At 31.2% G+C, this 72089-nt stretch overlaps 1 protein-coding gene across 2 annotated transcripts; it reads left to right on the top strand.

The window, feature by feature from the left end:
* Positions 1-40859: 40859 nt before the first annotated feature.
* Positions 40860-65280, top strand: LOC110659529 (alpha carbonic anhydrase 4-like). 2 transcript variants are annotated; one of them, XM_058143890.1, is made up of 7 exons: positions 40860-40999; positions 41208-41434; positions 41538-41644; positions 41751-41853; positions 54114-54272; positions 54405-54458; positions 65066-65280. In XM_058143890.1, exons 1-7 carry the CDS (start codon positions 40900-40902, stop codon positions 65138-65140), a joined length of 825 nt encoding a protein of 274 aa, XP_057999873.1. In that variant the 5' UTR covers positions 40860-40899; the 3' UTR covers positions 65141-65280. The 2 variants fall into 2 exon arrangements, with proteins under 2 accessions (XP_057999873.1, XP_057999874.1); XM_058143891.1 differs by lacking the exon at positions 65066-65280 and adding an exon at positions 62741-62890.
* The last annotated feature ends 6809 nt before the right edge of the window (positions 65281-72089 follow it).

The raw sequence follows: 72089 nt of genomic DNA, 5'->3' as shown, positions 1-72089 counted from the left end.
CTTCCATATTTTTCATATCCACCAACATAAAACCTTGCTAATTGGTCTTAGAGAAGTGATTTGAAGTAAAAGAAAGAAGAAATCTTGAAGATTAGAAGCTTGAAGAATTGGGCTAGTGAGGTTAGTGCTAAATCATTTATTCTTTCTTCTTCTAGTGTTGAAACTATGATAAAATATAATGGAATTAAATGAAAAATGATGGAATTGATAGATGTTTGAATGACATGAAATTTGACAAGCCTTGTGGAATTGAGGATTTGATATGCTTTAATGAATTAAATCTTTGATTCTAGCTTTTGTGAAGTGAGAAATATGAAAGGCATGTTGTGTTACATGTGTTGCATGAATTGTGAATTGGAAGCTAGGGTTTTGAGTGGAAATTTGGGGGATTTGTGCTAGAATGTTTAATTGATGTTGTTGAGGTCAAATATTGACCATTTGATGAAAATTGGCTGAGTTTTGAAGTTGGTTGTGGAGTTGAATTGTGAAATTGGAAGTGTAACTTCTGTGCAGGGTTATGGACCCCTGAGTCCAGTGTGTTTATGTGGCTATAAGTAGAGCTACATAGCTCTAATTAGTGTGAGGCCAATTGGAGATAAACCCTAAGACATAATGTTAGAGATTTTGTGAAGGAAGGTTGCCCAAAAACTAACCATAGCTTGCCCTAAAATTGGCTTAAATCCGGATGTGACATTCTGGACTGGACAGAATGACCACTTGAATAGTGCTCAGTAATTTGAGCATAATTCACTCTAGGGAACTCCAATTGACCTGATTTTTGAACATAGGGAAACCTAACACATAGGAGAATATTTCATATGAGAACTTAAGGCCAAATTATGAACTTAACCCAATCAAATTGTTAGACAAGTTGTGTCAACAGATCTGCCATGTACCAGGACCAGACCTAAAAATCCTGAATTTTGGATACCTAATCAGTTTTGGTAAAAATGACATAACTCAAGCTACAAAATTGGAAATATAGTACTTCCAACATTAAAATTCCCATAAGACATAGAACTAAAACTTTCTCCTTTGACCAAAACCCAGAACTTAAGGCAACTTAGAGAAGTTGTTAGGACAAATTAGTAGTGACAAAACTGGAATTCTGAAATCCAGCAGACTTGCCTCATGACCTCCGGATACTTAGTAGGTCATAACTTCTTCTAGATAACTCCAAAAGAAGTGATTCAAAAAGATTTGGAAACCTAAGACAAAGGCCTAAAACTTTGTTTTGGGAACATAAAGCCAATTCTGAGCCTAAGGTGCTCAAAATCTAGTTGGAAAAACTTGTTGAATTTTTGGTAACATGGAAAGTGTAGGGTTAGTACCCTAAAATAGTATTTGGTAAATTAGCCATAACTAGAGCTACAAAACTTGAAATTGAATAATTCAAAAAGGAAAATAAAGTTAAGACATAAAGGAACAACTTCCATGAAGGAAGTATGGCCAAACAGATTATGCATCTTGGCTAAATTGATAGGGAAAGTTATAACCCTAATTTTGGAAATTCTTGAATCTTTCCCAAATGACTTGAAATGTAAAAATAACTTGATATAAATGGTGTAATGATCACATGAACTACATGAACATGTCATTGGGATTTATGTTCCCACTATGAATAGTTGTTTAATACTATGAAACATGAATAAAACAAGTGACAAGATATTAAAATTTACGAATACATAAAGACATTAAATTTTCCCTTTTATGCTTAGACTTATTTGTATGGGTTGGATTGATTGACATGTCAATTAGCGACTAGAGATGCAGTACTGCCCGATGGCTTTATGCCTAACATGATTACTGGCTTTTATGCCTGCCCGTTGGCTTTATGCCCTACATGATTTTACTGGCTTCATGCCTACTCGCTCACTTTATGCCTGACAGATGTATACCTGATAGGCACTTGGGTGTCTAACTAATATACTCTCGTATATCCAGTCTTAACAGTCTGTTATAGGTTACTTGGGCATTGAAAAGTAATAATAAGATTGGATGTTAACTAAATGAATGAAGAAGATCCAAATAAACTAAATGTTCTAAAGATCACCAAAAATGTGTAAACCTGAAATATACATAGATATGTGAATGAATTGCATAAACAAAATATTTTATGATATTACACACATGAAAACTGCATTTTTATTATTTAGTTTATTTTCATCATATTATTCTACCACTAAGCAATATGCTTAGCGCGTTGGTTTTCCATGCGTAGGTACTGGAGACGGAGACCAGTAGTGATCAGATCTGCAGTAGGAGAGTAGTCACCTCAGTTGTTCATTTTGGTAGGGCCCATGGATATCAAATATATGTATTTATTTTGAGCATTGTAAATAGGAAAGCTTGTACTTAATTTTGATATTTGTATGAGTTACGTAACTTATGTACTTGAACTTTATAAATGATATGAGATGATTTCTACATGAGTGATTATGGAAAAATTTATATGAGTGGATGAAGGCATGATGAGATATGAATTGAAATGATTGAATTTAAAATATAATGTTATTAAAGCTAATAAGGAATAAGACAAGGTAAGATAAGATGTTTCAGCATAGAATGTGATGTCCCTTGCTCGGCTACACTGTGTATCGGGTAAGGGGTGTTACAACATTTGTTTTTTATCATATTTTATCCAAATACTCACAATTTAATGGGTGTTGCCAACAATTCACACAGTTAAGGCTATGACACAAAATTTCAAATCAATTCCATATTGTACATCATGACAAAATAATCCCACCCCAATAACCGAGGCTAAAGGGGGACACAAAGGCTATAACGCCCTCACTTTATGTAGTCCATATATTCTACTGTTCTGATGACTGATGTCTATCCGGATAGCTAGAACGTCTGAAACCAGACTTAAACTAAAGTGAGGAGTCATAAATAATCCAAATAATGACTAAGAAAAATTAAGGAGAAATTAAAGAAATGAAATGCAAAGAGGTTAAATGAGTCAAGGCTCTGGCGATGGGTAACCCTAATGGGAAGCGACTATGAATACAATTGTTAACCCTAGACCCGTGGGGAACCTTGTGAAATAATTATTTGGGACTTAACTGAAGAATTATTGAGGTTTGATGACAACAAAATGTCAAGATAATGTAAGGAATCTTAAAGCCAATTGGTAAAGGCAATTAAGGTATAATGAGCACTAAGAAGGGCATTTTGGTCATTTCACCATCAGAGTTAATTTTTGACCAATATGTTAATTTAATTAAGTGAGATTTATGTAATAAAATATGAAGAAATATTGATAAAAATTTTAATGGAAATGAGTAGAGAAAAAGAAGAAAAGAAAAGAAAAACAAATGAAATTAAAATCTAATTATGACATATACATGATGTCGTAATGATGCAATTAAAATCTCCAAACAATTAACATAAGACAACTACTTATAAAAAGGATAAAAGAAGTCAAATAAAAATAAAATTCAATCATCTTCTTCCTAGAACCCATTTGGTCGAACACCATGAATGGAAAGCTCTTTCATTACTTCTTCTTTTAAGCTTGATTTCCTAGCAATTTTCACCACAAAACCCATAAATCCCAACACAAAAATTAGTTATTAGGACTTGGAGAAGTGTTGGCAGCTAAGAAATTGAAGGAAAGTGAAGTTGGGAAGTCTTAGAAGAGTGACCAACTAAGGTTAGTACAATTACTACCTCCCTATTTCTTTAATTCTTATTATTGTGTTGAAGTGATTCCATATTACATGAAATTGTGAGGAAATGATGAATTTATGGAGGGATAAAATTTCAGCAGCCTTAAGGTAATGGTGGTTTTTATGTTGATAGATCTAAATTTGCTTAGTAATGGTGTTTGATAAGTATGTATGAAGTAGAAGTTGAATTTTCATGTGTAGTATGAACTTGAGAAATTGGAAGTTACAGTTTTCAATCAAAATTAGGAGTTTGTTAAATTGTTATTGAATTGATGTTATTAAGGTCAATTAATGACTATTTGATGTGGTTTGACCTTAAAATAGAGTTGGTTTTGAAGTTTGAATGCTAAAAGGAGAAGTGCTCCTTTGTGCTGGAATTCTAGACTTTGAGTCCAGTAGGTTTGGGCAGTCATAAGTGGAGCTATGTTGCTCCAATTGGTGTGAGGCTAATTAGAGATGAAATTTACAAGTTGCCACATTTTTCATGTAGAGACCCTGCCCAGAAACCCAACACAATGTAACCTAAAGTTGGCTTGAATCCGAGTAACCATATGCTGGACTTGGAAAAATGACCATATGAACAGTGATTGTTCAAATGGGCATAACTCACTGTAGAGAGCTCCAATTGAACTGATTCTTAAACCCATGGAAAGCTTAGACATAGTAGAACATTTTTCATGAGGACCAAGAATCCTAATTCTGACCTTAACCTAGTCAAATTGCTAACTAAAATTAGCTCAACAAAACTGCCAGAATCAAAACTGACTAGCAAATCGTGGACATTGATCAATCCGATCAATTATGGTAGAAATGTCATAACTTAGGCTACAAAACTCCAAATGGAGTGATTCAAAAGGGGAATTAAATTTAAGACATTAAGGAATAATTTTGATGAAGAAAGATTGGCCAAATTTCCTCTGTAGATTGGCCTAATGTAACAGTGAACTTAGGTTGCAAAATCTGAAATTTTTGAAATACTCTTAGAAGGATTTGAATTGTGATTGGCAATTAATGTCAACAACTTTGTAAATTAAAATGTGGTATGAACATGACTTTGGGACTTGTGTTCTCATTAAATATGACATAACAAAAAATTTAGCATGAATAGTATTGTCAATAGTAACCATAATGACAGAATGTGAAGAACCAATGCCAAAAATGTTAATGTGCCCATGTATGCCTAGTTTTATTATTGGTTTGGATAGGTTAGTATGCCAATAGGGTTCTGACTTGCAGTATTGCTTATGGCTTCATGCCATTCTGTGATTTATGGCTTCTATTGCCATTTTGTGATTTATGGCTTTTAGCCATTCTGTTACTCTTTGATACACGTGGCTTTATGCTCGATTGGTGTTGTGGCTTTATGCCCGATTAGTGCTATTTAGTCATTCTGTTGCACACCTGGCAGACACTATGTGACTGACGGTGTGACGGTGTAATACCCCCGTTGCATAGCCTGGTATATTTCACTGTTCCGGTGATCGGTGTCGGTCCGGACAATTATTGGGATTAGGGCCACACTTAAGACAATTTGAGAAGCCATAAACACAAATAATTAGTAATGTTTAATTAGTTAACTATAAATAAGAAAAACAGAACATAAGAGGTTAAACGAGCCGAGAGTCACGGCGATGAGTGACCTCCTCGGGAACGATTGCGAAGTCATTTTAAACTCAAATTTCGAATCGTAAAAAGTGACGCTGCGGTCCTTAAGACCCTTATGGACACAGTGAAAAAGAGAAAATCACGAAAAAGAACTGTTAAGCCAGTCAAATAATTAGGTCAGGGAGCCGGAAGAAATATTGGATTATTTGCAAACTGGGATGAACCGGCGAGGGGCGATTTGGTCAATTGACCCCGAGAGCTGACTCCTGACCTAACTGTCAAATAAAATCGGAGAAAAGAAAATTTCGGAATTGAGAATTAAATTAAAGAACTAATAGAAAAAAATAAATAGAAAAAAAAAGAGAAAGAAGTTAGAAAAGTCAAAGGGATGGCATCATGAATGATGTCATACAGGCTTAATTTATTTATTTTATTAATTTAGGAATTTTGGTCTTCAAAAAGGGATAAAGATGAAAGAAAATAAAGAAAAAAAAAATCCTTTCTTCTTCTTCTCTCTTTGCCGCCCCATTTCTCCCTCTCATCTCCATGAAAGCTTCTTCCATTTAAGCTTACAATTAAGCTTGATTCTCTCCACTTAATTTACATAACTCCCCTAAAAACCTTGTTAGAACTTGTAATCTCAACTTAAGCACAAGGATTACAAGAAGAAAGAGGAGCTAAAGATAGGGTTTTGAGGATTTAAGAGAGGTGAGCATGTTAACTTGTTACTTTCCATTTTTAATGCATCATTAGTTGTTGAATTAGCTTGTAATGTGTTAAAATGAAATAAAAATATGGGGAAGGACAAACTGAATTTTCGGGCAGCTTGAGAGGAGTATGGTTTGCATGAATATGATGTAATTGAATGAGTTTAGAAACCTTACTTAGTTAAATGATTAACATTAAAACCATTAGAAGTAGTTAAATGCATGAAAGTGATGAGTTAGGGTTTTGAATGCTAGGGTTTATGAACCAAATTTTGGAGAAATGCACAAATGATGACTTTGGTCTATTGTGAGATGAAAAATGGTCAATAATGACCAAAAGAGGTGTGGGAATTGTTGGAATGAAAACTAAATTCGTAGGTCCAATGGTCATGCTGCTGGCAGCATGACCAAACCCACTTTGAAGGACCAAAACTCAAATTTTACAAGCCCAATTGATATGCCACCAATTGGAGATGAAAATACACATAAAATAGCACAATTTTCATTAAGGAACCATGGCCAAAAACTGACCAAAACTTGGTGAAACAATTGACCAAAGTGAAATGAGAGCAGGCTGCCACAGCACTAAACTGACCAAATGAACAGTTGGTCATAACTCGAGTTAGAGTGGTCAAATTGACCTGAAATTTGGGCAGGGGTTAGAGGAGATATAGATCTAAAACTTTCATGAAGAATATCACCCCAAATTATGCCATTAAACCATTCAAATTATTGAGCAAATTTGAGTTACCAAACCTGCAACTCTGCAGATTTTCATTTGAGCAATAATGTTTGGATGGCTATAACTCTCTCTAGAAAACTCCGATTTAGGCGATTCTTGAACCGATGAAAACCTAAGACATAGTAGAACATTTCATGTGAAGAAAGTTAGGCCAAATTATGAACTTAACTTGACCAAATTGCTGAACAAAGTTGGATTAAAATCTGCCAGAACCCAAAATTGCAGCATGAACAGTGCACGTAAACAGTAAAATTATTTTGGCCATAACTTGAGCTACAAAACACCGATTGAAGTGATCCAAAAATGAGAATACACTTAAGACGATAAGGAACATTTTCTATGAAGGAAGTTTTGTCAAATTCCAACAGTAGATCGACCAATGGAATAGTGCAACTTCGGAGCACCAAAACCGAAAATTGGCAATTTTGCCAAAATGACCTAAGCTTTGAAAAAATGACCAAAACCAACAAGTTTGGTGATCAAAATGTGGTATGTGGGTGAAGTTGGAGTTCCCATACCTATTAATCCTTAAAAAGTCAACAATTTGACTTGAATAGTGTAGTGAATAGTAACCCGAAACACAAAAACTTCGAGAACGTCGAATTTAACGCAATAGAGCTAGTTAAAGTGAAGTTAAATTTATTTTTGGACTTATGTTAAGTTATGGTACTGAAACACTATGAAATTGTGTGTTTCAGCTGAAAAAGACTTGGAAGCTTGGAGAAACTGAGTCAAGGCCTAGAGGCGACTCCAGTCAGGTTTGTGCACAATAAATCCTATTTAAGCATTTTACCCTTGAAAATTTGATTTAGCATGCAGTATGAATTTATGAACTTTTGTGTTGCCACCTTGTGATCAAATTGTAACTTTGGAAATTGATTTGATTTTTTTATGCAATATTTGAATGAAATGTTTGAAATGGATTTTATGTTCACACTTAGCATGACAGTATCACATTTCCTCCTCCATTTATGGGGTTGAGATCGTTTATTTTCCTCCCTCTCTGGCTTGCCAGTTGAGGTTGTAGATCGGATGAGTACTCATTAGCTAGCTAGCCACCTCCCTCATTGATTTTGATTAATGGGGTTGTAGATTGCTTTGTCGTGGTGTACAACGCGGCATTAATCTGAAATTTTGTGTCATGGCTTAAGTTGTGTATGACTTGGCAACACTGTGTTTATGAAATTGTTTGACTAAACTGTGTTTAATAGATTATTTGACAAAATGGTGTTATTATGAACTTTGATCATTATTGAAATGTGATTGAGAAACATTTGAATTGTATTTGGCAATGAATGATTTATTTATTGCATTTTAAATTTTTATTGTGCACCACTGAGTATTTTTATACTCAGCGATGGCTTATTTTGCTGTCGCAGATAAGAGCAAGGAAAAAGCAGTAGAGTGAGCTGTGATTAAATCGAGGATTACATTGATCTTTTGTACGAGTATTATTTTATGCCCTTGTAGATAAATTTTGATGTAAATATGGAAATGTTGTATGTATCAATATAAAGTCGAGCAGTTGTAAATAAATTGTAATAATATTTTTTTGATTTTCTTCAGTAAATTTAATATTTGTACATATGAATTTACTACTTTATGTTTTGTTAATGAAGATATTAAATATTTTGAGATGAGAAATCTTGATTTGTATTGTGAAATTATTTGAAGTGCCTTGTATTGAGTTGATTTGAGAATTATTGGTGGTTGGGAGTCGTGAAATATTTTTGGAAGTGCTTTTTACAGGTATTTGAAGAACTGGTTTCTCAAAATACAGAGGGAACTCTGTCAAAATTTTTATAAAATTTGCGGCAAAATTTAAATGGACAAAAATTTTTACTAGTCCTTAAGCTTTGAATAAATGGTTTTTAATTCTCACTAAAATGCTCACCACTCCCAAAATGTAAGAAAATTGTTTTAAAATCCCTTGTAGGGTACTTAATGAGTTATCGGTAGGTGAAGTTCGGTAGTTCATTAAGTATTCTACGGGATCATGTTATGCCTTACGGAGGGGTAAGGTGTGACATGTTTTAGTGGTATCAGAGCCTGGTTTTGCAATAAATTTTGACTATGTATGTGAATATTTTTTTGATAAGTACAACTGCTCAAGTGTCTTTAATTGATACATATGACATATTTACATCATGAATATGCAATAACGGAGGTCAACCTCCTTGTGTTTGATCTCAGGAAGTAGAAAATTGTGAAAAATGGAATGGAAGGAGGAGATCATTCCGAAGAACAATCTGTTGAGGCTGAGGTTCAAGGGGAAGCCCCAGCACTCCAGAATGTGAGTGGGTCAGCCACTCCAGCTCCTGCTCCAAAGACCGCAGCTTCTCGCTCAATTTATGCAGATGATGGTCGCTTCTTTCAGCAAATGGCGAGTAATGTGCCACCCCAAGCTCAGATGCCAATACCTGTAGCCCAACCACAGCCCTCAGCTCGGCAGTATGAAAAATTGATGAAATTTGGGGCCACTAAGTTTAAAGGCACTGTGGATCCACTGGAGGCAGAACAGTGGTTGGAAAGAATGGAACGAGTTTTCAGGAAGCTACAGTGTACAGAAGAATTGAAGTTTGAGTATTCTGTTTCCTTGTTGCAAGGGGATGCGTTTGAATGGTGGAAGACCATCCCCTACAGCTTGTTTGAGCCACCTGTGCTGACATGGACAGACTTTTTGAGGGAGTTCCGACAGAAATGGGTTCCCGATGCATATGTGGACATGAAGTTGCAAGAATTTTTGAGTTTGAAACAAGGGAATCGAACCATAGCATAGTATGAGAGAGACTTCTCAAGGCTAAGCCACTATGCTGGAAGCTTAGTCTCCACCCCCAGAGACAGATGTAAGAGGTTTGAGTCCGGGCTAAGGCAGAGTCTGAGAATGAAAGTTGTGAGTTTCAGACATCAGAATTTTGCTGAATTGATCTCACAAGCCTTGGAATTAGAAAGCATAGAATCCGAAGGGGCAGTGAAGAAGGGTTCACAAGAGAAAGAAAGCGAAAAGACTCTTGAACAAGCATCCGAAGTGGTTGCAGGAAGAGGAAATAGTTTGGAGGATCTAGCTCCCGTAGAGGCAGAGGCAGATTTTCTGGCCAAAGACCACCTCGGTCTGGTCAGCAGACCCAGCAGGCACCCCGAGGAGCTCTATCGGTTCGGCAGTGTGAAACGTGTGGTAGAACTCATGGTGGGGTTTGTTTCAAGGCTACTGGTGCATGTTTTAACTGTGGAGGAAGCGGACATTTCGCTAAGGATTGCACTAGTCCGCGCTGGTCTGGATCTTTCACTACATCTGAAGGATCAGCCCAAGTCTCTGCACCTAGAGGGTCACCGTCAGTTGCTAGAGGTAGAGGCAGAGGTAGGGGTCCTGGTAACACCCCTGGAAGTCAGAGCCATTAACGGCCCGATTACCTAGTGGCGCACCAGTCAGAGTGTATACCATGCGTCAAAGGGAAGAGGCTGAAACATCAGATGTTGTAGCTGGTATTTTCTCCATCCTTGACCAAGATGTGTATGTGTTATTTGATCCTGGCTCCACACATTCGTATGTTAGTGCTAGTGTGATGTGTTCTACTGCTATTCAGTGTGTACCAATGGACTATGATGTGTTAGTAACTAGTCCATTAGGCCAGGAGGTCAGGGTAAATAGGCTATATAGAGATTGTCCTTTGGTGATCCAAGGACACACTTTTCTGTCTGATTTAATTGAAATGCCCTTCAGAGATTATGACATTATCTTGGGCATAGATTGATTAGCCAGGCATCACGCCATGATTGACTGTAGACTGAAGACAGTCACTTTTGGTCTCCCTCAGTATGGTGATGTAGTAATACATGGGGAGAGACAGTTATTGCCTTCAAACATCATTTCAGCTGCATTAGCCAGGAAAATGATTAGAAAAGGGTGTGAGGCGTAATTGGCACATGTGATAGACACCCAAGTGGGGAGTCCAGCACTAAGGGACATCCCTACTGTATGTGATTTTTCGAATGTGTTTCCTGATGAAGTGCCAGGATTACCTCCAGTAAGAGAAGTGCAGTTTGAAATTGATATTATGCCTAGTGTGGACCCAATCTCCATAACACCATACAGAATGGCACCTGCAGAATTGAAAGAGTTGAAAGTGCAGTTGCAAGAACTGCTTGACAAGGGCTTTATCCAACCTAGTGTGTCACCTTGGGGAGCGCCAGTGTTGTTTGTAAAGAAGAAAGATGACACTCTCCGTTTGTGTATTGACTATCGGCAGTTGAATAAGGTGACAATAAAGAACAGATACCCATTGCCCCGCATTGATGACTTATTTGATCAGTTGAGAGGTGCAGCTGTGTTCTCCAAAATTGACCTGAGATCAGTTTATTATCAGCTGAAAGTTCAAGAGCAGAGTATTTCAAAAACTGCCTTCAGAACCCGCTATAGCCATTATGAGTTCTTGGTCATGCCATTCGGGTTAACTAATGCTCCGGCTGCTTTTATGGATCTGATGAACACTATCTTCAGACCATACCTCGACCAGTTTGTTGTGGTATTTATTGATGATATATTGGTCTATTCGAGGAATGCAGAAGAGCATGATAGACATCTGTGGATTGTACTGCAGACTTTGAGGGAGAAATAGCTATATGCCAAATTGTCAAAGTGTGAATTTTGGCTGAAGGAAATATCTTTCTTGGGGCATGTAGTATCAAAAGAGGGCATTAAGGTAGATCCAAGTAAGATGGAAGCTGTCCTTAATTGGAGGTCACCCAGAAATGTCACAGAGATTCGCAGTTTTCTGGGGTTAGCTAGATATTACCGTCGATTTGTGAAGGGATTCTCCATGTTGGCATCTCCTTTGACCAAGCTACTTAGAAAGGATGTGAAATTTCAGTGGACGGACAAATGCCAGCAAAGTTTTGATGAATTGAAAAGATGTTTGACAGAGGCTCCAGTCCTGACTTTACCCACACCGGGTAAAGAATATACAGATTCTGACGATGCTTCTCACAACGGGTTAGGTTGTGTGTTGATGCAAGATCGAAATGTCATTGCCTATGCATCACGCCAGCTAAAACCGCATGAGAGGAATTATCCGACACATGATTTGGAGCTTGCAGCCATTGTGTTTGCTCTTAAGATCTGGAGACATTATTTGTATGGGGAGAAATGTTACATCTACACAGATCATAAGAGTTTGAAGTATTTGGGCACCCAGAAAGAGTTGAATTTGATACAGAGGAGATGGTTAGAGTTGATAAAAGACTATGATTGTCTGATAGACTATCAGCCAGGAAAAGCTAATGTTGTGGCTGACGCCCTAAGTCGCAAGACTATGGCAAGTCTACGGGTTACTCCTTTGTCTTTGGTACATGAGTTGAGGTTATTACATGCCAGTTTAGAAATTAATGATGATGGGCAGGCAGCAGTTGCATGGCATGTACAGCCAGTGTTAATTGATCGATCGTAATGGTCGTCGTAATGATCGAAGTATCGGAAAAAGAAGTCCGACAGGGCAGGAAACTAGAATTCTCAATCAGAGATGATGGTCTACTGCTACACCAGGGCAGAATATGTGTTCCTAATAATGTTGAATTGAGGCAGATCATTTTGAAGGAAGCACATGAGTCTCCTTTTGCCATGCACCCTGGTGGTACAAAAATGTATAGAGGGCTAAAGGAGCATTACTGGTGGATGGGTATGAAGAGAGATGTGGCAGAGTTTGTGTCCAAATGCCTAACTTGTCAGCAAGTAAAGGCAGAGCATCAAGTACCCACTGGGTTGTTATATCCACTATCAGTGCCGGAATGGAAATGGGAAAGAATAACAATGGATTTTGTAATGGGACTTCCGCAGACACAGAAGAGTCATGATGCAATATGGGTCATTGTCGACAGACTGACTAAGTCTGCTCATTTTCTGCCAGTCCGGATGGACTACAGTTTGGACAGATTGGCCAAGTTGTACATTGATGAGATTGTGAGACTGCGTGGAGTGCCAGTATCCATTGTATCAGACAGAGATCCTAGGTTCACTTCTAGATTCTGGGGTAGTCTTCAGAGAGCCCTAGGAACTAGATTGAACTTTAGTACTGCATTCCACCCACAGACAGATGGCCAGTCTGAGAGGGTAATTCAAATCTTGGAGGACATGCTACGGCTTGTGTGATTGAGTTTGAGGGTAGTTGGGATACACACTTGCCTTTGATTGAGTTTGCTTATAACAACAGCTACCAATCAAGCATTGGGATGCCTCCATATGAAGCTTTGTATGGCAGAAAATGTAGAACCCCGTTATGTTGGGATGATGTGGGTGAAAGAAAAATGATTGGACTCGAAATTGTTCAACAGACTGAAGAGAAAATCAAGGTGATCAGGGGTCGACTTAAAACTGCATCAGACCGTCAAAAGTCCTATGTTGATTTGAAAAGAAGGGATATTGAGTATGCAGTGGGTGAGAAAGTTTTCCTCAAGGTTTCTCCTTGGAAGAGGATTATGAGATTCGGCAGAAAGGGGAAACTAAGTCCTCGTTTTATCGGGCCATATGAGGTTCTGGAAAGAGTGGATCCTTTGGCATATCGGTTGGCACTACCTCCAGAGTTGGAGAAGATACATAATGTCTTCCATGTGTCTATGTTGAGGAGGTACCGATCAGACCCATCTCATGTACTACCAGTAGAAGAAATAGAAGTGAATCCAGACCTCACATATGAAGAAGAACCCATAAAGATTCTGGCTTATGAGGTGAAGCAGCTACGGAATAAGCAGATACCGTTGCTAAAAGTGCGGTGGAACCATCATTCGGGCCAAGAAGCTACTTGGGAATGAGAGGAGGACATGAGGAGACAACACCCACAGCTGTTTAGAGATTGATACCAGGTAAAAATTTCGAGACGAAATTTATTTAAGGGGGGGAGAATTGTAACACCCCCGTTGCATAGCACAGTATATTTCATCGTGGCTGGTGTCGGTCCGGACAATTATTGGGATTAGGGCCACACTTAAGACAATTTGAGAAGCCATAAACACAAATAATTAGTAATGTTTAATTAGTTAACTATAAATAAGAAAAACATAACATAAGAGGTTAAACGAGCCGAGAGTCACGGCGATGAGTGACCTCCTCGGGAACGACTGTGAAGTCATTTTAAACTCAAATTTCGAACCGTAAAAAGTGATGCTGCAGTCCTTAAGACCCTTATGGACACAGTGGAAAAGAGAAAATCACGAAAAAGAACTATTAAGCCAATCAAATAATTAGGTCAGGGAGCCGGAAGAAATATTGGATTATTTGCAAACCGGGATGAACCGGCGAGGGGCGAGTTGGTCAATTGACCCGAGAGTGACTCGACCTAATCACAAATAAAATCGGAGAAAAGAAAATTTTAGAATCGAGAATTAAATTAAAGAACTAATAGAAAAAAATAAATAGAAAAAAAAAAAGAGAAAGAAGTTAGAAAAGTCAAAGGGATGGCATCATGAATGATGTCATAAAGGCTTAATTTATTTATTTTATTAATTTAGGAATTTTGGTCTTCAAAAAGGGATAAAGATGAAAGAAAATAAAGAAAAAAAAAAACAAAAAAATCCTTTCTTCTTCTTCTCTCTTTGCCGCCCCATTTCTCCCTCTCATCTCCATGAAAGCTTCTTCCATTTAAGCTTACAATTAAGCTTGATTCTCTCCACTTAATTTACATAACTCCCCTAAAAACCTTGTTAGAACTTGTAATCTCAACTTAAGCACAAGGATTACAAGAAGAAAGAGGAGCTAAAGATAGGGTTTTGAGGATTTAAGAGAGGTGAGCATGTTAACTTGTTACTTTCCATTTTTAATGCATCATTAGTTGTTGAATTAGCTTGTAATGTGTTAAAATGAAATAAAAATATGGGGAAGGACAAACTGAATTTTCGGGCAGCTTGAGAGGAGTATGGTTTGCATGAATATGATGCAATTGAATGAGTTTAGAAACCTTACTTAGTTAAATGATTAACATTAAAACCATTAGAAGTAGTTAAATGCATGAAAGTGATGAGTTAGGGTTTTGAATGCTAGGGTTTATGAACCAAATTTTGGAGAAATGCACAAATGATGACTTTGGTCTATTGTGAGATGAAAAATGGTCAATAATGACCAAAAGAGATGTGTGGGAATTGTTGGAATGAAAACTAAATTCGTAGGTCCAATGGTCATGCTGCTGGCAGCATGACCAAACCCACTTTGAAGGACCAAAACTCAAATTTTACAAGCCCAATTGATATGCCACCAATTGGAGATGAAAATATACATAAACTAGCACAATTTTCATTAAGGAACCATGGCTAAAAATTGACCAAAACTTGGTGAAACAATTGACCAAAGTGAAATGAGAGCAGGCTGCCACTGCACTAAACTGACCAAATGAATAGTAACTGTTCATTTGGTCATAACTCGAGTTAGACAGGCCAAATTGACCTGAAATTTGGCTAGGGGTTAGAGGAGATATAGATCTAAAACTTTCATGAAGAACATCACCCCAAATTATGCCATTAACCCATTCAAAGTATTGAGCAAAGTTGAGTTACCAAACCTGCAACTCTGCAGATTTTCATTTGAGCAGTAATGTTTGGATGGCTATAACTCTCTCTAGAAAACTCCGATTTAGGCGATTCTTGAACCGATGAAAACCTAAGACATAGTAGAACATTTCATGTGAAGAAAGTTAGGCCAAATTATGAACTTAACTTGACCAAATTACTGAACAAAGTTGGATCAAAATCTGCCAGAACCCAAAATTGCAGCATGAACAGTGCACATAAACAGTAAACTTATTTTGGCCATAACTTGAGCTACAAAACTCCGATTGAGGTGATCCAAAAATGAGAATACACTTAAGACGATAAGGAACATTTTCTATGAAGGAAGTTTTGTCAAATTCCAACAGTAGATCGACCAATGGAATAGTGTAACTTCAGAGCACCAAAACCAAAAATTGGCAATCTTGCCAAAATGACCTAAGCTTTGAAAAAATGACCAAAACCAACAAGTTTGGTGATCAAAATGTGGTATGTGGGTGAATTTGGAGTTTCCATACCTATTAATCCTTAAAAAGTCAACAATTTGACTTAAATAGTGTAGTGAATAGTAACCCGAAACACAAAAACTTCAAGAACGTCGAATTTAACGCAATAGAGCTAGTTAAAGTGAAGTTAAATTTATTTTTGGACTTATGTTAAGTTATGGTACTGAAACACTATGAAATTGTGTGTTTCAGCTGAAAAAGACTTGGAAGCTTGGAGAAACTGAGTCAAGGCCTAGAGGCGACTCCAGTCAGGTTTGTGCACAATAAATCCTATTTAAGCATTTGACCCTTGAAAATTTGATTTAGCATGCAGTACGAATTTATGAACTTTTGTGTTGCCACCTTGTGATCAAATTGTAACTTTGGAAATTGATTTGATTTTTGTATGCAATATTTGAATGAAATGTTTGAAATGGATTTTATGTTCACACTTAGCATGACAGTATCACATTTCCTCCTCCATTTATGGGGTTGAGATCGTTTATTTTCCTCCCTCTCTGGCTTGCCAGTTGAGGTTGTAGATCGGATGAGTACTCATTAGCTAGCTAGCCACCTCCCTCATTGATTTCGATTAATGGGGTTGTAGATTGCTTTGTCGTGGTGTACAACGCGGCATTGATCGGAAATTTTGTGTCATGGCTTAAGTTGTGTATGACTTGGCAACACTGTGTTTATGAAATTGTTTGACTAAACTGTGTTTAATAGATTATTTGACAAAATGGTGTTATTATGAACTTTGATCATTATTGAAATGTGATTGAGAAACATTTGAATTGTATTTGGCAATGAATGATTTATTTATTGCATTTTAAATTTTTATTGTGCACCACTGAGTATTTTTATACTCAGCGATGGCTTATTTTGCTGTCGCAGATAAGAGCAAGGAAAAAGCAGCAGAGTGAGCTGCGATTAAATCGAGGATTACATTGATCTTTTGTACGGGTATTATTTTATGCCCTTGTAGATAAATTTTGATGTAAATATGGAAATGTTGTATGTATCAATATAAAGTCGAGCAGTTGTAAATAAATTGTAATAATATTTTTTTTGATTTTCTTCAGTAAATTTAATATTTGTACATATGAATTTACTACTTTATGTTTTGTTAATGAAGATATTAAATATTTTGAGATGAGAAATCTTGATTTGTATTGTGAAATTATTTGAAGTGCCTTGTATTGAGTTGATTTGAGAATTATTGGTGGTTGGGAGTTGTGAAATATTTTTGGAAGTGCTTTTTACAGGTATTTGAAGAACTGGTTTCTCAAAATACAGAGGGAACTCTGTCAAAATTTTTATAAAATTTGCGGCAAAATTTAAATGGACAAAAATTTTTACTAGTCCTTAAGCTTTGAATAAATGGTTTTTAATTCTCACTAAAATGCTCACCACTCCCAAAATGTAAGAAAATTGTTTTAAAATCCCTTGTAGGGTACTTAATGAGTTATCGGTAGGTGAAGTTCGGTAGTTCATTAAGTATTCTACGGGATCATGTTATGCCTTACGGAGGGGTAAGGTGTGACAGACGGCCTGAGGTACTTGATACCCAGTGCCAGTTTACCCTTTTATCCAATCCAGTCAGCTTGTATAGGTTACTTGGGCATTAAAATAAATCCTAAAAATTCACTAATAAATAATGAATCAAAAAACCATTAAATTAAATGTATTAAAAATAGCTATTAAAAATACAATTTGTGTGGCATAATAGTATAATTTCTTTGTTTCTAATTATTTACTTTATTTTTATATTATTATTGCATCACTAAACATTATGCTTAGCGCGTCGCTTTTTGCCATGCGTAGGTACTGGAGACTAGGAGAGAGAGCCCAGTAGACCTTGGATTGGGAGTTAGAGATTTTGATCTGCATTGGGTCCCGAGTGTCACCTCATCAGCAGTGCATATTTTGGTAGAGTCCATCAGCTTTGTATTTTATTTTTGGACTTTGTAATTAAATTTTTGATATGTAATGTAAATTATAAATTTGTACTTTAATTTTGTACATGATGTAAATTAATAATATTTGAAAATTTCCTTTATGGATTGTTCATGAATGATAATATGGATTTGGATTGAGAATGGTGATGAAATGATTATTAAAAAAAAATGAGATGAAGTTTGAGATTGTGAAAAATTTATATTTTTGAAATCATTGTTGAGATTTTAAACATATGAGAAATCATCAAAATATTAATAAATTAGGGGAAACTCCGTTAGTTTTTCTGATTGAATAATTGAACTTAAATTAACAAAATCATTAAATTGGATTACCAGTAAGTGTAATAAGATAAGATAAGGTGCTCCGACACAGAGTGTGACATGCCTTGCTCGACTACACTGTAGACTAGGTAAGGGGTGTTACAAAGGCTAGCTATCTATATAAGTACTCATCCAATCTCAACCTCAACTGGCAATCCAAAGAGGGACATAATCAATCTAACCCCACTAACCATTATTAATGGGGGACATAAATATAATTGCCATGCCAACTGTGGTTTCAAAACAAATTCAAACTAATTTCCATTTAAACAGTCACATTCATAAATCAAATAATCATATTTATTTGTCACAAATTCACATGTAGGTTGGCAACACATCAAGTTCTCAAAAACACTTCAAAACGCATTCAAAATCTAGCTCGCCCCCTTGCTACAATAAGATTTATAGCTAACATCTGCCTTTCCTTAATATAAATTCATTTCACAATTTAAATTCCTCAAACCAGTGCAAATAATTTTTAAATACATAAGAATACCCATACTTGAATTATACAAAGTCAATTCAATACATTCAAAATGTTAAAAAAAAAAAAAAAAGAAAGAAAGACTAGTTGCGCACAAACCTTCTATAAATCTCATTTTTCTTTGACTTACTTCTCCTTATCTTTCAAGGTCTCTTTTTCTACTAAAAACACATAAGTGAAATGTCTCAATACTCATCCCAATTATCACTAATAACTGATCAAATAAATATCTAATGAATCCCTAAGCTAGCTTTGCAATTTCAATGAATTTTGGGTTCAAGGCAGTTTTGGACCCTAACTTTAGAACCCAAATTCAACTTAGTTTCAGTCCAAATTTGATAATAGATTCTTCATAAAAGTTATTCTCCTATGTCTTGGCTTTATTTCCATTTTGAATCACTTAATTTGGAGTTCTGAAACTCAAGTTATGGCCAAATTACTAAACACTATTTCGGGTGCCTTATCATGCAAATCCATGTTTTCTAGATTTTTACCTTAAATTTGCATTCTATATCCGAGTACCTTAAGCTCAGAATTTAGACTAGGTCCCCAAAACAATGTTTTAGGTCTTTGTCTTAGGTTTCCAAATCATTTTGAATCACTTCAATTAGAGTTTTGTAGAGGAAGTTATGGCCTGATAACCATTCGAAGGTCACAAGGCAAATTGGCTAAGGTGCAGGAATTCTAGATTTGGCATTCCTGAGTTACCCTAATAATTTCTCTACTTTGCCTTAAGAACTGGGTTTAGGTCAAAAGAAAAAATTTGTAGTCCTATGTCTTATGAGAATTTTGGTTTTGGAGTCACCTAACTTGCATCTATATAACTACAGTTATGGCTATTTTGCCAAAACTGGTCAGATGCTTAATTACTCACATTTTCTAGGTTCAATCTAGAATCAGGGTAGATTTGTTGTACTAATTTTGTCTAGCAATTTGATCAAGTTAGGGTCATAATTTGGCTTCATGGTCTTCATAATAATTGTTCTCCTATGTCTCAGGATTTCATAGGTTACCCAAATTGGAGTTTCCTAGAGTGAGTTATGCTTAATTAACTATGTATTGTTCATTTGGTCATTTTCTCCAGGTCCAGAATTGGTAACCCATATTCAAGCCTAAATTAAGGTATCCTATGGTCATTTTCTGGGCAGACTCTCTCCATAAAAGTTGGAGAATTATGTCTTACGTTTCATTTCTAATTAGTTTCACACCAATTGGAGTTGCGTAGCTCAACTTATGAGCTTCTAAACACATCGGACTCAAGTGTCTAGATTCCAGCACATTCACTACACTCCTATCTCATTAATTTCTTTCACCAACCAACATCAATTCACATTCAATACACCTAAATTGACCATAATTTAACACCAATAACCCTAATTGATCATCATATCATAAAACCCTAATTCTCCAAAACCCTAATTTCACATCTCCCCAATTCATTCCAATTTCATGTAAATTTCAACATGTAAATCATGTATACACCTCCATACAAGCTTGAATTCAAGTTCAACTTAATCAAACACATCAAAACCCTAGCATGCCCCAAGCTGGCCAAAATTCCCTCTTAGTGTTCATGCAAAATTTTCATCAATTTCCCAAGTCAATTCCCTTCAATCAAACTTAATTTAACACATACATAACTAATTAAGCTAGAAGGGTAACATGCCTCTAATGGTGATTTTCTAATCTTTCAATCCTTCAAATTTCTCCTAAATTCCTTACTTCCAATCTTCCAATCATAGGCTAATTAAAGGTTTTCTACTAATTTTGTGTAGAAATTTATGGAAGAATGGAGCTTTAAAAGCTTGAAGTTAAGCAAAAATGGAAGAAATGGATGAGGAAGAGAGAGAGAGAGTGAGGCCAGCCAAGCAAAGAAGAAGAAGAAGATAGATTTGTTTTGTTTTTAATCAATTTTTGTCTTTTATATATAATTATCTCAATTTTAAATATTTAAATTATAATTTTAATTATTATTATTTTTATACAATTCTCTTAATTCCTTACATGTCCTATTTAATTTTTCCTACACATAATACTTAATTAATTCTTATTTCAATATTTTAGTCTCGCTCATTTTAATGGACATTTAGGTTAAAAGTCAACTCTTGAAGTGAATTGACCAAAATACCCCTCATCGAATTATAGTCTATCTTTTTCCATAATACGCAATGAGTCCTTAGGTTTTGATTCACTTAATTGTACTTCTTTCCTTTTCATTTCTTTGGTTTTCAAATTCCCAATAATTTCTAAATTAATCCTTTATTGAGGTTTCTATAAGGTTCTCTCGAAATTAGGATAGCAACTGAACTCGCAGTCGCTTTTCAGGTCGATCACCCATCATCGAGACTTAGGCTCATTTAACCGAGTTGTGCTTTATTTTTCTTATTTTCATCCAACCTCATTTGATCTTTATTAATTTAATTTATGACTTCTCTCTGTAATTTAATTATGGTTCTAGCTAGACATTCTAGCTATCCGAACAGACATTAGTCACCAGAACAGTAGAATGTACGGAACTACTTAGTGTGAGGGTGCTACAGAATTAGTTCTTAATTTGAAGAAAGGAAGCAAGAGTTTCAAGGAAATTGGAAGGATTGTGAAGATAGAAAGTTAGCTAAGTGAGGTAAGTGAAGATTCTTGTCTAACTAGTAATGAATTTATAGATTTTAAGTTTGATTTTGGAAGTTTTGATGGAAATTGCTTGAAATTGTGTATGATATGAAGAAGGAAAGATTTGTTCATGATGGTAGAAGTTAGAGTTTATGAGTTTTGATATGATTAATTTGATTTCTAGGCTTGAATGAAGTAGTAAGCATGATTAGGACCTTGAAATTTGATTAAAATTGAAAGATGGCAATTAGGGTTTGTATGTAATTAGGGTTTTTATGATATGGGGCTTAATTAATGTTAATATGATTATATTGTGACTATTGGATGCACAATTAGTGAGAAACAACCATGATTTAGTAGAGAAATTAAGTGAATTGAAGTGGTACCCTAAGTGCTGAATCTGGACAGCTTGAGTCCAATGGGGTTAAATGCTCATAACTCGAGCTACATAACTCCAGTTGATGTGAAACCAATGGGAAATGAAAACTAAGACAAAATGCTAAAACTTTCTTGTAGAACACTTGACCTAAAATGTCACGCCTTACCCTTCTGTAAGACATGACATGATCCCGTAATATGCCTAAGGAATTATCGCACTCCGTCTACCGATAATTCATTAAACATACTACAAGGGATTTTAAACGAATTCAATTCATGTTCCAGTTTAAAATTTTCAATAAAAGGGTTATTAGAGATTTTAAAATTAAGATAATACCATGAAATTTATTTAAGAGAAGAAATAAGTATTTTTAAAACTTTAAGAAATTTGGTGAAAAACGGCGCGGTGATGGCTAAAAATATAATTAACCAAAAATTTGAAACCTTTTAAAAATCTATACGACATATGTATATTTCACAATTCATCAACACAACATTTAGAATAAACATTTTCTTCATTCACAATCCAAAAGGAATAAATATTTATAAATTTACATTCGTTTAAAGTAGCAAAAATAATATTACAATGCTTCTGCACAACTACTCAAATATTCTTACATACACATAGTTGTCATTACATCAGAAACAAACTTCAAAAAGGGTATAACTAAAATATACCCAAGTGCCAAAATAACACAGCTTCTATAGCTCTCACTCTGCAGTCTTTTCCTTTCGTTTAACTACGACAGCTTAAAAATAGCTATCGCTGAGTATTTCACTCAGTGATGCATAACTTAATAATTTATAAATCATCATAAACCATGAAATCATTTTACAATAAAATATTTCCTTATTCACAATTCCATGAAACATAAAAATAATATCAAAATATTCAATAACACATTTCTCAAATCATGTAGAAATAGTCAATGTCACAAATAACATTTAGAAATAGTTAGTGTTGCCAACAATCACACAATTTAAGTCATGACACAAAATTTCACGATCAATGCTGTATTGTATACCATGACAAAGCTATCTCAACCTCACTAACCGTTATTAATGAGGGAGGGCTAGCTAACAAATATGAGTACTCATCCAATCTCAATCTCAATTGGCAAGCCTTAGAGGGAGGTAATATAAACAATCTTAACCTCACTAGCCGTTACTAATGAAGGAAGCAAATAAGTCTGTCATGCCAACTGTGGTTTAAAAATAATTTAAACAATTCCCATTCAAATACTAAAGCATTTCAAATCATCATAAGTCAACACATAGGGTTGGCAATACAACAATTTCTCAAACACTTCTAAAACACATTCATTCCAGCTACCCCCTTGCTACAATAACATCAATGGCTAACATCCGCCTTTTCAACACAATAATAAATTCATTTCAACATTCAAATATTCTTAAAGCAATATAAATAATTCACAATTACAAAGGAAACTCAAATTTGATTTATAGAAAGTTTATTCATTTCATTTGAAATTTAAAACACAAGGAAATCAAGTTGTGCATAAACCTTAACTTAGACTTCTTCAAGTTGTGCACAAACCTTAACTTAGACTTCTTTCTTGGGCTTAATTCTCCCTTTGTTCCAAAGTTCTCTTATCCACTGAAAATAAACAAGTTCAAAGTTTTAATACTCATTCTAACTTTCACTCATAGCTAATTAATTAAATTCCTAAAATTGCTACATATTTTAACCATACCTAACTACAGGACAACATTAGAACATGACTTTTGAACCCAATTTCAACCTAGTTCCAATCATAATTTGTCAAAGTAATCATCATGAAAGTTGTTCCTCTATGTCTTAGCTTTAATTACCATTTCGAATCACTTACTTTCGTGGTTTAGGTCATTAGTTATGGTCAAAATACTAGACACTATTCTAGGCGCCTTATCCTGCAGTTTCAAATTTTCTAGATTTTCACCATAAATTTGCATTCCATATCCGACCACCTTATGCTCAAAATTGGTATTAGGCCTATAAAAAAAAGTTTTATGCCTTTGTTGTAAGTTTCCAAATCATTTTGCAGCACTTCAATTGGAGATGTACAAAGAAAGTTATGCTCTGTTTACTATCCAGAGGTCATGGCAAAATTGCTGAGTTGCAGGAAATTTTAGTTTTGAAGTTCTGATTTACTCTAACATTTCAACCAATTTACCCTTACATCTGGGTCTAGGTTCAAACATGAAAGTTGTAGTTCTATGTCTTATGGTTATTTTGGCTTTAGAATCATCTAATTTGCATTTGTATAGCTTAAGTCATGGTCAATTTGCCAAAACTATTCAGCTAGTAATTTCTCAGGTTTCCAAGTCAGTTCCAGAATCCAGTCAGGTTTCTGGACCTACTTTTTCTAGTTAATTTGGGTAGGTTACAACCATAATTTGGCATTATGGTCTTCATATAAATTGTTCCCCTGTGTCTCAAGATTACAAAAGTTCAAGATTCACTCAATTTGGAGTTTTGTAGAGTGAGTTATGCTTAATTAAGTGAGTACTATTCATTTGGTCAGTTTTCCAGGTTCTAGATTTGCATTGTCGGATTCTAGTCCTAATTGAGGGCCTTTCAGCCATTTTCTAGTCAAGTGTTCTGCATGAAAGTTTTAGCATTTTGTCTTATGTTTCATTTCCCATTAGTTTCACATCAATTGGAGTTATGTAGCTCAAGTTATGAGCTAATAACCTCACTAGACTCAAACTGTCTAGATTTAGCACTTAATACACTACTCCCATATTTAGCACTTAATACACTGCACCCATTCCTTTAATTTATTCACCAAATCATCAATATTTCCCAATAATTGCACATCAATTGATCACAATACAAACATAAAATCACTCAATAGGCCACATACCATAAAAACCCTAATTGCTCAAAAACCCTAATTCCATCTTTCAATTCTAATCAAATTCAAGTATATATTTCATGTCTACTACTTCATTCACTTCTAAAAATCAAGTTTTTGACATTCATACACATAAACCCTAACTCCATAACCCTAGAGCCAATTTCACTTCTTCACATCTTGCATGATTTCAAGCAATTTCCATAACAACTTCTACACAATCAACTCAAATTCAATGAGTTAATAAATAATTAAACTTGAATCTTAACTTACCATGCTTGACCTAATTGCTATCTTCACAATTCACCCAAATTTCTTGAGTTCCTTACTTCCTTTCTTCCAATCTAGGGCTAATTCAAGGTTTTAATTTGATTTGCTATGAGAATCATGGAAGAAATCAAAGATTTTGGAGTTTGATTTGATCAACAATGGAGGTAGAGAGAGAGGAAGGGGGACGACAGCCAAGGGAGGAAGATGGCTGAATTTTTTTGCTTTTTCTTAATATTTATCCTAATTAAATCATTAATGGCATTTTGGTAAATATGTGAAATGGCAATCTTGTAGTTACGTAGTCTTTCTTCATCATTTGAGTTTGACTTTTGGATAATTATGTTTAATTTTTCTAATCACAATTAATTAAACTAATCTAATTTCATTAATTTAATTTGTCTCATTTTTTGTTAATTTTAGACTCTTAAAATTAATTGACCAATTTTTACTCTTATCGGGTTTTTGTTCATCTTTTCCATTATACCTGATAAGTCTTTAGCATTTGTTTTTCACCTTAGGTTTTGATTTCTTTGATTTATTAATTCTCAATAATTCCTCAATTAATCGTTAATTAAGGATTTTATAGGATTCCACTTAAATTAGCGTAACAACTAGACCTAAGGTCACTTCCCAGTGAGGTTACTCATCGCCGGGGCTTATACTCATTTAGCCGATTCCTACTCCATTTCTTTTATTTTCATTCACTCTTACTTGATCTTTATTAACCTAAAACATTACTCCTCACTCTAGTTTAAGTGTAGTTTCAGACACTCTAGCTGTCCGAACAGACATTAGTTACTGAAACAGTAGAATGTACGAAACTACCTAATGTGAGGGTGTTACATAAAAATGGTTGGAAAACACCTCAATTAGGGCTAAAATCTGGCAATGCAAAACTGAAACCTAGAAAAATGACCAAATGAACAGTACGTGCTTAATTGAGCATAACTCGCTCTACAAAACTCTAAATTAAGTAATTCTTGAACTTGTGTAATCTTAAGACACAGGGGAATAGTTCATATGAAGACTATAAAGCCAAATTATGACCAAAACCTACCCAAATTAGCTAGATAAAGTGAGTCCAGAATTTTGCCTGAATTCTAAAACTGCCTTGAAACCTGAGAAATTATCACCAGAACAGTTTTGGCAACATGACCATAACTTAAGATAAAAAAATGCAAATTAGATGATTCCAAAGCTAAAATAACCATAAGACATAGAACTACAATTTCTATATTTTGACCTAGACCAAATTTGTAGCGCCCTCACTTTACATTGTCTGTACATTCAACTGTTCTGGTGACTAACGTCTGATCGGACAACTGGGATGTTAGGAACCATACCTAAACTAGAGTGAGGAGCCATAAATAAACTAAATAATGATCATGCAAAGTTAAAGAGAAATCAAAGAATGAAATATAAATGGGTTAAAGGAGCACAAGGTTCCAGCGATGGGTAACCCTACTAGGAAGCAACTGTGGGTTCAGCTGCCAACCCCAGACTCATGAGGAACCCTGTAAGATAATTAATTGGGATTTAATTGAAGGATTAATGAGGATTAATGACAATGAAAATGTCAAGGGAATGCAAGAAAATCTATGCCAATCAATAAAGATAATTATAACTTAAGGACATTCAATGAAGGGCATTTTGGTCATTTCACTTGGAGAGTTGACTTTTGACCAAAATGTCAATTAAATTAAGTGAAATTAATAAAATAAATTATGAAAGAATTTTTAATGAAAATTTAAAATGAAATATGTAATGAAAAGAAGAAAATAAAAGAAATAAAAATTTAACTCTCAATTATGACATAAGCATGATGTATGAATGACATAATTAAAATTTTAAACCAATCAAATCTAGACATATATATATATATATATATATATATATATATATATATATATATATATATATATATAAGACAAGAGTAATAAATTTCTTTTTATCAATTAAAAAGGACTCATCTTCTTCTTCATCTAGAGTTGGCCGAACCTCACTATCAACCATCCTCCATTGAAGCTTCTTTCATAGCTTCAATTTGATGCTTTTCTCACCATAAAAACCCTAGTTCTCAACATTAAATTTTGATAATTCATATTGCGAGAGTGATTAGGAACAAAGAGAAGGAGAGAAAGTGAAGAATTGGGAACTTGGAAATTCAACAAAAGAGGTTAGTACAATTTCTAGCTTTCTCTCTTCTTTGATTCTTGAAACTAGGTTAAATTATGTTAGAATTGATTAAAAATTTGAAGAAATTGATGCACAATTTAAACCCTTGAAATTCGGTCAACCTTGATGAAGTGATGGGTTGATGTGTTTGATGACTTTAAACTTGCTTATGTGTGCTAATGGATGTATATACATGATTCGTAATGGAAGTTTGAGTAAATTGTATGAATTTGAGAAGATGACCAATTAGAGTTTGGAGAATTAGGGGTTTTAGTGGTATGGTGCATAATTAATGTTCTTGAGGTCAATTAGTGACCAATTAATGTGTTTTGATGGTGAATTGATGTGTTGGTTGAGATGAGATAATGAGTTGGAAGTGTTGCTTGTGTGTGGGAATTCTGGACCTTTGAGTTTAGTGTGTTAAAAGTAGAGTTAGACAAATCCAATTGGTATGAGGCTAATTGAAGATGAAACTTAAGACCTAAAGCCACAAATTTCATGAAGAAACCTTGCCAAGAAACTGACCACAAATTGCCTTAAATTTGGCTTGAATCCGAAATGATCTAATCTGGACCTGTAGAAATGACCATATGAACAGTAAATGTTCAAATAGGCATAACTCACTATAGAAAGCTCCAAATGACCTAATTGTTGAACCTATGGAAAGCTTAGACATAGTAGAACATTTTTCATGAGGATTAGGAACCCTAATTCTGACCCTAACCCAATCAAATTGCTAGTTGAAGTTAATCTAGCAAATTTGCTTGGACCAAATCTGACCTAGAAATTTTGGACTTTAAGCCATCTGATCAGTTGTGGTAAAAAGGCCATAACTCAGTCTACAAAACTGCAAATGTAGTGATTCAAAAGAAAAGCTCTTCATAAGAATTAGAACTACAACTTTACTATTTTGACTAGAACCCAAAACCAAATGCAACTTAGAGAAATGGCTAGGAGAAGTCAGGAATTCCCAATCTGGAAATTCCTGCTCTTGGACAGATTGACTATTTGACACTCGGATAGTAAATGAGCCATAACTTCCAGTAGAAAACTCCAATTGGGATGAGCCAAATTGATCTGGAAACTTAAGAAATAGAGCTACAATTTAACCCTTACTCAAATTTTGAGTGTAAGGACCTCAAATATGATTTGTAAAGATTGACCTAAACCTAAAATCCTTTATGTACAGGGTTATGAGTCCAGGTCAGTTAATTAGCCATAACTCATCCTATACAACCTCAAATTTAGTGATTCTTGAACCTGTGTAACCATGAGACATAGGGAAACAACTCGTTTGAAGAACACTAGGCCAAATTATGGCTGTAACTAGTCCAAATAGCTTGACAAAGTTGAGTTCTAGAATCTGTCCTGTTCTGGAACAGTATTGGTCACTAGACTAGTACTTGGTAAATTGTCTATAGCTAGAGCTAGAAAACTTCAAATTAGATTATGCAAAAAGGAAATTAAACTTAAGACAATAAGGAACAACTTTCATTAAGAAAGTGGGGTTAAATTACTACTGTAGCTTGATTTAAAATGAGAATGAAATCAAGACTAAAATTCTAGAATTTATGAAACATCACATAAATGACTTGGAATATAGTTGGTATTCAATACCATTAGCTCAATGAGCTTGAATGTGAGATGAATATGGATTTGGAACTCATGTTTCCAACATGATTGAAACCAAAAATGCTATGAAGCATGAATATAAAATATGATGATAATATACGACCGATGAATGCTTAAAAACACTAAGTGCCCATGTAGGCCTAGACATATTTGTTTGGTTTGATAGATTAGCATGCCAAGAAGGGATTGATATGTTTAGCAGTACTGCCTATAGCTTTTATGCTATTCCGTTATACATGGCTTGTGTGCCATTCTGTTACATTTGGCTTTATGCTCGATATATGGCTTTATGCCCATTTATGACTTTTAAGTCATTCTGTTGATATTATGGCTTCTAGTCATTCTGCATACATGGTTGACAATATGTGTCCCATGGTATAACGGCCCGAGGCACCACATTGTTCAGTGCTCAGAAACCCACGTATCTAGTCCAATCAGTCTATCATAGGTTACTTAGGCAGTTTATGAATTTAAATGGGAAGCAATTTATAAATCATAAAAAAATAAATTTCATTTATTTATTTAGTTTATTTTTATTTTATTATTGCACCACTAAGCGTTATGCTTAGCGTGTAGATTGTCCTCGCGAAGGTAATGAAGATAAGGAGAAAGCCCAGTAGACACCAGACTGGGATTTTTGAGAGTTCAAATCTGCATTAGAGTTCAGTGTGTCACCTTATCAGCAGTGCAGCTATGGCCCACATGAGCCATCTTAGAATATTTTTTTTGTACTTTTGTATCATGTAAATATTTATTAACTTGTAATGTAAACCATGAGAATTGAATAATTTATTTAGTACACTATGTAAATTTAATAAAAATTTGTGCATCCCATATATGAATTATGAGTTGTAAATTGATATGAATGAATGTGAAAACTTTATGGAGATGAGGATGGATGAAAATGAATTTTGAGATTTGATGTTATGGATAATGGATATTGAAATTTAGATTTGATATGAGATATTATTTTTAACAGGTGAATAGTGAATTACGTCAAATATTAAATAAACAAGGGAAATTCCGTCAGTTTCTCTATTTGAATATTTTGGTCTAATTAATAATGAAATTGAAATTAATAATGGATAAAACAAGATAAGATAAGGTGTTCTGACACAAAGTGTGGTAGTCCTTGCTCGGCTGAGGGGTGTTACAAAATTCTTAGAGCAAAGTAGCTGAAACTTTAGAGTAAGTCAGAACTTCAAAATTGGAATTTCCTGCAACTTATCAATTTTGCCCTGTGACCTCTGTGTAGTTAATAGGACATATCTTTTTTTGTACATCTCTAATTGAGGTGCTACAAAATGATTTGGAAACTTAAGACAAATGCTTAAAACTTTGTTTGAGAGACCTACTACAAATTCTTAGCATAAAGTGCGTTAATAAATCATATTTAATATGAAAATATATAGAGTTTATGACAAAAAATAATATATAAATGATATACAATATTTTTTGAAATAAGTAAGATATAATATTTTAAAAAACCCATTGAATCAAGAATCTCAATAAATAAAATAAGTTAAAATATATATAAGAATTGGTCTTTGGCAAAAGGAGTGACTAGTGGTCACAAGTCAAAAGCAGTGACTAGTGGTCATAAGTTCGAAGCACAGCTAGCGTGCGTGCTTCATTTCATGTACTTTACCAAATTGAGTAGCTTTGAAAAACCATTTCAAATTTAGCTGGGTTACCGGTTCATCAATTACCCGACTAGCGTAACTGATTTATATCAATTTTCAGCAAATTAGGGTCTAATAGTTGAATCGTATTGGATAATGATTTAATTTCTTATTAAACCAATCAACCTAATTGATTTGATCTAATTTTAACAATTATGGTTAAAATACTAGTTGTTTGTATTCGCATGATTAACTAAAAGAATTAATTTAATCACATAAAACTAAAGACAAGAAAGTAATTGAGGGTGCATTTGATTTTCACATTGAAATTAAAATCATTATTAGAATTGAAAGGTAGCATAATCTAAAACAAAATTGATAAATTTTTATATATATTTACTTCATTATAGAATTGAGATAAGATTTCGATTTAAAATGATTGATTCACATATATAAATTACCAAATGAGAATCAAATTTATTTTGTCTTGACTGAAATCATCATAATATTACTTGTTTATTTTTTTTATATATTTTACTTTTTAAATTTTAATTAATCAAATGAAAATATAAAAATAATAGTTTATTTTTTTAATCATAATTAATTATAAATTTTCAAGTTTATTTAATTATACAAAAATTTTTATTTTTAATTAATAATATGAAATATAAAAATGTTATTTTTATATTTTTTATTATAATTATCTTAATTCTAATTCTAATTATAATATCTTTATTTTATTTAATTATATGAAAATAATAAAAATAATATTTTTTTAATTAATATAATTATAATTTCATATTTTTAATTATAATTAATCATCCAAAAATAAATATATGGATGAAATTGAATATTTAGCCTTTAACATGATAATCATTATCAATCTTATTTTTTAACTCCTTAGATTAGAAAAAAGGAATGGTAATTTTCTTGATTGTGAAAATTAAAATTCTCTAATGTGTAGAAATGATAATGAAAATATGAATTTTCAAACCCACAAAAACAATAGAATCCATTCATTTTCATTACGAAATCAATTTTTAGTTAATCAAACCTTAATCAAAAGAATTAATTTAATAATATAAACTATTATTATTAAAACCAAATTGGATTGACCAATTCAATTAATTTAATTGGAAATTATACTTAGTAACCGACTTGGTTCATATTCAAAACACTACACGTTTCCTATATATATATATATATATATATATATATATATATATATATATATATATATATGAAATTTTTATATATCAAATTTCATTTTTTCTTGATATGAATAATTTTATTATGATGAAAATTTTATTTTAAGTATTTTATTATAAAATATTTTTATTTAATTTAAATAATTAAAAAATTACATTTTACAACCTAATTAATTTTATTTTAATTATTATTTTTAAAAGACATTAAATTAATGATTATTACAATGCTTTACTATTGTTTTTTCAGAGACAATTAATTTATAATATATAATTAATATTTATTTAATAATATATTGATTAAACTTTGAACATGGTTTAATTTTCTATTTTCACCGATTCAATAAGTGGCTCGGATTAAATGTCTTGCATAGAACTAAAGACGAAGAAAATGATTTGGTGGACAATGTGCTTGCTGGACGGGTTAGGCGCATAACACCTACTCATCCTCCACTATTGAACCTGTCTCAGGATGGGCTTAGTGGTTGAATCCTCTACATAAGGATTCAATTAATCGAGTGGCAATCTGTTTCTCTTACTGCCCTGGACTAATTTAATATTTATAAGGATCTGCAGACCTGCAAAGGTATTGTGATAGCCCACTCACATGCTTATCACTTGTACAATATTCTTTCTCAAAATTTAGGTAAGAGAAATAAACATTAATATTGTTAAATTATTCGTTTAATTAAATTCAAATTATTAGCGATATACATTGAATACATAAAAGAAAATTAAAAGAGAACTTGAATAGATAATCTGTTATAAATAAAGTTAAAAGTAAAAATCATATAAAGTTTGAAAAAATCAATCATGCATAAATAGATTCACTCCATCATAATCTTACTACATATGCAATTATGCATATAATCTATATAGCATATTACATATCATTCATCATACTAATCAAGATCATGATACATTATAAATTATTCTTGGAGTTAAGGGTAATATAATATTACATAATTTCTGTCAAATTGTAAGTTACACGATAATTCATTATGTCCGATCAACCACAAAAATAGCTTCTAAATTAGAAATAATCATTTTTATCTGGTCCTCCTTCTTTTCGAATTTTCCATCAGTAAATTGAAATACATGATACTTTCCATCGGCAGCCTTTAATTTCCAAAGATACCAAAGGTGAACAATAGTTAATTTCAAGTCATAAAGATGAGTGTGTGTGTATATATATATATAAATAAAACAAAAACTCTGTCATCAAAAAATTTTTCTTATTAAAGACCTTAATAATTTGATCCTTTCAATTTTAATATCAACATAATTTGTTTGTTATGGATTCTCTAATTACTTATTTTTTTAATAGCTAAGAATTTTAATTGCCTGCGTATTATATTATATATTTTAATTCAACATATTAAATAAATTTATAACTCATCATCATTATTATTCAAAATATTATTTAAAATTATATTATATTAGAAACTATAAATTGCATTAATTATATATATCAACTTGTGTTGCAATTTTAATATTTAAATTTATTTAAAATTTTTTAACAAATTAATTTTAAAAATTAAATCACATTAATTATAATTTACAGATCGACATGCCCAGCGTCCACTAAAAATAAAATCATCGGGTTCAAAACCATCACAATTGATGTGCATTAGGGTTGCATATTGTCCACTCTTAGTGACAGGTTGGCCGTAACCGATAACTAAGGATGCTGAGCCCTGTGCATTGCATCCTTTACACTATGGAATAGATTGTGAAACCCAATTAGTCCAGATAACTAAGAAAATTATGTAGAAGTAGTTGCAACTAATTAACAAAACATTTTGGAAGTAAATTTTCCATTGAAAAAACCTACCAAACCATTTAAGTAATTTTTCAAATTTTACGTTGCATCTTTAAATAATTTGACTTAATAAAGTTTTGAAATGTTCTCAAATTATCTAAAAATTTATAATTATACTAAATTCACAAAATAATTAATCCTACAAATTACCTTATAGAAGTGCTTAAACAAATATGTTTATCACTTACTGCTTGACACGTTGTACACTGTAACTACAATTAAGACACAAATAAATTAGTCCACTTAAAAATTAACAAAAAAAAACACATTAACAGTTAATTAACCTTAAAAATGTATGGTAGTCCATTATCAGCACCACCAGCAGGTTGTAAATCAGTTACATTTTCAAATTTTGTTGTGATTTTTAATGCAAATTTGACCATTCTTGAAAAATTTACAAAAACAAAAGAAATTAGAGAAAAAAAATCACTATTTCTTAGAGAAAATGTATTAATTTTGTATATGGCACTTTGATTTTGAAAGATGAAGAGGGAGTCCATTTCTATTGATTCAAAAAATGAAAATTTCATTGAAGCATAAAAAACATGAAAGTTCTGGTAAATATATTAAGTATGAATAGATTTGTGTGTCTGTTTATTCATGCATTTGTACTTAGAAACAAAGATAAGAAATCAATTAGCTAGAGAAAAGAAATGACTAGAGCATGTGCGAAGAATGAAAAAACACATGACCAGAAAGCAATTATGATAAAAGTTATTCTTGATAAAAGTATTACACAACAGATATATACCATGCATGAGGCAGTAACCATTTTCTTTGACTCCGATTTAATAGTAAGATACCAACTACATAAATTTCAAAAATTAAAATGTAGCAAAAAATTTATAATATTATAATTAAAGACTAAAATACGAGTTCATTAACAAATTTCAAAATCTAAAATTGATATTAATTTTAAAAAAATTAACTCCTAAATGTGTGTGTTTGTGTGAAAGGGGACATTAATTTTTTTTTTAAAAGAAAACCTTTCATTATTTATAGTATTTATAATTATTTTTTTATTATTTAATTTAATTTTAAAATTTATATAAATTAAAAATTATTAGTACTTATAAATTCATGGGATTGTCAAAATTATCCATGATTGAATTTGATAGTGATAGATTGACCTCTATTTTGATTGACTAAAGAATAATATAATAATAATTATTATATTTTCTTAAAAAATTTAAATTTGATTTCCTATTTAAATTTAAATTCTATTTTATTTAAAAAATTAAAATTTAATCATTTATATAATTTTAGAATTTATATAAATTTAAAATTCTTCATCCTATTTTATTTAAATTCTACTTAATTAAATGTTTATTATAATATAATTTAAAATAAAATTTTATACAGCAATAATTATAATTGTAAAATCATTTTTTTTTCAAAATCGTTGCTTCATGTTTTTTTTCTAAAAAAATTAGTCTTTTTTTAATAATAACTAAATAAACAGAAATTCACCTTTTTTTGGTAAAATATATATTTTATAAAAACTTATGGATTTCCAATTGAAATTCGAAGCGTTTAACTTCATTTTATATAGCATTTTTCTTTCAAAGCCAATTTTTAAATAAATTAATTATAGAATTTATAAATTAATTTTTATTAATAAATTTTTTTAATTAATTTGTAATATTAAATATAATTTATATATTTATCTATAATCTATATATCTATTTATAATCTATAATCTATTTTATATAAAAGTGAAAAATGAGAGAATAATAGAATTGACAAAAAAGGACATGATTGAATTTGATAATATGACAATTTGTCCATCTAAAAATTAAGATAAGAATTTATTATTCTCTAAAAAATTCTTTAATTTAATTATTAGATTAATTTTCTATTTAAATTTAAATTTTATTCTTTTTCTCATCTAATTTTTATTAAAAATTAAATTAATTAATTTATATCATAAATATTTTCCAAGTATAATTTCAGGATTAATAGTTACACATTTTTATTTAATATACTCAATTACTCCTCATCACTCTTTCTTATTCAACTCATTCGACTCGATTACAAATTAATGGTAGAGAGTCTTGCATTGAAACTGTTACACTATATAAATCTAGCATTCACCAATTGGAGAGTTGAGTATATTTTAAACTACTTGACTGCTAGAGATGAAATATTCTGACTCTTAAATCAGTGTTTTCGAATCTGTTAGAGACTAAGAATTTGATAGAATCACTAGCATCATACAATGTGAAACTCTATTTATCTTTGATCTTGAAAACTGTAATAAGAGTTATTTAGGATAGGATGGGAAGTCTGATAGAACTCTAATAATGATCTTTAATTTTTCTTAGAGTGAAAGAAAAATAGTTATTAAAGTTTAATTATATACATGTAATTCTACCACGGTTAATTATTAGATAAGGATTCTATAATATATAATATATGATTATAATAATACTATATTTTACTCTGTTTGTGAGTATATAAAATTACTTTAAATAAGATATCTTAATTTTTTAACAATAATACCCACTAACTTTAAGTGTGGTTTGTAATTCATACAAATAGCATTAAGGGTATCAGACCAAAACATAGCCCTCTCCACAAGTTAGAAGTCTCTAGGGCTGGCAATTCGGATTGGTAGGTCACATTCATGTTAGCACAAATATAATACAAGCACGATTAAAAGTCGACATGAATATGACGCGATTAATAAATCATATAAAAAATTTAATAACAAACATAATCCTTGATCATTTTATTTTATAGGTTACATGATATAATACAATTAATATTAAATTGTGTTAGATTAATTTGACAAGTCATTTTTTAATCTTTATAAATTAATATATTATATAAAATTTGCACATTAATTATAATTGTACATAAATTTAATAATAAATAAAAATATGTAATCTAATGTTAAACAAACAAGAGATATTTCAATATTTAGCTAATTAATATTTAAAAAAAAATTATAAAGCAATATCACTAGGCTTATTAATATTTGCCTAATTAATATTTAGCTAATTAATATTTGTGTAGACAAGTAAATTAACTTATTTTTATGGACAAAATCAAAAGCAAAAATGAAGTACTAATGAATTCCACAGTTAAAGAGGACATACCAATATAACTAGGGCTTTCTTGGCCTTTTGGATGATCACTGCTTATAGGCTTCCTTCCTGAGAAGCATAAGGAGCACAACACCATATACATAGAAATTGATATTGTCATTTACCTTGCCATACATGAAGCATTCGGGAGCCAAGTAACTGTAGCAATTAATTTACTTGTTTCAAACTACTAAATGACAATTTACAAGAATTTGTCTTTCTCAAGATGATTTTGGGTGAATTTCAGGAAACAAACATCCATGGATTTATCTTCATTGTTCAAGATCAGCAGCAAGAACACATAATACCTCAGTAACAAGGACATGGATATTCAAAATTATAAAAAACAAATAAAAAATTAAAATATTCCAACAAAATCTATTGGTGTCAGTATGGTAAATAGAGGACACGCCGCGTGTCCTCTATTTGTGGGAAATCATGAGTCTCCTCTCATAGATAAGGGGTTTCAATTTCAATTTCAATTTCAAGTGGTTAAATGGATAATATTTTATACCTCTTAAAATTAATCTACTGACTTTTTGTTTTTTAACTTTAGTTTTTAATTAAAATTTCTATGTGGATTGCAATTCTATAGGCAAAACATGGTGTCATGCTTCCATTTTTCTTTTACCTTGGCATTTGGCTTTTGCATGGTAATTAAGGTATATATTGATTGAATAATCTCATTTTTTTCATAAAAACATACTAGTCATTGATTAAATTACCCTTCATTTCATCTAAAAAATTATGTACAAATATTTATTATATTTAGTAGAGATAAAGGATAAAATTAGAAAAATAAAAAAAGATTAATGCTCCTTGATTTTCTAAATGTGACAAATAATTTTGAAAAAAAAAACCTCAAATGTGTGAGACCCTCGAATCAGGTTTAGCATTGTCTTCCCATATACAAGGCAATGATTTTTATACTAAAAAATAGTCAAAATTTTGGGTGAGTTACAAGGTCAGTATTAAGAATTTGGGTGGAGCAACGGTCTTGCTGATTGGGAGGCTAGTTTACATTGATGCTCTAGACCGATTAGCCACGTGTTCCTTTCTCTTGTGAGGTGGTGGATACCTTTCTTCATTTTGAACATGGCCTCTATCAGCACCGCCTTGGGAGTCTGTGGTTGAGACTGCCCCCTAAGTTTCCTTATGCTCTTGGATACTAAGTTAGATTCTTCTGGCCTAGAAACTTAGTCATTAGAAAAGATTACAGAATGTGAAATGTTGAATTTTTTTAGCAATAACCTGTACAAGAAAATTTTGTTACTATATACATTGGTTAGTTCTTTCCGCCCACGTATTTATGCCTTTCATCACGGCATCTGTGATGATTGATGCAAGTTTTTCTAACTGTCTTACCCCACTCCTGAGCTGGATCAGGAAACAAGGTATGAACAACTTCTGTTGCATATGGATTCTAGACTTCTTCTCCTAAAGGAGCTAGTCTCCTTTCAAATCATTCCACCATGAGTGGAACCTGAATATTTAGAACAACTGCCTTAGGACTTTGCTCCATGTCCTAAGACTCGGTGGTTTCTTTGCCAAACATGCTTTCTAGTCTTTGGAGGCATGTAGACACCTTTTCAGCACTCTGAATGATGAGGACAAGTGAGATGGTCCCAATGGATATGAACAAAGATTATTTGCAACTTTTGGCTAAGAACAATAGAAAATTGTGTTGAAATGATATCTTGTATCCCATCAAGTGTGTCAAAATTGTTTCCTTGAGAATAATTTGACCGGCAAACAGCTTAAAAATTGCAGGCGTACTTAGATACTAATTGTATAAGCTATTGTGCTATTGATTTTTAAAAACAAGCAATTATAAGAGTTTGATTGGACTGAATGTAATTTTATCAAATCTCACAAATAAATTGAATAGGAAATTAAAAAAAAAGCTTATATTGATTGTTGGAAAAGTAATTACAGAACTAAAAGAAATTAAATAACAAGACTTTAAAAATTAAATGTAAAGCTGGAAAAATAAAAAAACTAATAAAATAATGATAGATTGACTGTTAGAATATGATTTGGTTGATTGGTCGAGTTGTTGGCCTTTTCCTGTAGCAAATCATCAATTATTTATAGCTTTCACTTGATGGACTTTAGAAGACTCTGAAAGCCTCTTACTTCGCGTTCTGTAGTTAAATGTTACTGTCCACTTCTTGTTTATTGCTCTTAACTCTCATTTCACATATAAGTTCCCACCATTAATTAACTCGCATTACATATTTATCTCACCTAAATAATTGTTATAAAAGGCATGCAAATATAACATACACACACAATCGCACAGTCATACAACATAGAAAACAGAAGAAAAAAAATAGAAGATTTACGTGGTTGACCATAAGGTTAACATCCATAAACAAGACAAGAGAAAAAGTTACGCTATGATAAAGAAGAGTAAGATACAATTAAGCAGAATTCTCAAATCTCAGCCCTAGTATGTTTATCAAATATCTAACAAATTTCTCGCAAAGAGTAAAAAATACAATATTTATACTGATTCATATCGCGAGAGGCCTTGCCTCTCACACCCCCTAACAACCACCACATACCTAACTTTTTAATTCAATCACATTACAATGCAAAATTTTCGTGTCGAGTCACAATTCGAGTACATGATAATATATCCAAATTTCAAACCACATAAAAATAATAATAATTAACAAATGCTACTTAAGCCTTATAATATAATTATAAAAAATTAATTTAACTAATATAAACCTAAAAATAATAAATGCTAAAATAATTATTTTTTGTATAAACAGATACTATCCATAATAGTGACATCATCGAATCATAACACTAAAATTGTTTTGATAAATTTTTTTAAAAAACATTATGTGACTTTTTTTTTTTTAATCAAATGATGCTGACCATCAATAGTGTTATGGCAGCTTGATGTAGCAACCACGCGTTGCTAAAAAATATTTTATTTACGCATGACAATTTTTTATTAAAATTCATTAACATAATTATCACAAGTAAAAAAAAAATGTTTTTCTTAAAAATTACAAGTGACTACTACATCAATTTAGCATTACCAATATTAATAGACTAATTAATAGTGGTAATCATATAGTATTACCTTAACTAAAATACAATTTATTTATTTATTTTTTAACCTTACCATTTTATTTATTTGAATTGCAAGTTCACATTTGCATTCAGCAGCCTTGTAAAGTCAATGAAATTGTTTCATTTATAGCCAATATTAATGAATTAAAAGTCTTATTTGGCTATGTCCAAAATCTAGGTCAGCAATGGTTGAACTGTATTGCGTTTGAGAAAAAAACTCACCAGCATGGCCATGGATATACAATTTCACCTTCCATCCTATTTGCCTAATAATAACAATTCTTTTTTTTAATATATCCAAATAGATTGCAATTTATTAAGCAGTCAATCAGACCCACAAGTAGTTTGGTCTAGTCTTTTTTTTTTTTTAATTTCTTGTTTTATTTTAAAATTTACATTTTTATAATTTCAAAATTTTATTTAACCCATTTTTACACAGTTAAAGCTCAAAATAAATAAATAAATAAAAACAATCAACCCATGGATCCCTAGAGATAGAAGATAAGCATTCCCATAAGAAAATTAATGTTTAAAATATTAAACTAATGTAAATAAAAAGTATTACAACTAAAATGAGCAAACTGAACATTTAATAATATAGTTAATAGAAATATATTATAGGAGAAAATTTAATAGAAATTAAGTTAAATTTAATATATTAATTACTCATTCCATCTATTTTTATCTATCGAATTTGAACTTTGACTTTTGTTCAAAATATCTATCACATTTAAAAAATAAAAAAGCATTAACTATTTTTTTAATCTTTATTTCTACTAAATATAATAAATATTTATATAAAAAATAATTAAGTGAGGTAAAAGATAATTTAGTCAATTATTGATATGTTTTTACAAAAATAAGGTTACTCAGTTATTTCCTTAATTATTGTGTAAAATTCAAATTCAACAGATAAAAATAGTTGAAGGTAGCACTTGATTAGCATAATTAGTTCCCTGATTGATCATTTCTTGATCCTTAAAGAACCGGAGAGTCTCTCTTGCCAATTCTAATACACGCTTTCCTCAACTGAGGGTTGGCTAATTGGCTAAGTGAATATAATGGACTCATAACTCTTTGTATATCACATCTTTCTGCTGTTTCATTGGGGTATTTTTTATTGCTCATCTCTAAACTTTATCTCGTGTTTTACTTTGTCTCTTAACTTCAATTTATTACTAAAAAATCTCTGAACTTAAATTTTATTTCATAAAAATCCCTCTAACATATTATAAACTTGTTATAGCAGGTTTTCAGATTAAAAAATAATAAATTATTTTTTTACCCCAGTTTCTCATATACTAAAAAAATATCGACCTTTTTAATTGTAATTTGGATCTATCACAAAAATACTAATATCATTACAACGGTCTATTTCCTATAAAGGAGGAGGATTTACCAATTGTATTGTAGGTTAGAGGGATTTTTTAATCTAGAAATCTATTATTATAGTTTAGAGACTTTTTTGAAACAAAATTAAAATTTAGGATATTTTAATATCAAATTGAGGTTAAGGGACAGAAGTGAAACACAAAGCAAAATTTAAGGATGGGCTATAAAATTACCCATTTTCTTGCCTATGAAAACACTATAAACCTTCAACTTCAATACCTTAACTACCATCTCTTAAGAGAAAGAAAAAAAAAATGAAGAAAACAGAAGCAATCTTTGTGCTTCTAGCTTCTCTTGTTTTCTTGTTTAACTCTTCTTTTCATGATCACCTTGACCTTGAAGCCCAAGCCCCAGGTACACACAGATAGATATCATGAGTTTGCTCTTATTATCTTAGTTTTTCTTTACTCAGATTGTGTCTCAAGCTCTGAGATCTCACAACTCTGGAGATAACTCTGATATGAATGAGCTAAAGTTATTAGTTCTCCTATTATCTATTTCTTTTTCTCCTATTATTAATATTTTTATAATCGAATTTCGGTATGGGGTTGTGGGGATTTAGGTCCAGAAGGTGAAAAAACTCCATATAGCTATATAGAAGCAACTGGTAGAGGACCATCAAAGTGGGGGCAGCTCAACCCAAATTGGACAGCTTGTGGTAATGGAAGAAAGCAGTCTCCTATCGATCTTCGTCTTCAAGATGTAGAATTTCTACCTACCCTAGGAGATCTACAAATACAATATGAACCAGCTGCTGCCACTATTAAGAGCCAAGGACATGACATTGAGGTAATTCAAGTTAATTAATTATAATTACGCCTGTAATTAAGTGTTTACTTTGCAATTTATAAGACAGAATGTTAGATGTTTAACACTAATTATGGTTAATCAGGTGTCTTGGAAAGGGAATGCTGGGAACATTATTATTCATGGAGATCATTACAATCTGATACAATGCCATTGGCATATACCTACAGAGCATGCAATCAATGGCAGAAGGTGAGCCAATTGCTGTTTCGGTGTATTTATGCTGTAAATTAATTAATTAATTTTATTTCTAATTTTTCTGTAAGTATTTTATGCTCTAATTTCCTTTAATTAATAGGTATAATTTGGAACTTCATATAGTCCATCAAAACTCTCATGGAGCATTTGCTGTTATTGGAATTCTTTACAAATATGGGCTACCTGATCCATTCCTTTCAAGGGTATTTAACTACGTACTCATATAACATTAATTTTTTTGTTCTATTAATTAGCATAGACGTACAAATACAAAATTTGTTTTATGAGGTTAGGTAGATCATCTCTTTGGTGAACATTAAATTTTATAAAATATTCCACACCTAAAATATATGAATAGTAAATAATTGATATGCATCTCACTTAAAAATATTTGTTACTGAAACATATGTGCATGCATTGGGGTGATTTTTTTATAAGATAAAAGTTATTCTATTTGTGATATTGAGATTATAAGTTTGAGTTAGTGAAACAGACTCTTTGCAAAGTAAAACTAAAATCAGAGCTGAGTATCCAACTATAAAGGGTTATATATAAAGTTATATATGTATGTATAGAAATTTTTAAATTATATTTGAATAGTTGATTACAATCTACACAAATATATATCAAAATCTAAGATATAACCACTTTAAAAGATGAAAGCTGAAATTCATATTAGTTGTAAAATTTTCAAATGATTATGTTGAATTATTTTATTAGAAAGTGATTAATAGGAATAACATTTTCTTTATTCAAATTAGTCAGATAATTACTAATTTTTTTTATAAATTTAATAATTTTTCTTTAAAAAATCTTTGAAGTGACAATAATTAAAATAAAATTTTTAAATAATTTACATTTAATTAATTTAATTATTTTATTAGGAAGTGATTAATGTGAATAATATTTTCTCTATTCAAATTAGTCAGATATTAATTGATTTTTTTTTATAAATTAACCAATTCTTTTTTAAAAGCTTTTGAAGTGACAACAAATAAATTAATAACCTTTTTCTTAACAAAAGAAGTGTACAAATCTTAAAATTTATCAAATACCACACTCAAATATTCAATTTAACATATTATTAAAAATTATTTTTCCTTTTTTAATGTATAATTAATATAATAAAATCAATTTTTGTATTTTCTCATTAATTTACAATCGAGTTAGATGAATTGAATAAGGAAGAGTGGCGAGGAATAATTGAGCACACTAAATAAAAGTATGTAATCTTTAATCGTGTAACTGTACTAAGAAAATATTTAGAATAAATTAACTAAGTTAATTTTTAATGAAAATTAAATAAGAAATTGAATAGAATTTAAATTTAAATAGGAAACTAATCTAATAATTAAAATTAAAGAAGTTTTAAATACTAATAAATTTTTATCTTAATATAAATAGATAAATTTAGATTATAAATAGATATATAAATTATAATTTAATATTACAAATTAATTAAAGAAATAATTTATTAATAAAAATTAAATTATAAATTCTATAATTAATTAATTTAAAAATTGACCTTAAAGGAAAAGAAAGCCATAAAAAATAAAGTTAAATATTTTGAATTTCAATAGAAGATTCACAAGTTTTTATAAAATATAAATGTTAAAAAAAGTGAAATTCTATTTATTTATTTAATTATTAAAAAAAGCAACCAAATATTTTTAGAAAAAAATGAATTAACAATTTGAAAAAAAAAACTTGATTTTACAATTATAATTATTGTTTTATAAAATTTTACTTTAAATTATTATAAAAGAAATTAATTAAGTAAAATTTAAATACATATAGAATTAAGAATTTTAAATTTATATAAACTTTAAAATTATATATATAATTAAATTTTAATTTTTAAATAAAATAAAATTTAAATTTAAGAAGGAAACCCACCTAACCAACTAAATTTATTTTTTTTAAATAGCAATAATTATTAATTATTTTTTAGCCAATCAAAATAAAGGTTAATTTGTCATTATTAAATTTAACCATGGATAATTTTGGCAATTTCATTAATTTATAAGTTCTAAGAATTTTGCATATATATAAAATCTAAAATTGCATTAAATAAATACTATAAATAATAAAATGGTATTTTATATAAAGCCAATGTCCCTCCTTTACACATTTATATATTACTAGTTTTTCTGTAACATGTATTGCAAGTTATTGTACTTAACTCAACTCAACTCAACTAAGCCTTTATCCCAAAAATTTGGGGTCGGCTATATAGATTCGCTTTCTCCACTCTAAACGATTTTGGGTTAAATTCTCATAAATGTGTAATGCTCCTAGGTCATGTTGTACTACTCTCCTCCATGTTAATTTAAGTCTACCCTTTTTTTCTTTCTATCCTCTAACCTAATGTGCTCTACTTGTCTAACTATAGCCTCCGTATGTCTACGCTTCACATGACCAAACGACATCAATCTCCCTTCTCTCAACTTATCTTCAATTGGCACCACTCCTACCTTTTCTCTAATACTCTCATTACGGATTTTATCTTCTCTAGTATGGCCACTCATCCACTTTAACATTCTCATCTCTGCAACTCTTATCTTAGACGCATACGACTCTTTCAGTGCCAAACACTCACTACCATATAACATAACCGGTCGTATGGCTGTACGGTAAAATTTTCCTTTCCGTACAGCCATACGACCGGCTATGTTATATGGCAGTGAGTGTTGGGCACTGAAAGAGTCATATGCGTCTAAGATAAGAGTTGAAAAGATGAGAATGTTAAGGTGGATGAGTGGCCATACTTGTGACGCCCCTTACCCGTCTATTGTATAGCCAAGCAAGAAGTGCCACATTCGGTGCCGGAGCACCCTATCTTGTCTTGTCATGTCTATTATAAATTTAATGTCATTTAAAACAGGTAATTTATGTGTAGATTTTTTTTTTTATATATCTTATTTCTGTGGAGACCCGGACAGATCCTCCTCTGTTTTATTAGCATCTGACAGGTTCCACTATCACGTGTTAACATATTCATAGTCATTTCACATATTTCCATATCATATTCTCTTTTATCATATCATTCACAACTATTTATGAGATCTCAAAATGAAGTGTCATCTATTGCATTCATATGGAAATTCATAGATAATAAATTATAAGTTTTCATTTCAAGTCCAAAATAAAATACATCATAAACTAGTAATTACATCATGACTAGACATAATGAACCAAAATACTAGTCTACACATGGGCCCTACCAAAATACAAAAGACTTGTGAGGTGACGCTGATTGGTGGTAGATCTGGTCGGAACTCTGCCCGAATACTACTGTGGCGGCTGCTGATCTTCAGTACCTATGCGATGAAAAACCAACGCGCTAAGCATAACGCTTAGTGGTGCGTAATTTATAATAACAATAATTAAACAATTGAATTAATATTTACAAATCATAAATTCTGGGTTTTTTACATTTTTTTATTACACTTTGAAAACAATTAAAATTATTGGGACCTTTCCTGTTTACTTATTGTATATTAAGTATTAATTAATTATTATCAATGCCCAAGAAACCTATAACAAATTATAAAAGCTAGATACACGGGAGTATATGGGTTAGACAGCCATATGTCTACCCTGTATACATCTGTCAGGCACGAGGCCAGCTGTCGGGCACGAGACCCGCTGTCAGGCTTGTAAAGCTAGAAATAAAGTAGGCACAATGGCCAGTAAGTAGGCATATAGCCTGTAGAACAATCATACCAGACATATATTGTCAGTTCATGATTTGCTCTGTAAGCAGTACTGCTATCTGTGGTCCCTAATTAGTATACCAATTTATCCAACCTAAATAAATAAGTCTAGGTATACTATGGGCAATTAAACATTTTTAATTATTTTAGTACTATTGATCATTCTTGTTTTTACTGCATGTTCATTGGTACCATTAATTTCATATTAATGGGACATTAGTCCCAATTTACATATTCATATCATTTTTAATATTTAATTATCCTTATGAGTATTTTAATTATCATATATAGTATTTTTCCCATGAACCTTTCTTTAGGTTCATGTTGATGTGTTATCTTTATCTAGGAATTTGACTAGGTTAGGATGTCTATTTAGTCACACTTCCTTCATAACAATTGCTCCTCTATGTTTGAACTTGAATTTCAGTTTTTGAATCACTGAATTTGGGGTTATAGAACTCAACTTATGGTCAAAATACCATAACTGGTCCGTTTGCCTCTAAGCTGTCTAGAATTTACAATTCCTGGTCAATAAACTTTGACCAGTCATTTGATCATTTTATGGTCATTTTTAGACTTAGGTTCCTTCACAAGATATGTTCCTCTATGTCTTAGGGACTCCCAGGTACAATTTCATAATTTTTCAAGCTTGGTATAGTGAGTTATGGTCAATGTATTAACCTGGACTCTCAGTCCTATAAGGGCAAAAACTAACTTCAGGGCAGTATGTTTGACCCTCTTTGTAACACCCTAGGCAAATCCCACATTGACAAAACACGGGAGAGATGCTGGGTTCATAAGTTGATAGTTCGTAACCCCTATTGACGCGTTTTAAAACCGTGAGGGCTTTGGCCCAGAGCGGACAATATCACTAGTGGGCCGGGCCATTACATATTTGGTATCAGAGCTGGACTCCCTCTAGTACGGTGTGTGGTGTGAGGACACACCAGGCGGAAGCTGGTGGGCTTGTCACGACCCAGGGATGGGGTTGGGACGTGCTTGTTCAACCAGCTACGCACTGGGGTGGAAACTTCGTGTCCCACATCGAAAACGGGAAGAAAAGATTTGGGCCATATATGTGGGAGCCTTCCTCATCTGGTCAGCGCGCTTTTGGGAATGAAACCTCCTAAGGGACAAATCCGTCTATTATATAGCCGAGCAAGAAGTGCCACATTCGGTGCCGGAGCACCCTATCTTGTCTTGTCATGTCATGTCTATTGTAAATTTTAATGTCCTTTAAATCAGGTAATTTACGTGTAGAATTTTTTTTTATATCTTATTTTTGTGGAGACCCGAACAAATCCTCCTCTGTTTTATTTGCATCTGGCGGGTTCCACTATCACCTGTTAACATATTCATAGTCATCTCACATATTTCCATATCATATTCTCTTTTATCATATCATTCGCAACTATTTATGAGATCTCAAAATGAAGTGTCATCTATTGCATTCATATTGAAATTCATAGATAATAAATTATAAGTTTTCATTTCAAGTCCAAAATAAAATACATCATAAACTAGTAATTACATCATGACTAGACATAATGAACCAAAATACTAGTCTACACATGGGCCCTACCAAAAAAACAAAAGACTGGTGAGGTGATTCTGATCGGTGGCGGTGGAACTCTGTCCAAATACTACCGTGGGCGCACTGATCTTGATACCTACGCGATGGAAAACCAACGCGCTACGCATAACGCTTCGTGGGGCATATGTTAGAATAACAATACTGAAACCATTGAATTAATATTTACAAATCATAAATTCTGGGTCTTTTACATTTTTTTATTACACTTTGGAAACAATTAAAATTATTGGGATCTTTCCTGTTTACTTATTGTATATTCAGTATTAATTAATTATTATCAATGCCCAAGAAACCTATAACAAATTATAAAAGTTGGATACATGGGAGTATACGGGTTAGATAGCCATATGTCTACCCTGTATACATCTGTCAGGCACGAGGCCAGCTGTCGGGCATGAGACCCGCTGTCAGGCTTGTAAAGCCAGAAATAAAGTAGGCACAAGTAGGCATATAGCCTGTAGAACAATCATACCAGACATATATTGTCAGTTCATGATTTTCTCGGTAGGCAGTACTGCTATCTATAGTCCCTAATTGGTATACCAATTTATCCAACTAAATAAATAAGTCTAGGTATACTATGGGCAATTAAATATTTTTAATTAATTTAGCACTATTCACTATTACTATTTTCTAGTACTGTTCATTGGTACCATAAATTTCATATTAATAGGACATTAGTCCTAATTTACATATTCATATCATTTTTAATATTAAATTTTCCTTATGAGTATTTTAGTTATCCTATATAGCATTTTTCCCATGAACCTTTCTTTAGGTTCATGTTGATGTGTCATATTTATCTAGGAATTTGACTAGGTTAGGATGTCTATTTAGTCACACTTTCTTTATAACAATTGCTCCTCTATGTTTAAACTTGAATTTCAGTTTTGAATCACTGAATTTGGAGTTATAGAACTCAAGTTATGGTCAAAATACCATAACTGGTCCCTTTGCCTCTAAGCTGTCCAGAATTTACAATTCCTGGTCAATAAACTTTGACCAGTCATTTGATCATTTTATGGCCATTTTTAGACTTAGGTTCCTTCACAAGATATGTTCCTCTATGTCTTAGGGACTCCCAGGTACAATTTCATAATTTTTCAAGCTTGGTATAGTGAGTTATAGTCAGTGTATTAACCTGGACTCTCAGTCCTATAAGGGCAATAACCAATTTCAGGGCAGTATGTTTGACCCTCTTTTTAGGGTCTTTACACTTAGAATTTGGCAAAGGTGTCTAAATCAATGTCGTAGCCCTAAGTGTCATGTTTCCATATCATATTGGACATCTCAAATGGAATTTCCTAGTGGGAGTTATGGCCAAATGAACACACAGGTATCAAATGGCATTCTGGGTTCAACTTAACATTTTCCAGATTTCACTTCCTAACTTTGGCTAATATTTTCCCTAGGATGCAATAGTTTTTAGAGCTTGGTCAAAACATAAAAATTGTTGTGTTGTGTCTCATAAAACTTTTAGCACTAGTTTCACTCAATTTTCAGCTTTGCGGACCAAGTTATGGCATTTTTGCCAAAACTAGTCAAGCATACCAAAGGGACAGTATTTTTGGACAATTTCTGGGTTGGCAGTTTTAGTGACCCAAATTGTGCTACCAATTTGAATTGGTTAAAGGCAAAACTTGGTTAAGTGGTCTTCATGAAAAGTGTAGCCCTATGTCTAAACTTTCCATGGGGGAAATTTTGGGTCATTTGGACCAGTATAGAGAGAGTTATGACCAAATGAATACGTACTGTTCATTTGGTCATTTTCTGGGTTTGGTGCAGGGAAATCCGAATTTGGGCAGTATTTAGGTCAAGTTTTGGACAGAATTTGGGCATGGTTTCTTCATGAAAAATGGGCTATTTTGGGTCTAGTTTCACCTCCAATTGGCCTCATACCAATTGGGGTCACACAATTTTATTTATGGCCTAAAATGTACACTGCCCTCAACAAACACAACCTGCAGAAAATTAACACTTCCAAAACTCAATCTCCTCCAACTTCCTTACTTCAATTTGTATGCAATACACTTCTATAAGCAACAATCTTATCCCAATTAGGTCAAATTTCAAGCATTTACACAAAATCTCCAAGTCATGTACACAAACCCTAATTTTTAAGTTTCAAACTCAATAAATTCAATCCCTTTTCACTTCTCATACATATAATCATATCAATCATCATCTCTAAACTCATTTACATTATTTGAAATAAAGCCCAATACATTTCATGGCTGCCAAAATTTTGGGGACATCATTGGTTCATGAATTTCTTGTTAATTTCTTGAAATTTCCACTTATCTCAAGTCACTTTCAAGTATTAACGAAGAAGGAAGGGAGAAAAGCACTAACCTCTTGTGACCCAACTTGAAAATTTTCCCAAAACTTCAACTTTCCTTCTCCCTATGGGTACCTAGAGCTTCCTTATGATGTGGGCTAAATTTTTAATGAAGGGGACCATGGGTTTTGGTGGATAAATGAAGAGAAACTCAAGCTCAAAGCTTGAGCAAAAATGGTGGAGGGGAAAGAACATGGAGACGGCAAGGAGAGAGAGAAGAGGAAATGAAGAAGACTTGTGGTTGGTGAATTTTTATCTCTTGTGTCTTATATATATATATATTCTATAATTATTGTTTTTAAATTTCATAAATCTATTTCCTTTCTTTTCTTTTCTTTCCTTTTCTTTTCTTCTTCTTTCTCTTCTCATTTTTCAAATTCAAATTCATAAAATTAATTTATGTTAATTATTCTATTTCCAAATTTTAATTTGACATTTAAGTCAAAATTCACTTCTAGGGGTGAAATGACCAAAATGCCTTTCATGGTGCTCATCGGATTATTTTTATTTTTTTATACCAATTAATAAATTCTTTAAATTTTATTTTATTTCTCAAAATTTTTCCTATATTTTTTAAATATTTATTTCATTAATTTATGCCTCCTCACTATAGTTTAAGTGTAGTTCCAGACATCCTGACTGTCCGAATAGATATTAGTCGTCTGAACAGTAAAATGTACGGACTACCTACAGTGAGGGCGTTACACTCTTTTTAGGGTCTTTACACTTAGAATTTGGCAAAGGTGTCTAAATCAATGTTGTAGCCCTAAGTATCATGTTTCCAGATCATATTGGCACATCTCAAATGGAATTTCCTAGTGGGAGTTATGGCCAAATGAACACACGGGTATCAAATGGCATTCTGGGTTCAACTTAACATTTTCCAAATTTCAATTCCTAACTTTGGCTAATATTTTCCCTACGATGCAATGGTTTCTAGAGCTTGGTCAAAACATAAAAATTGTTGTTCTGTGTCTTATAAAACTTTTGGCTCTAGTTTCACTCAATTTGCAGCTTTGGAGACCAAGTTATGACATTTTTGCCAAAACTGGTCAAGCATACCAAAGGAACAGTATTTTTGGACAATTTATGGGTTGGCAGTTTTAGTGACTCAAATTGTGCTAACAATTTGATTTGGTTAAAAGCAAAACTGGGTCAAGTAGTCTTCATGAAAAGTGTATCCCCATGTCTAAGCTTTCCATTGATGAAATTTCAGGTCATTTGGACCAGTATAGAGAGAGTTATGACCAAATGAACACATACTGTTCATTTGGTCATTTTCTGAGTTGGCAGTTTCAGTGACCCAACTTGTGCTAACAATTTGAATTGGTTAAAGGCAAAACTGGGTTAAGTGGTCTTCATGAAAAGTGTAGCCCTATGTCTAAACTTTCCATTGGTGAAATTTTATATCATTTGGACCAGTATAGAGAGAGTTATGACCAAATGAACACGTACTGTTCACTTGGTCATTTTCTGGGTTGGCAGTTTCAATGACCCAACTTGTGCTAACAATTTGAATTGGTTAAAGGGAAAACTGGGTTAAGTGGTCTTCATGAAAAGTGTAGCCCTATGTCTAAACTTTCTATTGGTGAAATTTTAGATCATTTGGACCAGTATAGAGAGAGTTATGACCAAATGAACACGTACTATTCATTTGGTCATTTTCTGGGTTTGGGTGCAGGGAAATCCGAATTTAGGCAGTATTTAGGTCAAGTTTTGGACAGAATTTGGGCATGGTTTCTTCATAGAATATGGGATATTTTGGGTCTAGTTTCACCCTCAATTGGCCTCATACCAATTGGGGTCACACAATTTCATTTATGGCCTAAAATGTATACTGCCCTCAAAAAACACAACCTGCAGAAAATACCACTTCCAATAATTCAATTCTCCTCCAACTTCCTTACTTCAATTTGACATTCAAGGCACTTCTAAATATCATCAACACATCTCAACAATCCTAATTGCATGGTATAATACAAAAATACCAAAGTTAGGTCAAACCCTAACTCACAATTTCAACCTCATAAAATCTCAATGTAAATCAACTTCTAATACTTATAATGCATCAACCAACATCATTAAATCACTTTATATACATCATAGTCATCAAAAACCATCACTCACCATGGGTACCAAAAATTCACTCCCCCCCATAACTCACCTATTTCTTTTAGTTTCTTACAAATTTCAATTCATTTTAACCTTAACTCAAGGATTAATAAAGGAATAAAGGAAGATTAGGCACTAACCTCTTGGGTAACTTGTTAAACTTCAAATTTTCTTCTTCTTTTCACTATCAATGGCTTTTTTATGGAGTGGGCTAACTTTTTAATGAAGGGGTCTATGGGTTTTGGTGAGTGAAAGCTTGGGAAATCAAGCTTTAAGCTTGATAACAATGGTGGGGAGGGAGAGACCAAGGGAGACAGCAAGGAGAGAGAGAGAAGAGGAAGAAGAAGATGGTTGGTGGGGTTTTGTCTCTTGTGGGTATTTATATATATACATTTATGTGTACTTTATTGTTTTGAAATTTCATAAATCTATTTCCTTTCTTTTCTTTTCTTTCCTTTTCTTTTCTTTTCTTTTCTTCTCATTTTTCAAGTTCAAATTCATAAAATTAATTTATGTTAATTATTCTATTTCCAAATTTTAATTTGACATTTAAGTCAAAATTCACCTCTAGGGGTAAAATGACCAAAATGCCTTTCATGGTGCTCATCGAATTATTTTTATTATTTTATACCAATTTATAAATTCTCTAAACTTTAATTTATTTTTCTTAAGATTTTTTTCTATATTTTTTTAATATTTATTTCATTAATTTATGTCTCCTCACTATAGTTTAAGTGTAGTTCCAGACATCCTGACTGTCCGAACAGACATTAGTCGTCGGAACAGTAAAATGTACGGACTACCTACGGTGAGGGCATTACAATACTAGACTCATCCACCTTAACATTCTCATCTCTGCAACTCTTATCTTAGACGCATACAACTCTTTCAGTGCTCAACATTCACTAACATATAATTTTTTATACTCATTATACAAATTCAAGATTTAATTTTTTATATATAATTTTTTAGATATGATATAATATTATTATAGTATTATAAATATTATATTTAATTATTTATATTAAAATATTAATTTTAATTAATTATATATATAATATTTTTTAATTTAAGAATTATTATAGTTTTATGAAAATTATGTTTTATTTTATTAACATATAATATTAACTTAATTATAAACATAAATGTACTATAATAAAAAAATATAATGATAAGTTTTGAAAATATAAATGTGTAAAGATATTTAAAAATAAAAATAAAATATTTATAAATATAAGTTAGCTCATTGAATTAAATTAGCTATGTTATTTTATTTTTTTAAATAAGTTTGATTTGCCTATATTTTATTTTTTAATAATTTAAAATAATATTAACTTACATAATTATGTTTCATAGATATATTTATGTGAAAGAAAATTATTAAAATTAAAAAAAAAATAATTTCTAAAATATATTTTATAGTTTAGTGCATTATCATTATAAAATTAAAATATTATACCATCACATGTAAAATACATTTTTTTATGTAAAAATAGTATTAATCATCCCAAATATTATTAGATGCATCAATATTAAATATTAAAAAAATAGTAAAATCAATGTATCTTAACCTATATAAATATTGTTGAATTTGCAAAGGTATCATTTGATATTTGCAATAATAACAAAATCTTAGTGATTACATTCATAGATAACTACCCAAATAAGAATGATACTTATGACATTCAAAAACATAAAAAATTTAAAGACTTAGAGATTAATGTTGCCATTAGAGAAAAAAGACACATTAGAGAAAAAAGACACACAAAAATATAGTGATGAAAGAAATGTCAAAATTAATTAGACTTGGATCTTATTGCACAAAAATAGAATGGTTAAAGCTAAAAAGTTATCTGTTATTAATATTTTTTTTTAAAATAGCTATAAATTTTTTATAAGTAAAACATTTGTCACTAAATAGAATTAGAATTCATATCTATTGATATAAATAAAAATTTTTATGTAATTAAATAGTTAATTTTTAATAATGATTTTATAATTATGTTAATTAAATAGTTAATTTTTAATATTAATTTTATAATTTAATATTATAAGTTTGTAATATTTAAAATAATATAAAAAATAAATTAGCAGAAGTGAAGTTTGATATTTAAGGTTATTTATTAATTTTATTAGAACAAACTAAATTATTTTTAATGAATTAATAAAACTTGAAGAATTAAAAATATATAATTATAATATGAGTTTCGTATAAATAGAACTACAATTAAAATAATTATAAATTATAATTTATATTAAATATAGTGTAATATTAGCAATTGGAATTATTTATAAATTTAGCGATGGATAACTCGTCACTAAAAATTATTTGCAATGAATTTGTATAGAATAGATTCTCATTGGCTAAAAGTATTATTATTATTATTATTATTATTATTATTATTATTATTATTATTATTATTATTATAAACAAATAAATAATGGATTATGAATTTGATAAAATAGCACTCGCACCTAAAAATATTTATTATTAAAACATATATACATGCATTTGTTTACTTCATTTCTGATATGAAGATTACTAGTTAAAGTCCCTAAAATAATCTCTGCAAAATAGAGGCATGAGGCTTCATAAATAAATTTTCCTCAGAGTCTAACTACAAGTAAAATATTTCGTCTATTGGATTATCGTTTGTTTGTATAAGCATGACTTAGTTGATTTTTTTTTTCTCTATATGGCAGCTCATGCCCTTCATAAAAACAGTTACGAAAGAAGAGAAGGATTTGGGAATTATTAGCCCAAGAGATATTGGATTTTGGAGCAGAAGCTATTTCAGATACAATGGCTCTCTTACCACTCCTCCATGCACTGAGGGAGTTCTTTGGACAGTTTTCCAGGAGGTGTTATACATAGTACAATATAGTTTACATTGTGACTATATATATGTTCTTCCATACCTTGTTGCCCTTTCATTACTATATGTGCTTTCTTTTAATAAATTAATTAATCAAATAGCATTTAATTTATCACAGGTAAGGGAGGTTTCAGTGAAGCAAGTGGAAGCACTGAGGAATGCCGTTGATTATGTAAGTCTATTATTATTATTATTCATGATGATTCACCTTTTCTTTGTAATAGTCTCTAATTCACTGAATGAATTTATTTCATTTATAGAATAAGATAGGATAAGAAATGAATATCTATTTATGTTTATATATATATATATATATATATATATATATATATATATATATATATATATTTATATCATATATATTAATTTTAATATTCTATATAAATACAATAATTATTAAACATTTTAAAATTTAACAAAAAGTTAAAATTAATATTCGATAGGATGGTTCTAATGCATTAGTTTTATTGCATTTTAGTGCAGTATACCCATCCATGATTTGGTCATTTCCATTTTAATTATGTAAACATGTGTTAATACAGAAATAATGAATCATAAACATAATGTGAATTATAAACGAAAAATTTAATTATCATCCTAATAATGATTTTAAACAAATAAATTCTTACAGATCTAGAATGTGTATTTGATGTGGAGCCATGTTAGTAGTTGGGAGAGACCTTTTGATTTGATAAACTGATTTCTCTCTCTTGACCTTTTGTGATTCATACACAAAGTTTTAGTGATGGAAATATCTCTAAATTTATGAAAGAGAATGTGTGTGATCTTATGAGTAGAGAAAGAACTAACTTATTTATATATGTGTGTGTGTGTGTGTGTGTGTGTGTGTGTATTATAATATCAAGCCACATTAAAGAAATTGATTTTAGCCTATTTAATAGTTAAAATTATAGGTAAAATCTTACATTTTCTCACTTGACATGATAATCAAGAGGTATAAATTTTAATAGTATAAACATCAGGCACGCATGCATATTACAGCACTAGCAACTTACTATGGTAGGTTTATAATAGATATACTCCACAATAATGTTTTAAAAGACTTTTCCTGTCATCATTCACTTAAATTATTATGTGTACACAATCATGAGAAACAATAAATACTTTAATGCATGTAAGAAACACATCAACGAGCTTAAAGTGTCAAAGCCAATACATTATTTGTTAATAAAACAAAGACTCATTGTAAGAAAATGTTCCTTAAATGTTTTAAGTTGTAACCATTAGTTAACGAATCTGTAATCATATGACGCCCCTTACCCGTCTACCGTATAGCAGAGCAAAAAGTGACACATTCGGTGCCGGAGCACCCTATCTTGTTTTATCATATCTATTGTAAACTTTTGATGTCATTTAAAACATGTATTCTATGTGTAATTTTTTTTTTTTTTTATATCTTATTTCAGTGGAAACCCGGACAGAGTCTCCCTTATTTTATTAGCATCTGGTGGGTTCCACTAATCACCTGTTAACATGTCCATATTCATTTCACACATTTCCATATCATATTTTCATGTATCATATCATTCACAATTATTTATGAGATCTCAAAATGAAGTGTCATCTATTGCATTCATATGAAAATTCATAGATAATAAATTATAAGTTTTCATTTCAAGTCCAAAATGAAATACATCATAAACTAGTAATTACATCATGACTAAACATAATGAACCAAAATACTAGTCTATACATGGGCCCTACCAAAATACAAAAGACCAGTAAGGTGACTCTGGACAATGGCAGATCTGATCAAAGCTCACAAGACACTCTTGGTGTTTCTGCAATTCTTTGGACCGATCTCCGACTGCGCGATGGAAAACCAACGCGCTAAGCATAACGCTTAGTGGTGCATAATTTATAATAACAATAATTTAATAATTTGAAATAATATATGCAACTCATAATTTCTTGGTCTTTTATATTTTTTTATTGCTCTTTAGAAACAATTAACATTATCGGGATCTTTTATGATTACTTATTGTATATTAAATCTTAATTAATTTTTTTATCAGTGCCCAAGAAACCTATAACAAATTATAAAAGCTGGATGTACGGGTGTATACTGGTTAGACAGCCATATGTCTATCCAGTATACGTCTGTCAGGCACGAGGCCAGCTGTCGGGCACGAGACCCGCTGTCAGGCTTGTAAAGCCAGAAATAAAGTAGGCACAATGGCCCGTAAGTAGGCATATAGCTTGTAGAACAATCATACCAGACATATATTGTCAGTTCATGATTTTCTCAGTAGGCAGTACTGCTATCTGTAGTCCCTAATTGGTATACCAATTTATCCAAACTAAATAAATAAGTCTAGGTATACTATGGGCAATTAAACATTTTTAATTAATTTAGCACTGTTCACTATTACTATTTTCTAGTACTGTTCATTGGTATCATTAATTTCATATTAATAGGACATTAGTCCCAATTTACACATTCATATCATTTTTAATATTTAATTCTCCTTATAAGTATTTTAATTATCATATATAGCATTTTTCCCATGAACCTTTCTTTAGGTTTATGTTGATGTGTTATCTTTATCTAGAAATTTGACTAGGTTGGGATGTCTATTTAATCACAATTCCTTCATAACAATTGTTCCTCTATGTTTAAACTTGAATTTTAGTTTTTGAATCACTGAATTTGGGGTTATAGAACTCAAGTTATGGTCAAAATACCAAAGGAATAGTATTTTGGGACATTTTCTGGGTTGGCAGTTTCAGTGACCCAATTTGTGCTAACAATTTGAATTGGTTAAAGGCAAAACTGGGTTAAGTAGTCCTCATGAAAAGTTTAGCCCTATGTCTAAACTTTCCATGGGTAAAATTTTAGGTTATTTGAACCAGTATATAGAGAGTTATGACCAAATGAACATGTACTGTTTATTTGGTCATTTTCTGGGTTGGCAGTTTCAGTAGCCCAAATTGTACTAGCAATTTGAATTGGTTAAAGGCAAAACTGGGTTAAGGGGTCCTCATGAAAAATGTAGCCCTATGTCTAAACTTTCCATGGGTAAAATTTTAGGTCATTTGGACCAGTATAGAGAGAGTTATGACCAAATGAACATGTACTGTTCATTTGGTCATTTTCTGGGTTGGCAGTTTCAGTGGCCCAACTTGTGCTAACAATTTGAATTGGTTAAAGGAAAAACTGGGTTAAGTAGTCTTCATGAAAAGTGTAGCCCTATGTCTAAACTTTCCATGGGTAAAATTTTAGGTCATTTGGACCAGTATAGAGAGAGTTATGACCAAATGAACATGTACTGTTCATTTGGTCATTTTCTGGGTTTGGGTGCAGGGAAATCCGAATTTAGGCAGTATTTAGGTCAAGTTTTGGACAGAATTTGGGCATGGTTTCTTCATAGAATATGGGCTATTTTGGGTCTAGTTTCACCCCCAATTGGCCTCATACCAATTGGGGTCACACAATTTCATTTATGGCCTAAAATGTATACTGCCCTCAACAACACAACCTGCAGAAAATACCACTTCCAAAATTTCATTTCTCCTCCAACTTCCTTGCTTCAATTTGACATTCAAGGCACTTCTAAATATCATCAACACATCTCAACAATCCCAATTGCATGGTATAATACAAAAATACCAAAGTTAGGCCAAACCCTAACTCACAATTTCAACCTCATAAAATCTCAATGTAAATCAACTTCTAATACTTATAATGCATCAACCCACATCATTAAATCACTTTATATACATCATAGTCATCAAAAACCATCACTCACCATGGGTACCAAAAATTCACTCCCCTCATAACTCACCTATTTCTTTTAGTTTCTTACAAATTTCACTTCATTTTAACCTTAACTCAAGGATTAATAAAGGAAGAAAGGAAGATTAGGCACTAACCTCTTGTGACCCATTTCAAACTTTAACCTTTCTTCTTCTTAGGGTATCTAAAGCTTCCTTATGATGTGGGCTAAATTTTTTGTGAAGTGAGATATGGGTTTTGGGGAGGAGAAAGCTTGGAAAATCAAGCTTTAAGAAGAACAAAAATGGAGGGAGAGAGCTCCCATGGTGGACGGTTTCCAAGAGAGGGAGAGGGAGAAAAGAGGGAAGAAGAAGATGGAAGCTTGGGGTTGGTGGGATTTTTGTCTCTTATCTCATATATATATATATATATATATATTTGTACTTTAAATTTTTAATTTGTCATAAGCTCTTTATTTTCTTTTCTTTCCCTTTTCTTTTCTCTTCTTCTTTTTCCTAATTCAAATTCATAAACTTGTAATTTTAATTTATGTTAATTATTTCATTCTCTAAATTTTAATTTAACATTTAGGTCAAAATTCACCTCTGGGGGTGAAATGACCAAAATGCCCTTCATGGTGCATATCGTGTTATTTTTATTATTTTTGTACTAAATAAATAAATTCTCTAAATTTTTCTTTATTTCCTCTAAATTTTTCCAATATTTTCTTAACATTTATTCCTTCAATTTATGCTTCCTTACTATAGTTTAGGTGTAGTTCTAGACATTTTAACTGTTCGAACAGACATTAGTTGTCGGAACAGTAAAATGTACGGACTACCTACGGTGAGGCCGTTACAAATCATGAGATCAATACAATTATGCTCAATAGATACTTTCCATTTCTGAACTTCCTCTAGTTAATAGGAACATGTAACCAAAAGTAAACTTTTTACTATCAATACATGAAGCAAAATTTGAATCTGAGTATCCAACCACTTTCAAATGATTAGGCCTCCTATACATGAGCATGTAATCTTTAATTTCTTATAGGTACCATAAAAACTTTCTATGCAACTTTCCAATGATCAATTCCAAGATAAGGAATTATATAAGTTTTAGCATACATCAAATTGCCTACAACTGAAGCATAAGAGATTGATTTCATTTCTTTACATTTCACATTATTCTTTGACTATTGATTGAGGCTAAATTTATTTCCTTTCTATATGGGAACAATTCTTACTAAACATTTATGCATATTAAATATCTCTAGAATGCTATTAATATAGGCTTTTTAAGACAATCCTTGTAGTCTTGGTGATATATTAAGAAAAATTTCTATTCCAATCACAAAGGATGACCCTCTCATATCTTTTATTTAAAATTTTTTTGAGAGAAAATCTTTAGTCTCACGTAATATGCAAAAATCATTTTGCAGCAAGCAAGATATCATCAACATTCAGAATTAAGAAAATATACTTACACCCACTGATTTTTTTGATATATATACATCGATCAACAACCTTTTTCTTAAAAATAGAAGACTTTATAGTATCATTAAACTTAATATACCATTGGCAGGAAGCTTGCTTAAGTCCGTATATTGATTTCTTAAGTGTACACACAAAATGGCCTTTTCCTTTAACTGAGAAACCTTCAGCTTGGTCGATATTAACTTCCTCTTCAAGTTTTCCATTTGGAAATGCTATTTTTACATCCATTTGGTATAACTCTAAATCACAATGAGCCACTAATATCATAATAATTCTTAATAAGTCTTTCTTTAAAATTGATGAGAAAGTCTTTTTATGGTCAAAACCATACTTCTGAGCATAACCCTTAGTAACAAGTCTTACTTTATATTGTTCGATATTGCCATTGAAGTCATGCTTGCCCTTGAAGACCTATTTACACTCAACTCATTTAGATACTTTAGGCAATTCAATGAGATCCAATACTTTATTTTGTTACATAGATTTTTAACTCATCTTTCATGACTTCTAACCATCTGATTTTGTCTTTCTATGGCTTGTGAAAATTAAACTGGATCTTTACTAATTCTAATGTCAAAATTGATTCTTACAGGTAAACCACATAATCATCATTAATTGCCAATCTCTTTTCTCTTTAAGATCTTCTTAATGACATTTCTTATGGTTCACCTTCACTAGCTCTTTATAGTTTAGCTTCTTTAGGGTGTATTTTATCATTATGTTGTTCAACATTGTTATTACCTTCAACAATTGCTACAACAACATGTGCCGTAGGAATGGATATAGGAACATTAATAGGTGTAGGAAAATCAAATTTAATTTCCTGTATATCCACATCCTATCTTTTAATACTCCCATTAACTTCACCACCTTAAGAAATCTAACATTACCAGTTTCCATAATTCTTGAACTATGGTTTGGAACATAAAGCCTATACCCTTTAAATTTCTCTGGATAACTAATAAAGTTTCCACTTGTTGTTCAAGAATTTAATTTCTTTTCTTATGGATTATAAATTCTTGCTTCTGCTAGGTAACCATAAACATGCAGGTGCCTTAACCTAGGTTTCCTTCTAGTCTATAATTCATAAGGTGTTTTTGAGACTACTTTACCAGGAACCTTATTTAACAAGTATACAATAGTTTTAAGTATATATATCTACAAAGATATAGGTAAAGAAGAGTTATTTATCATACTCCTAACCATATCAATTAAAGTTCGATTTCGTCTTTTTGCCACCCCATTTTGTTTATACAGTGCACATAAGCTACAACTTTCTAAGAACCTTGCAAATGGACCAGGACATATTTTCCTAATTTAATTTTCTTCCCATAGCATTCAACACCTCAATCTAACCTTACTATTTTTCACCTTTTTATTTAATGGCCTTTCAACCTCAATTATGTACACTTTAGGTGCATCTATTGATTAAGATTTTTCATTAAGCAAATAAATATGTACATAACATGAAAAATCATTAATAAAGATGTTACAATACTTTTTCCACCAAAAGATAGAGCATCCATTGTTATTAAACGCGAACCGAACTAGCCAGTTGAACTAGTGAATCGGTGAACTAGCCCTCAAACCAATCTAGGTTTATAATTAAATCAGACAAGAAAGCGACTCGATGTGACCAGGTTGACCCGGTGATTGAATCAGTAAACCAGTGTGACCCGGTTGACTCAGCTAGTTCAGTTATTCAATAAAATTTCTCTTTTTTTTTTTTAATTTTTGGTATAGAAAATTGAACTTAAAACCTCATAAAAAAGTCTTTAAAATCAAAATCAATTGAATTAGCTTGGTAGTTATGTGTTTATTATTTTTATTTTTTAATATATACTTAATATTTCATAAATATTAAAAAAAATTATACATTTATAGAAATTGTTATGCATTATATTACTTGAATACTTTTATGTAAAATTTAAAAATAATATTAAATTTATTAAATATAACTTAATAAATACTTTTATGTAAAATTTAAAAATAATATTAAAATTTATTAAATATAACTTAATAAATGTTAAAGTTTTATTTAAATAATTAAAATTTAATTAATTATATTTATTTATATTAATAGGTATTATATTTAAATAATTTTAATTAATTTACATATTTAGTTAATTTTTAATGACTCACTAGTTGAACCACTGACCCATTCACTTGGTTCATTCACCAGGTCAACCTTTGGGCCAAGTTTAATAATACTAAGAGCATCAAAAGACCTACATATGTCGGTGTGTATTATTTCAAGAAGCTTGCTGCTTCTTATGGCTCTTTTCTTATTGTGTTTGGTTTACTTTCCCTTAATGCAATCCACACACACATCAAGATTATTAAAATCTATACTCGTAGAATCTCATTCTTTATCGACCTCTCTAATCAGACTTTGGATATGTGACCCAAACGATTATGCAACAAGAAAGCAGAATTCTTATTTAGCCTACTATGCTTAATTCTAATATTACTACAAGTGACAAGCAAGGATTCAACAAAATTATCATTAAGTTTTAGTTTATATAAACCATCAATAAGAATTCTAGAAACAATAATTGAATTATTATTATTATTAAATAAACTAAAACATTCATATCCAAACTTAACATTAAAACTAGATTCATCAAGTTTTTAAATAAAAATGACATTCCTACAAAGTGAAAGCATATAGAGGGTTTATAATAGGTTTAGGTGATAGCCATTATCTAAGACCCAACAGTAAGTCCCTATACTTTCAATTGGAGCCTTCATACGACTCCATATAAGTAGGAAGTCTTTAGTTGGGTTTATGGTTTGGATCATAAGGAATCCCTGCATCACATTAGATATATGAGTAGTAGGACCAGAATCAAGCCATTAGGTATTATTAGGAACTTTAATTAAGTTTGATTTGAAATATACATAAGCACATATTTTTCTTTTCGAACCAAGCTTTACATTTCAAGTAATATTTCTGATAGTGTCCTATTATCTTATAAAAGTGACACTTATTTGCCATTTGTTCCTCAACTTAAGGAGCATTTGAAGATTCTTTCTTTTTCTTCTTAAATTTGTTGGCTTTAACTTTAAGTCCTTTATTAACTCTTTGACTCATAATGTTAACGAAATGAGTCCTTTAATTCTTCTATCTTAATTCCTCCTAAACTAGCTTACTAGCCAATTTATTAATATTTCACTTATCTTTAATAGTGTTTTAATTAATTTGAAATGACCCATATTCAGGAGGTAATGAATTTATAATGAACTACACTGAGAAGGAATCATCAACCATCATTCCTAAGGTTTCTAGCTTTGCTGCAATTTCATCCACTATAATAATGTGCTCTTGCATACCCTTCGACCCATGATATTTCATGGCTGTGAGTTGTACCATTAGAGTACCAGCAAGTAACTTAACTTTAGAATGAAACTGCAAGTAACTTAACTTTAGAATGAAACTGTTTTTTACAAGCTTAAGTTCTTTTTTTTTTTTTTTTTTTTTTTTACATTTTCAGTTTGTGGAATTATAGTCCTAATATTGTTGGCGATAGTCATTTATAAAAAAACATATAAGGTCAATATGTTTAACCATTCCAATTGCTTATGTTATAACTTCTCTTCCTTACTACTTGTATCCATAATAATAGTGGGTTTATCTTCCAATAATGCCAAGTCAAGGTCCAAAATACCTAAGTGGAACTCGAAATGCTCATACCATTTAAAGAAGTTTAACCCTCTAAAATAATAATAGATTAAGCTTGCGAATGATGGAAACAACGCTAATATAATATTTATATGCTCATAATAGATTCAGACAACTTAAACAATTAGAGTATACTACAATTCTCCTTTAGTTAGATACTATAATATACTATCCTAAATTAAATGTCTTTAAACTTGGTTGGACAAATCCCCTTTCATCAAATATATATGTTATCTTTGGACATTCAATATATATTTGATAAAATATTGTTGTCCCCTTAATTCTTACTATCATAGAATAATTGACTTACATTTGGGTAAAATTCTTAAGTCTTAATGAGTAGTGGGCATCAATTAATTCATTTTTCATTATAGGCATTTATTATCATGGATTATTGATAATTTTTTTTATATTAATGTAAACATCATTCATAATTTGGCCATTTTAATGACTAACAAACTATCAATTTTATTTTATTTTAGTTTGGCCACTTTGGTGACTAACAAACTAAAATAAATAACAAGTCATGCATATAAGTTTTGTATCTTAAAAAACCTAATATTTATTCAATAATAAGGTTTAATTATAAATCTTAATTAGATTGGGTAAAGAACATAATTTAATTTCTTTAAGGGGTAAAAATTAAATTCCTTTTGTAACACAAAATTTATGAGTTATTGTAACTCATATAGAGTTTAGGTCAAACTTTAATTATTATTATTGTTATAATAATAATAATAATAATAATAATTATTATTATTATTATTATTATGATTATTATTATTATTATTATTATTATTATTATTATTATTATTATTATTATTATTATTTATATTATTGTTTTTGTTGTTTTTGATTCCGTAAGGGAAATCAAGTTTCCTGCTTCAATCCACGGTGAAATACAATTTCGCCAAATCTTAAATTTAGCCTTATTTATTTTATTTTTTTAATTTAATTTCTTTCTTATGGGAAAACTTTGTTTCCAAAGTAAAACTTTTTCAACATGTTGAAAACGTGTCCTTCATCTCCATGGCCAAATTCAATAAATTTCGGCTAAGCTTTATTTATTTATTTTAATTAACCACGTTTTGGCAAAATTGGTTCCTTCATCAGATCACCATGTTCGTGAACATGGCCTAATCTCATTCGACTGAACTTAATTAATTAATTTTTTTAATTAATCATTAATAATTAATTCTTAATCTTCAACTTTCAAGATCTATACTTTAATTCCACCAAAATTTAATATTAAGAATATCAACATTATATTCATCATAAATTTAATGAAGAAATTTATTTATTCAAAACTTAGAGCTTTGTACCACATGTAAAGATATCTTAATAGATCAATAATGAATCATAAACATAATATGAATCATAAACATAAGATTCAACTATTACCCTAATAATATATTTTGAATAAATAAATTTCCACTGATTTAAAAAGCATACTTGATGCAGAGCCATGTTAGTAGTGGGGAGAGACCATTTGATTTTGATAAATTGATTTCTCCCTCTTGACCCATTCGTGATTCACATATAAAACTTTAGTGATAGAAACCTTTCTTTAGATGACCTTAATATCTTTGATTTTATGAAGGAGAGTGTATGTGACCTTATGGATAGAGAAAAGACTAGCTTATATATATATATATATATATATATATATATATATATATATATATATATATATATATATATATATAATACATTCATCAAGTAATCCTTATGTAATTAGAATTTGTTTTAATTAAGTAAATATCAATTAATATCAGGCCACATTAAAGGAATTGATTTTGGCCCATTTAATTATTAAAATCACGGGCAAAATCTTACAAATTATAGGGTTAATTTTATTCTTGCAGGGATTTGAGATGAATGCAAGGCCAATCCAAGCATTGAATGGAAGATCAGTTTATTTGTTCCTCTCTTGGGTGTAGATCAATTCATACTAATAAAACTGTTGATTGGTCTCAAAAAGAAAAAAAAATTCATTAGGAAAATGTTTTATATGGATCTAGTTTAATTATTACCATGTACATTAATAAATTATATCAACATTTTTCCATTTAACATTTCATATTGCCATGTAAATTTATACCTTTTTTGCTCTTTCAATATATATATATATATATATATATATTAGACCTTTAGTGAGGCAAAGCAAAAATTACAAAATTAGTTTGCTTTAATGGGTTACAAGCAAAAGAATCATTATGAAGCATTTTTTGTGCCATATTTTGTAGCACCATTACAACATCTACGAACGAAATGAAAATCTAAGACAGGAACAGAGTGAGACAATAAAGAAATGTCTTAAAAAATCCAAAAAAGGTCACTAGGAACATATTGTCCAATTGCAGTTAATATAACATTCTTAAAATCTCCTTCCACAATGACAACATTGAACCACTAACTCTTAGCAAGAAGCAAATCTTCACGAAAAGCTAAGGATTCCAAAGTAAAAGGGACATAACAATTCCAGGATAGCATTTGCAAAACCATTCAATCAGCGTACCTGTGTGCATTCTTGCAATGGCAGCAACAACACCTATCTTCTTGGCTTTATCAATAGCCGCATCAAAATTTATCTTCACATGAGAAGGAGAAGGCTGCTAAAAGGTAGGAGCCTGGCTGGATGTATCAAGCACCAAAGATTGATCGCTTAAATTAGCCAAATTAAATTCTCAACAACAATGAGAGCCTTAATGATAATGTCATGAAAGGACCTCACTTAATTCTCAAAGACTAAAGAGTTTCATGCCTTCCAATTATACCATAGAAGGTGAGGCAATAATTGAGTGAGATATACTCTATCCGAATGAGAAGAGATAACTGTAAAATTTCTTGTAAGTAATCCATAGTTGCACTTTGTAGTAGTAAGGATTTATTACAAAAAGGGGAATGCAGCCAAACTTCTTTAGCCCTAGGGCATTGAAAGAACAAGTGCTGGATAGTCTCCTTCTCACCATAATATAAACAACCATGTGGACTAGAAAATATTCTCTAAAGAAAAATAATAAACCTAACACATGTATTCAAATACATGGATCCTAACCCATGTTCATATAACCCTAAGATCTCCACAATAATTGTTTCACTAGTTTATTATATAATCACATGAATAATATGAACTATATAGATTAGTTCTTAGTCTAGATGTGTACTTTATTATTACAGGAAGATAAAATGCTTTAAATTATTGAGATTGAATAATATCTTTAAAAAAAGCCTAAGAACCAATTCTAAATAGTAACATTTTTGTTACTATTCTAACCAACTACCTTTTTCTTAAGAAGATTAGTTATGTATGAACACAACTCTTCATATAAATATAATTCTTTGTAGTTACATAGGTTCATTAATTCCGTTTAATATATATTTCTATTTCACAAAATAGAAAATCATAGATTCGGGTTGACCCACTTGGGTGACCTAACCCATATTTCCAACATCTCTCACTCACACATGTTAGGTGAACTTCCATTTCAATTCTGCAATATTCACACTTTGCAAATAGACCGTGTGACCAGTATATACTTTGAGAGCTTATTTTTTATGTACCTGTTGGGATAATATAGTATCTTGACTGATGGAGCTTTTGTTTTGCTAATAATGCTTGATTGAAATCTTGTAAATCTCTAAATGCCAACCCTCCTTTAGATTTTGGATTACACATGGTATGCCAAGGGATCCAATGGAGTTTATGCTCATTTTGTTTTTGTCCCCATGAAAATTTGGACTTTAATTGATTGATATCATTGTAAAGTGAGGCTGGAATTTTGAAGCAACTTATAGCATACACAAGAATTGCTTGGTTAACTACTTTGATAAGAATTTCCTTACCACCTTGTGAAAGTAATTTCTCTTTCCATCATGTAGTTTTAGAGTGGATGTAGACTTTAATCAAAGCAAAAGTTTGAGTTTAGTATCTAGGAATAATTGAAGGAAGACCCAAAACATTGTCATGGCCTGAAGTGTTGCAAATTTAAAGGATATTCGCAAAAGAATATTTCATTTTGCTAGGAGTATTTTTATTGAAGACTAGTAGATTTTTGAATGTTAATGGTTTGACAACTAATGGCAGCATATTGTTGTAGAATCTGATGAATATGTGCAACTTCTTGATTTTTAGCTTTAGAAAAATAATGGAATCATCTACAAACAAAAGATGAGTAATAGCAGGAACCCTCCGAGAAATGCGTTGACTCCATATACCCTTTCTCCTTAATCAAATGAGATAATCCTTATGACAAAAAAAAAAAAAAAAAAAAAAAAAAGAAAAAGAGATAAGAGGTGGTCTCCTTGCCTGATAACTCTTGTAAGAGTAAACAACTCAGTCTGATGTCCATTTAATTGAATGGAATAAGGGACTGAGGAGACACATTCCATAATCCAAGAAACCCAAATAGGATTAAAAGCAAACTTATTAAGCATAAGTTGAAGATATGGCCATTCCACACATTCATAAGCCTTACAAATGTCTAACTTTGCTGCCAATCCCCAATTATTAGTATTAGTTCTTCAAGAGAAATTGTGCATGGTTTCATGAGAAATAAGGATATTGTCTGAAATAAGAAGTCTTTGAGTGAAAGCACTTTGTTCTTCCCCTATAAGATCATCCATGAATGGTTGCAATCGATGAACCAAGATCTTGGAAATAATATTTTAGAAGACCGAACATAATCTTATAGGCCAAAGATCTTTCATTGCACATTTTTTTACCTTAGGGATTAAAGATAAAACAGTATGATTAAAACCTTAGTGAAAAGCAAGAACCATGGCTGTCAAATCTTGTTGAAGAATGTGCCAATAAGTTTGGTAAAATAATGTTGTGAAGCCATCTACTCCTGGAGCTTTAGAGGGGTTAAATGAGAAAACTGCTTTTCTAACTTCGTCCATAGAAATGGGCCTAATGAGCTTCGAATTCATTTGTGGTGTAACCTGATGATGGAAATTAGGTAGCATATCTTCATGGATGATAGGATTGCCTGATGTATAAATATTGGCAAAATAGTGCATAGTAACAGTTTTAACATTATCATGGCCTTACGCCCATTAACCTGTGTGATCTTGAATGGCTTCGATGAAATTCCTTTTTCGCCTTTGAATTACTTGAGCATGGAAGAATGAGGTGTTCTTGTCCCCCATTTTAAGCCAAGATTGCTTTGCCTTTTAGGCCCAAAAAGCTTCCTCACGTTGGATCTCAATAGCTAATTCTAATTCCAATTGTCGCACCATAGAAATGTTAGTGCCATTGGAAGAATGTTTGATATGAACTATTTGAGATTAAAGATGTTTGATATTAGAGAAAGAATTTTGATTATGAGACCTCCTCCACATGGTAAGATCATATCTACATTTTTTCAGTTTCGTGAAAACTTGAAAAGGAATAAAGCCTATCATGATGTAAATAAAACAATCAAATTTATAATGTAATCAACGGTGAAAACAAGGCCAAATAAGTAATAAAATTGGAGTTTTTTTTTTTGTTTTTGTTTAATTTTACTGACAATTTTAAATTTTGTTAATTTTATCCTAATTATTAAATATAGTTCCAAAATTATATCCAAATTTTTTTTCCTAACTATGCTTCAAATTCCATTTCTCAATTGATCTGGTCCAACCTCATCATTATTAGTATTGTATATTTCAAGCTTAATTTTGATACTCTTGATGCATTAAGATTTAAAGTTGTCCAAACTGAATATTCATGGTCATCAATTATAATCGAATTGATAAAAAGAATTATAATTTATAATTTATATTATTAATTAATAATATATTAATAAAAATATATTTATAATCATTTTTATTTATAAAAAATATTATTATATCCTTATTATTAGTATTAACAACAAATTATATAAGTACTAGTTGAACTTTTTTTCGACGGAGACGATTTAACAACTGACTTTTATTATTTTAATTTTTAATTGTGATTTTTTCCAAATTTTCTTATAGTAATTAGTAAAAAAATTATAAATTAATAATATTAAATAAAAAAATTATAAAAAATAATAATTATAAGTGATAAAATATTAATAAAATTATAATTTATATATTAATTAAAATAATTGATTTATTCAGCTACCAAATCAAGGTAATCAAAAGTTAATCGAAAACTAATTTCTTTTAAATCATTGACTGAATTGAATTGAAAAATGAATCACCTTTATTAAAATAATAAAATTTCATTAATTTAATTTAATTATTTCCGCTATTCCTTACTCATTTGATTATGTTAGACACTTTTGTTTCCGTACTCTTTCTTTGCTACTGTTAAATCTCATTGTTTGATTCCATTCTCTTTTATGATGATTGTGGGTTTGGATTATGACCGGAGCTCAGTACATCAGTAGAAATGAGACTCAGCTAATAGTTAACAACTACTTGCATTGTGAATTAAAAAAAATTTAATTAAAATAAAAAATAATTTATTTTTATTTTTATTTTTATTTATTTGAGTTGCAAGGTCTGTAAGCACAACATTTGCATTCAACACTCTTGCAAAGTGAAAGAAATTGTGTCATTTATAGCTAATTTAAAGTCATAGCTATATATTTAGCCATTTCCAAACTCTAGGTTAGCAATGGTGCAATTGTAGTAAATTTGAAAAACTCACCAGCACGGCAACAGAAAAGATCAGCCCCTTCTTTTTCTCTTGAGTTTCCAGTCATCTCTCGAACTTAGGCGAGTTTTCTTCTCCAATTTTAGGGGTCCCTCCTTTGTCCTTCAGGACAGGGAAAGGACTATTTTCTCAACCAACTAGGTTTGGGTCCCCTCACCACCCTATTTTAGTTTGTAAAGTTTTAGTTTTTTAAGTTGGTTATTGTAGAACCAGGTTCTATTGTAGTGAGGGTACTATGGAGATGATCTGCTGGGAGGAAGCTGAGTTTGAATCTTTGCTTGGTTTTGCTTGCTTCCTGAGTTGGTTTTCGACTTCATGGGTATGGTGTAACTACTGCATGTTGTCCCTGTGGAGTTGATCAGCATCTGATCTTGGGTCTAGCTAGGTGTTCTATGTCAAAAGAAGGATCTCTCTTGCTTCGGCTATTCAGCAACTCCAGGATTTGCTTCTACACTGCGGCTGCAAAAATGCAAAAGTCATCCTATTGGCCATTGAGGGTCGATGAGCTCTGCAGCAGCCTCCTTCCTTTATCATTAGAGCTGTGCTTTGAGATCAATGGAGAAAATGGGTGATTTGTGCTTGGGAGGTGCTAATGGGCTATGTTGGTGCTCATTGGAATGCTTGCGGTGTTAGCCGGGTTCAATTCTAGCTTTAGCTTCTTTGGTGATGGTGAGCTTCGGTGGTAGGGCTGAGCAGAATTCGGTTCAAACTGAAAAATCGAACCGAACCGAGTCAATTCGGTTCAATAGGTTCGGTTTTAAAATTTAATCGGTTCGATTCAGTTTTACATTATAAAAATTTCGGTTATTTCGGTTCGGTTCGGTTTTGAAGAGAAAAAAAATCGGTTAAACCGAACCGAACCGAACAGTAATTTATATAGTCAAATGAAACTAAATCGAACCGAATAGATTTTTGAATTGATTTATTTTTATGAAAAATTTATGAATTATATTTAATTATATATATATTAATTGTTTAATTTTATTGATTAATGGTTATTAGGTTCAAACCAAAGTTAAAATTAGACCAAATAACTTGAAAATCAAGTCTAAATTAAAAAATCAAACTGATCGGTTTAAACTGAATCGAACTGAAATAGCGCGGTTCGATTCGATTCTGTTTTTCACCCATTTCGGTTCAGTTCGGTTTCTAAAATTTGCGGTTCTGTTTTTATAATTTAATTCGATTCGGTTCTGTTCAGTTTGAACCGAATGCTCACCCCTATTCGGTGGTAGGCGGTGGGCTTCTTCTCTATTTTCCTTAGGTTCCTAGGGTAGGCATGATTGTTTGGCGTTTTGGTTTGATTTGGTTGAGGTGAGTTGGATTGATTTGTATGGATTTGTTTTGATTTTGGTGTATTGGGTGGGCTTGCTTTAACCATAGTTGTGAGCCTCATTTTCTCCAATTCGTATATAGACCCAAATTGTAACCCTTGCCCTTGAATGAGCTTTTAATGCAAGATAGCATTTTCAAAAAAAAAAAAAAAAAAATATATATATATATATATATATATATATAATTTCACACTCCCATTAAAAAAATGGAATAGCAACTGACCAAATTGTTTGCTAATCTATTAGAATCGGTTATTAATCGATTTAACAATCAATTTAGTTGACTACAATGAGGCTGGCTGCTAAATCGATTAGCAACTCTTTTAATGCAAGATAGCATTTTCAAAAAAAAAAAAAAAGATATATATATATATATATATATATATATATATATATATATATATATATATATATATATATATATATATATATATATATATAATTTCACCCTCCCACTAAAAAAAATGGAATAGCAATTAACCAAATTATTTGTCAATCCATTAAAATTGGTTGCTAATCGATTTAACAATCAATTTAGTTGACTACAATGAGGCTGGCTGCTAAATCGATTAGCAACTAATTGATAAATTAATTGCTATTAGCAATAGATTTAACAATTAAAAATTGATTACAAATAGCAATCGAATCGAATCAATTACTAAAATAATCAAATTTAAAAAATAAAATTTTTTATTAAAAATTATCTATTACTACAAGCAACCAATTTAGCAACCGAAATCAATTGCTAATAGTAACTGATCCATAATCAGTTGCAAAAAAATTGGTGCCTTCAGTTTGACAATTTTGCAACGACTTTGTAAGTTGGTCGCTATTTGCAACTGATTGTTGTTGCTAATATAAAAATAATTTTAAAAATAATTATTTCCAAATGACAAAAAAATTCTCATAAATAAATTATTCTAA

Source organism: Hevea brasiliensis, chromosome 3 (assembly GCF_030052815.1).
Source record: "Hevea brasiliensis isolate MT/VB/25A 57/8 chromosome 3, ASM3005281v1, whole genome shotgun sequence".
Lineage (NCBI taxonomy): Eukaryota > Viridiplantae > Streptophyta > Magnoliopsida > Malpighiales > Euphorbiaceae > Hevea > Hevea brasiliensis.
Note: the sequence above shows the minus strand (reverse complement) of the source record. Positions and strands in the feature narration are given on the sequence as shown.

Bases quoted from the DNA above. Each gene is read 5' to 3' on its own strand.
- LOC110659529 (XM_058143890.1), top strand. From the start codon at position 40,900: ATGAAGAAAACAGAAGCAATCTTTGTGCTTCTAGCTTCTCTTGTTTTC. The intron at 41,645-41,750 runs GTGAGCCAATTG...TTTAATTAATAG, and splicing joins CATGCAATCAATGGCAGAAG to GTATAATTTGGAACTTCATA. The intron at 41,854-54,113 runs GTATTTAACTAC...TCTATATGGCAG, and splicing joins CTGATCCATTCCTTTCAAGG to CTCATGCCCTTCATAAAAAC.